Source organism: Colletes gigas, unplaced genomic scaffold, assembly GCF_013123115.1.
Source record: "Colletes gigas isolate AHSC1104 unplaced genomic scaffold, ASM1312311v1 Colletes_gigas_Sc00020, whole genome shotgun sequence".
NCBI classification, from domain to species: Eukaryota; Metazoa; Arthropoda; class Insecta; order Hymenoptera; family Colletidae; genus Colletes; species Colletes gigas.
In genome coordinates, this window is record NW_025106649.1 from 2440659 (window position 1) to 2505924 (window position 65266).

The 65266-nt window shown below is 38.0% G+C and overlaps 1 protein-coding gene across 4 annotated transcripts; it reads left to right on the forward strand.

Annotated features, from left to right (window-relative positions):
* Window positions 1–3797: 3797 nt before the first annotated feature.
* On the forward strand, window positions 3798–60461 carry LOC122400746 (actin cytoskeleton-regulatory complex protein pan1-like). Of its 4 annotated transcripts, none has more exons than XM_043402370.1 (9): window positions 3798–3988; window positions 5199–6390; window positions 52752–53250; window positions 54852–55333; window positions 55926–56116; window positions 56359–56669; window positions 56770–56844; window positions 58874–59053; window positions 59167–60461. In XM_043402370.1, exons 2-9 carry the CDS (start codon window positions 5396–5398, stop codon window positions 59206–59208), a joined length of 2775 nt encoding a protein of 924 aa, XP_043258305.1. In that variant the 5' UTR covers window positions 3798–3988; window positions 5199–5395; the 3' UTR covers window positions 59209–60461. The 4 variants fall into 4 exon arrangements, with proteins under 4 accessions (XP_043258305.1, XP_043258303.1, XP_043258304.1 ...); XM_043402368.1 differs by lacking the exon at window positions 3798–3988 and adding an exon at window positions 4107–4596; XM_043402369.1 differs by lacking the exon at window positions 3798–3988 and adding an exon at window positions 4107–4296.
* The last annotated feature ends 4805 nt before the right edge of the window (window positions 60462–65266 follow it).

Below are 65266 nucleotides of genomic sequence, written 5' to 3' on the forward strand. Positions count from 1 at the left end.
GCATTTCTGTTTGTTCATTCTATAATTTAAATTCTAAATTGTATTTTATTTCTTTGTTCTACCCTTTTGGTTGAAAAGCACGCTACAAGCATCCTCCGAAAATCAATCGGACGGTTAAACACGCCCGTGGCGCTGACAGCGGGCAATTCTGAAACTCGCCTAAACGCGTTTATAGGATTCGAAGCACGTAGTCCATTGGACTTATAAAAGCGTTCACAGTGCCGAAAGGATTAAGATACTTTCTATGCCACGACCATGTATCGAAAGAAGAAAGGAAGTATGACTATGCGCGTCTAAAACGACGAAAATAGGTGCTATTCGATAGTTAAAGAGAAGGGAAAAAGTATTTCGGAGAACAAAAAGCACGAGACAAACGTATAGGTAGATTTTTTAGGTAGAGAAAATATTTTACATATTGTATACATAGGGCACGCAAGCGTACCGTATAATAAGGTACGCACGATTAAGTGTACCTATGACAATTAACATCCAAATAGCATTTCTCGGTAATTGCCACTCGTTTGCGAATAAAAGTTGTCTAATGATCGTGCAGTTTTCAGTTTATCGCTGAAAATGTACGTCGAGTAGTAATGATAATCACCTTGGAGTGAAATGTTGATAATTAAACATATATTTCGATAGAGTATAACACGGTTTTGAAAATTGCTCGAAGCTGTAATTTTGTATTACATTAACCTAGTTAAGATTGAATTTTAAATACTATTTCGCCACAGATAATTTAAATATCACAACCGAATATAAAAACAGAACAAGAATATATGTATTTGCTAAATCTTTTTGGAAGAACGTCAAGCACGGCTTGGTTAAATGAATTTTATTACACGTTGAAACGAATTCGGTGATTTGCTGGTATAAAGAATGCTAAAGTTATAATTATCGCGTCCCGCTTTCTTGCTACCGTAATATATTACGATGACGTTGATTATTTAACTTTGTCGCCGGATATTTATAATATAAATCGATTACGAAATCGCTTTCACTTTCCTCGTGCTCCACGAAGTACAAAAAACATTAATTATATTTAACACTTTGACTGTCACGTCACCCATGTATAAAGGTGACAGGATTTACCATTATTATACTAGAAAAATTAATTCTCAAGTTGAGACGTCGAGGATAGAACTTGGATAGAATTTGTAAATTTTTACAAGGCTAGGAAAATCATTACTGAAACAAATTTTAGGTTATGTAGCTTACAATGGTGTAAAATCAGAATGTTAATCTTGCAGAGGGGAAATAAACTTGGATAGAATTTGTAAATTTTTACAAGGCTAGGAAAATCATTACTGAAACAAATTTTAGGTTATGTAGCTTACAATCGTGTAAAATCAGAATTTTAGTCTTGCGGAAGGGAAATAAATTTGGATGGAATTTGTGAATTTTAACAAGGCTAAGAAAATCATTACTGAAACAAATTTTAGGTTATGTAAAATTTTAATCTTGCAGAATATTATATGTATAGTTTTCATATGGCAGTGAACGTGTTGAACGTGAATTTTCAAAGCAGCGTTATACCGATCGTCCAAATATTATAATAAATTACGTATCATCGGTAGCTTGATATTGAATTGTCGAAACGATTTAGAAGGAAATATATGATATTGGCGTGACATAAGAATTACGTACGAATTAATATTTATTAGCTGTTCCTTGCGTCAGATGTTATTACTTCATGCGGGCACGTTCGCTGTAAATTCGCAAATGCCGAGTTGACAAGCACCGAGAAAGTCGATCGTTATCAAAGAGAATTCGAATTACTCGGCTGCGACGAGAGTGACAGGTGACCTCCGACATTTATGTATACGAGACGAGGTTTCATAACGGAATTGTACACTATTAACGCGCGTATCCAAAATAGATGATGCATTCGATGTCCGAATATACGTTCCCGATTAGCAGTTAACAGGTTGCCGGTGTATCAGCGTTGTTCCCTAGCGAATCATACTTTCCATAATTCATGGATGAGGAAAATGCCCTGTGTCACGCAAAGCCAGACGAACGTGTTAAATAATTCAGTACGTTGCGAGCGTTACATTCTTAACGAATCCAGAAGGAATGTACTCGGTAAACTGCACAACTTCAATTACCACGACGTGTGAAAAATATTCATATTTTATCCCGAAAGTAATTTCTTTTCTTCAACGCTACGTACATTTGCTTTCGATGCCTAGAGAAAGATACTGGTACCTATTAATATTAAATATATTATTTATTAGAGAGAATATTCTGTTCCTAATATTTACTTGTTTGCTTTCGAAACGAAAAAAAAAAATTGCTTTGCAATATGACCTACCGAAAAACCATATTGTTTGATCCAAAGACACCATCTATCTTGAAAAAAAAAACTGAGCACTTCAGCCATAAGAATACTATGTAAAAGGCTCAGGGAATAATGTTTCTTACAACATGGACGAACCTTTCTCTTAAGTTCGAACAACTTCTTCGCAGATTTTTTTACTCGAACAATTATTCTTAAGAAGCATTTAGATAGAGACTGAGAAGAGACTGCTCGACATCGTGTTCACTGCGATCGTGGTTCACAATATTAATTATCATCACTATCCTCACTACCACGTGACACGTGGAATGTATAGATTTGTACTTGTTTGTTTATTTATTGTTAGGTAGCAAACATAAAAAAAAAAGAGAAGGAGAAACCACGAATGAAAGATTCGCGGTGCAGAGAGGAGCCAACTTTTAGATCAACCTTGACTGTTTAGCCTTTAGATTTTATTAGCTACATAAGAACGACTAAAACATTATTTTGTTGATATATATTGTACGACATTATTGATTATAAATCATAAATAATCTGTAAATATATGAGACCAACGCAACTTCGAATCTTTTTCCAAAATCCATCCACACGATCCTTATTAGTTGGTAGTTAAAAAAAAAAAATGTAATTATTTATTAACGGTCTCGTCATAATTACAAGTTATTATTATTTAAACACAGTAACGTTAACTTTCGTATATTTGTGGTTCATTCATTTATTAAAACAAAAAATATAAATTTCATAAATTCTTGCAAATTCCTCAAACACATGCAATGCAATATATTAAGTGGTTTTGCAATTTTTAATCCAATTGCATCAGAAACATATTTTACATTACTTGCTTTTCATCTGAAATGACCTGAGTAAAGTAAATTAAATAATTATACATGAATACAAATGAATGTACGAAAAAGGTCTGAAAGATTATAAAAAATATTCTTATTTTTTACACGTTGCCTGCTACTTCAAACTCACAACCCTGTTTCCATACATTCATTATAAACGAACGCTAATACTTATAAATCTTTAGATAATGTTAGTTATTAGGCATTCGTCGAGTTTGAAATTCCCGCCACAAGGAAAAGTTACCGCAAGATCGATCATTGGTCCCCACAAGTTGTTTTTAGTTTTAATATAAAACGAACGATTTATTTTTAAACGTGCTAGAAATATCTACTAGTGCAGGGATACGATTTAACAAAGCCATACGAATTTAACAGAAACAATGGAAAACAAAAAAATCTGAGTAACGAGTTTAGCGTTGCATTATCGGGCGGCCATTTTGTTGGAAACACGCGCGCGCGACTTGGCCACAAACAAAAAATAGTCCCAGCGCTAGTATGCCGTGAGGTTCGTAGAATTTTTCTTTCGTGATATCATTTTACGTCGGTTTTTGTGCACAGCTTGTGTCATAACCTTCGGTCAGGTTTCGCGAGGACTGATATCGTGCTGATAGTACGCAAAAGGCGTCGCTGTCAAAGAAACGTGCGAACGCGTTTGATTGGTCGAAACAAAAAAATCCGCGAAGATGCAGTCTGCATGAAATGCCACATAATGCGGCAGAAATACAATAGTGTGCGCAACGATTGGCCAATGTTCTATCGATGATGTTGTTCCTGACAAAAAATACAATATTAGTGGCATTTGAATTGTGGATTTCCGTGACACGTACGATACTAATAAATCAGAGTAAGCACATCAATGTACTATAATGCATGACGCACAGGCGCATTCATCCACACATAAACGTACACTTCAAAGTGATAGAGGTCACTAGCCTTACGCACCACGGGGTCGTGTTCTCGTTTTACCTCGGTACCGTGAAAAACTTCTTTCAACCAATATTACATACCATTTCGATCGGATTGTTTCCGTGACTGTCAGCCATAATGAGAAAATAAGACTCTTTTAGAACGAAAGAGGGAAAGAGAACGAGAGAAAGAAAGGGAGACAACAGAGTTGATTGACACGTCCCTGTGGTTTTATAAACTCTTACAGTGCGTAGTATTTTCTCTATCGTAGATTAAATTTCTTTGTTTCGGTATTGTTTATCTACGTTTAATCTCGTCAGACTGCATTAATGTTTCGTTTGTACGGTTTGTCGTTTCGCTGTCGTAATCGAATTGTCAAAGAGAAAATAAGTGAGGTTATGAACGTGTCGGCCAATAATGTTAAACTTTGATGGTGTCATTGAGTAACTAGTTAGTCAAACAAATATCACGGTTTATTCGAAAGTACATTTGATATCGTGCTACAAAGTGCATCCGTTATTTTAAAGTGAAAACGTGTAATTGAAGGTAATTTGAAATCTGTAAAATGCAGTCGCCTTAACCTTTTGTCATATACTTTCATTGATTGATGAAACACAATAAAGAGTGTATACGATTGTACTGCGATTTTTTTAGCATGAACTGAGATACGTTAAATACAATGCTTTCATTCTTAGTCTATAAATCTTAAGAATTTGTATTTCTGCAAATAGAAATGGTGACACAGATGTTGAGACATCATTTACGCAGAAAATTATTTCGTTAAAAACGACTGATCAATTTTAATAAATGTTAAAACGTATCGCGTAACTCGTTTAATGTAAATGTTTATATAATTTTAACTGCTAAGTAACCGTGAAATGTACAAATATTTATGAAATTTATATTAATATGAAAGATTATAAAGTATTGACAATATATATTGAAAAGTTGTTTTTATATACACTCGTACTAGATTGTTTTCTATAACGTAATATAATTCTAACCTCAAAATTATAGGTAAATCTGATTTTTCGCGATCGCTTTTATCGACCGTCTGTCGATAATAGTTATGTATAAAGAAATTATTAAAAATATTATTTATAACGGCATGATGTTTGTAATGCTAATTTACTATATTTCTTTTGCAGGACAAGAATGAAACATACCAATGAATAATGTATTATTTCGTAAGGGAAAGTATCTAACGTGTGAAGTATGTTGAGAAATACTCGCATGATAATATGATAATACTAAGTGCAAAGTATTTAGTAGAATCCTCATTTTGGAAAATGTTTGTAAATGCTGAAATATTACAAACGCATCTCTGAGACAAATCAACAGAACAATGGCAGAAAGTGAGATAGAAAACAATGATTTTAAGAAAATAGTGGACATGAAAGAAACAATAAATGATACAACTACGTCCACAAATGTAATGGAAGATATCGAGAAGCAAACAAAAAGTATTTCTAGTAAAAATATTTCAGAAGAAGACGATTCTTGCGAAAAAGACTTTGAAATAATTAATATTATCGATGTTAAAAAACAAAAAAAGGAGACGCGTCTTGAAGATTCAAAAACGCCCGAGAAAGTCACGTCCGAAAATGAACAACATTCTGAGGCTTGTCCGGAAGAAGAAGTATCATCGGACACAAAACAAAAAGAAATAGACGACAAAACTGAAAAATCTAAACAAATTGATAATTCAGATGCGAAAGCTAAAGATACACACGATGCAACTTATGTTCTGCAAGAAGAAGAAACACTGAACGAATTATTGAAAGTGGTGCACGAGAATCTAAGTTCAAACAATGCTTGCGAGTCTGATGGAGACACCAAAGATTCGAAAAAAGAAGATAACACCAATAATGAAGAAACTAAAGAAAAAGTTGAGGAAAAATCGGAAATAGAAAATATTGCGAAGGACGTTACAAGCTTCGAGACAAATGTTCCTGTGGAAGATGAAACTACAAAACTGAAAGAAGATTCTGAAACAAAGCATTCTATAGAGACGGTAGAACATATGGAAGTCGGAATAGTAGGACCACCTACAACTGTTAGCGAACTCATAAATGAAGAATTGAGGGCAGAATCTGCCTTGTCGACTAATCAAAAAGTTCAAGATCACGTAGCAGAATGGGTTCAAAATTCTGCTAAAGCCGAAGAATTAGTTGTAGAAGAGGATGAAGAAGAAGAAACTCCTATTCGTGAGATTCAACATGAAACAAAAAATCTTAGGGAAAAGAGGACCAGAAAGAAGAAAAGTAACGACGTTCTTGCCTTACCAACTAGGAAATCTCAAAGAATTGTTAGCAACATCATCAAAAAGAGTATTAAATGGTAAGTAGAATTTTATAGCTTTTCATTATCTAAAACCTTAACACAGAACGTCGCGCATTAAATTAAATTATTAAATTTAAAACCGTAAAATTATGCATGTTGTTGCTTTTTTTCAACTGAGAAGAGAAAGGGAAAGGTATACGAACGTCAGTCATCTTGACGCTCGTCTTAAGACTTCGGTCTTATACATAAGTTGGGAACAAATAAGTGGAATACCTAAACACAATGCTTCAAAATTATACACCTATAACTGAATTCGATAGTAAAAGTTAGCTTTTGTAAGATTTTATTTAATTGCCCCTAATACAGCATTATTCTATTCTTTGGTAATATTGAATACTTAAAGTAACGCATTGGAAATTAATTTTCTTTCATAATGTATGCATTGCATTAAAGATAAATGATCACTTTTCTAAATATCTCAAACTTTTTCTTACGTGTTATTGTACTAATACAAAGAACAGAAAGTTTACATTGCTCAATTACTTATGAAATTAATACATTACATTGAATTCCATATATTGCTGATTTATTATATTCGAAATACAGTGATATAAGTCGCGAACTGCGATGTAAAAATAATAAGAACACTTTAAAAGTAAATAAATAAATAGAAACATCGAGTGTACGTGAATATTCAACATTATACAAACATTATGGTTTATCTTTTCAAGCATAGATCAGCCTAACAGAATAAGTGAATGTAAGTGGTCAGTATTATCGTTTAGGATAAAAATTGCATGAGAAACAAATAAGAAAGTAACGAACTTTCTAAAGAATTCGGTGTTCCCTTGTCATAGTTAAATACGTTCATTATTCTTACATCGAGTCTCCTTTATAAAGTCCCCAGCTCTAGTTCGATCGACGTTTAGGGAATTTGTCGATTCGCGGGATTATTTCGCACGATCGCCGACGAAACGGAAAACACCTTCGTGTGTGTTTCGAAACGAATGCATGCAACGAAGAGTTGGGACACCGTGTGCAGAATCGTCTTTGTAACGAGGTTGCGGTCGTTCGCTAGCACGTTCTCCGCGCGGAGAACGGCCGCTCACTCGGCAACGACAAATTCGATCGATGAGATCTCACAGCGTCGGTCTAGTTACTTTTTTCGTTTCAATCGCCGATCCTATCCAAGATTGGCGTTATCGGCCGATAAAGTCGGGGATAAGAGGAGCACTGACGAGCGCGCAAACGCGCTCTAACGACGTGGAATCAGGGAAGTGGGAGAAGAAGGAAAAAACGGGGAGAGAAATATTGACCGTAGAACGATAAGCAACGTGGTAGTGTCGATAACAGGATGACTATTTCTGCCGTCGTCTCCTTTCTTCCGCTTACCTGTTCCACGGAACAGAAGTACGTCTTCGCCTACCATCTTTTCCCTTCGTTCTCGCTTATTTCTTTTTTTTTTCTCTCTTTCTTTAACAAATACGTGGCACGACTTATCTGCGAGATAATACTGATCGCACGTCAAGCGTTTGGTATCGTTACGGCAAGAAGTACAAAAAGAGCGTCGATCGAGTTTGGTCGTTAACCTCTTGACGCTTGGAATTGCACTTCCTCGAATTGATTGGTTACTCGGAAATCTTGTGCCCCCCCGAACATAAACCGTCTCTTCGCTTTTCGCTTAACCAGCGGACAAATTCTTTTTTTAAATATTATATGTGTGCGCGCATGTGCATGTACACTATTAAAAATTGTAACGAATTCATTATACATTTTATTCGAATAGTTCATATATTGAAACATAACCTATAATAAAATTAAAATCGTTCGTGAGTTAGAAAACAAAATTAAGTACGAAAATAGTCGGTACAATCGTATTATCGTTTATAGTAAATGTTTCTATTTTACCCTAAAGAGATTCTATTTATTTTAGTAATATGTTACAAATTCGTACATTTTTGTCCATTTTTCTTGCGTATGCAATTACGATCGATTTTTACGGAAATTTGGGTGGGTAAACACAATAAAAAATATGAAATATAAACTCTCTGGGATCTTGATATATTCCATGTTGTAATAAACATTATTTTATTCGTGGTTTATTTATTCTTGTTTTCCGTAGCCCAATAACATTTATGGCCGTGTACCGTTACTTATTCCTCGAATAACCAAAATTGATATTGCTGGCATTAAAATTCCCCGGTGTTGACCTCCACCGTGAGAGGCACGGAGGGTTTATGGCGCAAATTATGCTTGGCTAATTCAGAAAAATCGTACCTGTCCGTTCTGTCCGTTGGAGGGGGAGATATAAGACTCAGAAAATTGAAATACTTTCCTCCATAAATTTATACTTTTGTGAAATTCGTATTATTAAGCAAGTTGTAACGATTGAACATTATATTATGATACTTGAAACGCGGTTTAACAGATTACCATCAAATTTCAGAGGTTTCTTTCGTATTTTCCGATAAGCTAGTCGCTTTTTACCATAGGATTTCTTGGGCAACCGAGAATAATGGGAAAAATCCTAAACATGAAAAGTTTGAGGCAGGACCAAATATGTGGCCCAAAAAAGGTCCCGTGTTATCTTAATGGCCCAAAAAATCAAGTTCGTTCGACTGCACTGAAATTCTATACAGGGTGTTCGGCCACCCCTGGAAAAAATTTTAATGAGAGATTCTAGGGATCAAATTAAGACGAAAATCAAGAATACCAATTTGTTCATGGAGGCTTTGTTAAAAAGTTATTAATGTTTGAAGTTCCGCCCGTACTGAATTTTTTTCTCGAAAATGCGTAGGAATTCGGGGGCATGTCTATTCGCCAAAAATGATTGTAATTGACCCCCGCAACCGAAAATAATTTTTTCCAGAACGATTTGAAATTTTTTTTTTCGTTGAAAAATTTAGGCACCTAATTAGATTTTCGGTAAGGAATTTTGTTCTCTAAGTGCGTAGGATTTCGGGGATATGTTTAGTGACCAAAAAGTATTGCAATTGACCCCCGCAACCGAAAATAATTTTATATAATATTTTTATACTTTGTGTAAATAATAACGTAGTATTAGTCTGGTAGAATAATAATTTTTTTTCAATCAAATTTCTTACCCTGTTATCGTATCGAGTCAGCACTATTTACGATACAACCTGTACGATTTTCACTGTAATTGTAGAGTTCGCGCGATTTTATTTCAAATAATGTGATCTATATCACTCGCAAAGGATTCAATTAATTAACTCTCTGGTAGCTTTGGGTTTCCAATTGCCAATAAGCATCGATCTGTTTATTCACAAACCCAATATAAAGGATTGCAAAATTATTTTCTCCTTCCACAAAAAATTTAAATTAAAAATTTAAAAACTTTGTTGTATTGTGTTATTTCTCCTCGTCGTCATAAAGTACATAAACCTGTGCATATATGGTTTCAAATGCATAATAATGATACAAAAAAAATTCAACTACATTGGTTTCACAAATTGATTCATTTAATCAATGAACAATTTCCATTGGTCTCTATTACTTTCTTCCACCGTTCTACGAATTTTTCAATATCATCGTAACATTTTTCTGATTCTTCGTAAGTTTTGTAACGTTCGTTTAAAAAAATATTTAACAAAAAATATCGAAGGTCCAGAAACGTGTTCAAAATGAACGTTGGTATAATTGCTTATACAAACCTGTGTACTACTCGTATGTCTTAACAATGAACATAGCAAGTGAAAATGATCGAAATATAAAGAAGTACAAGTTTCCTAACCTAACTTGTGCCAATTATTACGCAACACTTAATTTTGACGCGAGAGCGATAATATATTAAAATTCGATTTTTTACGATAAATTGATTGCCTTTCTAATAGCTAACGAATGAATTTGCGTTTAGACAGTGAAAATTTCATAGGAAGTAAAAATGATCGAAATATAAAAAAGTACAAGTTTCCTAACCTAACTTGTGCCAGTTATTACATAACACTTAATTTTGACGTGAGAGTGATAACATATTTAAATTCGATTTTTTTACGATAAATTGATTGCCTTTCTAATGACAAACGAATGAATTTGCGTTTAAACAGTGAAAATTTCATAGGAAGTAAAAATGATTGAAATATAAACAGTACAAGTTTCCTAACCTGTCTTGTGCCAGTTATTACGTAACAGATAATTTTGATGCGATAATTAATTTTTAATATTTCTAACGAATCGATTGCTTTTCTAACGACGAGCGAATTTGAAAATGGATAAAATCGACGTAGCAAGACCCGTACGATTTTCGCTGCGAGCGACCGTGTGCAGCGTCTCCACCGCATCTGCGTAGCAAAATGTGAATCGGTCCTTGGGTAAACACGAGCCTGACGCGCGCGATCTAGAAGGTTAAGTCTATTTCAGTGCGAACACGGTTTGAAACGGAAACCCGGTGATACCGAGGTACCGGGCTCCCGTCGTGTTCCCATAGGCAGCGTCAAAAGTACCATAATTATTGGTCGTCCTAATTCCATTAATTATTTAAAGCGGACGTTCGTTTATCCGACGGTCGAAAGAACGCGCATCCGAGGTCTGGTCCCAGGCCAAGGCTGGTCTCACCCCGCTGCCCGGATGAAAGTGGAGCGGTCTGCTGCGAGCGGGAGGGGCGTTAATCCCTGCGAACGGTACCATAGAAACGGTACCGGTGGGGTCGTTACGTGTGCCTGCAGAGACCGGCGTCGAGCAACCACTCCGGGGCTGCCCCGGTACCAGATAAACGCTCGTGTGCGTGCGTTCGTGCGTGGTTGCGTGCGTGCGTGCATGCGTGCGTGCGTGCGTGCGTTCGAGCAAGAACCTACGATATAATCCATCCCAAGGCCCCCCCAAGAAAAGGGGAAGGTCTTCTTTGTCCCTCGGTCCCTCGGGCAAAGGACCGTAGCCAGATGTCGGCTGACGATCCTTGCGACTGCGTCGACACGCGCGTACTTCCTTATCGGTGTACGCGGTACCTATGTCGACGACGTAGGCGTACGCACGCGTATGCGATCGTCGCGTTGCTGCACGCTCACGGGTATTGCATATCCTTCGTGGGTATTTTTGGTGACCGTGCGCGTACGCGCCTTGGTTCCTCGCTCTTCCTACAGCGAGTCGAAGAAATATTCTTACACTCTACAATTTTTACCTCGACGTGACTGTAATCTTCTTCTACAGAGAAAGCATATTTGGAGCAACCGTTCATTTAAACCCTCAATCTATGATTTGAAATATTCCTACACTGTGCAATTTTTAATTTATCATAGGTGCAATTTTCTTGTATAGGGAAGCATAGCATATTTGCATTGCCAGTTCATGTAAACCCTCAATCTACGATGTAAAATATTCGTACACAATTTTTACTTTATCATGGATGTAATTTTCTTGTATAGAGGAGGTATATTTGGAATACCAGTTTGTTTAACCTCCCAATTTACGATTTAAAATACTTCTACACTGTACAATTTTTAATTTATAATAGCTTGTTTAAACCCTTAATCTATGATTTAATTACAAATAATCTTCCTATTGTATACTTTTTTATTTTGTTTGAAGAATTGATATGTTTGACATACAAAATATTTCTATGCTGTACAATTTTTACTTTATCATAGGTGTAATTTTCTTGTATAGAGGAACTGCAGCATATTTGGTATACCAGGTTGTTGAACTTATCTTGATCTATGATTTGATTGCCAGTAATTTTTCCAACCTATACTTTTTAATTTTGTTTGAAGAACAAATATGTTTGACATACAAAATTTTCCTACACTGTGCAATTTTTACTTTATCTTGGAGGATATTTAATTACAAATTACCAGTAATTTTTCCAAAGTATACTTTTTAATTTTGTTTGAAGATATGTTTAGCATACAGAGCTTATAATGAGTGACAGGGGATTAAGATAAATAAAAAGTTATGGTAAATTGTTCGAGAAACAAAATGCAACGGTGTTCCGATGTTTATTAGGACACTTCTAAAATAAGATAACCGCGCCCAGCGATCCTACAGAGTAAATTATGATTGCATAAGAATAGCTCCACAGAAGGTCATCCGAAGGTCAACGTATCATGCATGGTTGACTTTGTCTTTTCGTCATCTGCAATACTACGATGAATAGAGTATGTCCTATTTGAAAAAATATCGGGTGATTCTGGGATCTCGTAGAAAAGAAAAGTTGAGAACCACTGGTCTAGGTTATCAAGAAGTAGATTTAAATTTTCAAACGCACAAATTCCTTTCTTTATTATCATATAAAGTTTCATACAAATAACATTATTTATTTATTTCTATTAATCAATAACATAATCATACCTTTTAAATTTTAATATATAAAATTTCGTTCAAATAATGTAATTTCCATTTTTGGTTTAATAAACAAAATACCCCCAAATTTTTGTATATGAAATTTCATTTAACTAATGTTATTTATTTTCCTTATGATTCTTTAAAATATAAAATCATAACCCGAAAAAGGTTTTGCATTTCAAACAATGAACATAAAAGGAATAATTCTTTACGAAGATCACAAAACTAACAAAACATCGATTCGAATATTTACTACGAGTTATTAGACCGAATAGAGGGATGTTATCAATGAAAATGCCCGCAAATAGTTACTAGAAAAGGGGTTCTCCTCCTCCGGAATACGAATCGACACCATCCAAGTTTAACGACACTTTTTTTTAGTGTAAATAAATACGCCATAATTGTAGGTAGTTCTAGTATTAATAAAAATTCTAAAAATAGTCTTAAAATTATATAAACATATAGAAATTATAAATGATATTAATAAATAAATAAATCGTCTAATACAAATTTCTATTCTTAGGTACTCGTTCTTACGTACGATTCTAGAGGGCAAAATAAGACTAAAATCAAGAATACCAATTTGTTGATGGAGGCTTCGTTAAAAAGTTATTAACGTTTAAAGTTCCGCCGGTACTGAATTTTTTTCTCGAAAATGCGTAGGATTTCGGGGATATGTGTAATGACCAAAAATGATTGTAATTGACTCCCGCAACCGAAAATAATTATTCCAGATCGATTTGAAAGTTTTTTTTTTCGTCGAAAAACTTAGACACCGAATTCGATTTTCAATAAGGAATTTTTTTCTCGAAAATGCGTAGGATTTCGGGGATATGTGTAATGACCAAAAATGATTGTAATTGACTCCCGCAACCAAAAATAATTATTCCAGAACAATTTCAAATTTTTGAATTTAATTGTTAATAACTTTTTAACGAAGCTTCCATCAACAAATTGGTATTCTTGATTTTCGTCTTATTTTGGCCTCTAGAATCCTTCATTAAAATTTTTCCCAGGGGTGACCGAACACCCTGTATAATATTACTACCGAGGAAATTAATATCACAATACTTAAAGAAGTTAATTTTGTATGATCTAATAGTAATAAAAATTCAATTTTTATATAATCTAAAATTTGTATTCGTTGCTCGCGAATAAAATTTGCCTGTCGGCCATTGCTGGAGAAGTTTCGGGCGTGCTTGGTGGTACCGGGACGGTGATGGAGAGCAATCGGTAATTTGCCGTGAGAGCGGGAGCCTCTTTCGCCTGTGCGAACGTACCTAGCTCTCCTCCTCGTGGTCCCTTCTTCGATGGTATAACGGCTGTTTCCTGGAAGTTCCTAGGTATCGGGGTCCGAAGTTCGCCGGTTCAGGCAGGTTTCCTGCGCGGCCTTGAAGGTTTGGTACCTGAGGCCATGGAAATGCTTTGTCTCTTGGAGGGATAAGACGTTCCCCGCGGTCAGCTCGACGGGATTTCAAAGCCTCGAGTTTCGAAGGTTCCAAGCACATTCTCTATGCAACGCGCCCTCGGTATTTTTCTCGCTGGAAATATTCGCAATAATTCCGTTCGAGCGTCACACGACTCGCATTCCGTGCGTAAATCTAAAAAAAAAAAATTCGTAATCAATTTTTTCCAACGATTCGATCGTGCATTTATATTAATTGAAAAACACTTTAATAACACTTCAATCATGGTTACAAAACTAAGTGCTAAGACAAATTTTGGATTTCGTAGTTTGGAATTGTCTAAATCATAGTTTTAATCTTGGTAGAAAATTTTACTTCGTAGATTATTTTTGTAATCTACAAATAGTATTATTATTCATTTACTTGGATAGAAAAAATGTTAAACAACTTTTTAATAAATTGTAACGGTTTTATTTGGACCACGTAGTACGTTCCGAAGGTCCAAGTGATATTTTATCGCGAATAATATTAATTCTTGTGCAATTCTTTGTCACGACTACCATTAAAGATAATGGTTCGAGATTGCAAAGCCTTCGAATTGACATTTCATAAGGTACAATCTAATACCCCGAAGAAAAGCGTAGAGCCTTGAGCGGTACCGAGAGTACCGTTTCCTCATTTACAATTAAAGTCCATTCTGATCCCCGGTACTAAGTAGAAATTGGATGGAACGTCCACCCCGGCCTGGCTAACCTCGCTTTCGACCTGGATGGACGTCGAACGGTCCAAGTCGACTTTCGTAGGCCACCGAATACGTTGGAATCGCTTCTATCGTTCGACTTCGTGGAACTCGTCGTGTGTCTAGACCATATTGCTTATTTATTTTCTGTATTTTCGGGAAAACGATAATCTTGATCCTCAGGCTAGCCAACTGTACACCCAAGTGTCTATTTCTATATTTCCTACATTTATTTATATCATGAAAATATCGTGTAGAGGATAACCCGATGATTTGGGGAAGGAATTAAATAAACGATAGCCACAGGTTAACGATAAATGTATTTAGATGTTACTGGTTCGGTGTCTCGATCGAATCTGGGCTCGTGTTACTTGTCTCATGACCTCTTAACGCTTTGACTGCCACATATATGTATGGACGACAGGATTTACCATTTTGATACTAGAAAAATTAATTCTCAAGTTAAGACGTCGGGGAAACTAAATTTGGATAGACTTTGTGAATTTTAACAGGGTTACGAGAATAAGTACTGAAACAAATTTTAGGTTATGTAGCTTACATTTGGGTTAGGTCTGGTAATACTAAGAATTCGTATACACTTGTGGAAAAACCCTTTCTCGAGTTTATTTTTCAATTGGCGAACATACGTATCGCGTCAATGCCAAGTTTGCATAGCGATTCAACAACTACCATAACCTTCAAAAAATCAATTCACTTTTTGGGAATTTTTAATATAAAAACTGTATAACGTGGAAAGTTCAAATTTGATTAAACGGATATGTACACTTTGAGGTGTACCTTGTAAAGTTTGTGTTAAAAAATGCAGTATATCGCTGTAACGTTTTTGAAAATTGTTACTTTTGAGAAAAATATTGCAAACTAAAGAAATTAATTTTTTCCCGCTGAAAACGTCGTATCGAAACTCGTTATTATATCTTAGATAATATATGTACATAAAAATATTCTGTGAAATTTGGAGTCAATCAGCCAAGTAGTTTATGAGTTTAAAAAACGCTATTTCCAGACAAACGCGAAAGAAAACGAAGTTGCTAGTTTTTTCTTTGACACGACGGTTTTTTTTTCTAACTCGTTTTTAATCAGCTATTCCTGGTACATAAAGTGAGCCTTCTAGTTCTGCTACTATGTCCCCGACTTATTTTTTATCTGCTCGACGAGCTTGACGAGCCATTTGTGTCGCTTTCTCTGCTCGTTGCTTCGCCACGTTCAATCGATGTTCATCGTTGTTATTTTTTTTACAAAAATTGTGGCAACCGAGCCCGACTTCCAGAATCATCACTTTCATAATTTATGAAACGGTTGTGTATTCATCGAAAATGTGTATTAATCCTAAATGTAAAAATCCTAACCCAAACCCAACCCAGACCATTGTAAGCTACATAACCTAAAATTTGTTTCAGTACTTATTTTCGTAACTCTGTTAAAATTCACAAACTCTGTTCAAATTTATTTCCTTCGACGTCTTAGCTTGAGAATTAATTTTTCCTTGCACGTTATCGTGAATTTCTTTGTTCCACACTGTCTGGACAGATTGAAACAACAGACCCCATTCGCCAGACAGTCTGGATATAGGACTGAAAAGAGTTAATTCGGTGAACGAGCTGGCCACAAAATTGATCTCCCGCATCCTATCCAGCGATTCGCAACAATGTCATCAGTGACAGTTTTTATAATGCGCGGGACATTCGTCATGTTGGTACCAACGTTCCTTGAGCGCGAGCGGTGCAACGGCCATTTTGGTCGGAAACGAATTTATAAAAGCGTGGTAGGAACAGATGTTGGTTATTTGCTGTAACTGTTAGAACTCGTATATTGTTTGCTTTCAACCCAAGGAATCATTTTGGAAACCACCCTGGGCGGTCATGGTCATGGTCAGCAAATAGTTTTATTATAGCCCTGTGGAAGCTCTTGAAAGATCGTTTCATTAGTAGTAAATATTCTACCGGTATTATCAATATTCTCTTTTCAATTTTTTAGTGCTTCTTTTAAAAATGAGAATATGTAAATTACATTGTTGATAATTACAAGATATATAATATTTTACGAAACTAAAATATTGGTTTGAGATGATGGTAAACTGCATAACCTAAAATTTACTTCAGTACTTATGTTGTGACCATATATGGGTGAACGTGAGAATCAAAGTGTTAAAGTTTTAATGTTGATTTTAACGAAAATTCAAGAGAATATTTTCGAAACAATGTTGGAAAAATATATGAAAATAAAGAATGGGTGTTTTTAATATGTAAATTACATTGTTGATAATTACAAGATATATAATATTTTACGAAACTAAAATATTGGTTCGAGATGATGGTAAACTACATAACCTAAAGTTTACTTCAGTACTTATGTTGTGACCATATATGGGTGAACGTGAGAATCAAAGTGTTAAAGTTTTAATGTTGATTTTAACGAAAATTCAAGAGAATATTTTCGAAACAATGTTGAAGAAGTATATGACAATAAAGAATGGGTGTTTTTAATATGTAAATTACATTGTTGATAATTACAAAATTACTATCAGAACTTGAGTCTTTTTATTAATACGTCGACCGCAAAATGAAAACTATACAATATTCTGCAAGACTACAATATTCTTTTGAGACCACTATACAGGGTGTTCAGCCACCACTGGAAAAAATTTTAACGAGAGATTCTAGAGGCCAAAATAAGACGAAAATCAAGAATACCAGTTTGTTGATGGAGGCTTCGTCAAAAAGTTATTAACAAATAAATTCAAAAATTTCAAATCGTTCTAAAAAAATTATTTTCGATAACAGAAGTTAGGTCAATTGCAATCACTTTTGGTCATTACATATACCCCCGAAATCCTACGCACTTTCGAGAAAAAAATTCTTTACCGAAAATCTAATTATAAGTGCCTAAATTTTTCAACGAAAAAAAAAATTTCAAATCGTTCTGGAAAAATTATTTTCGGTTGCGCGGGTCAATTGCAATCGTTTTCGGTGAATAGACATACCTCCAAAATCCTGCGCATTTTCGAGAAAAAAATTCAGTACGGGCGGAATTTTAAACATTAATAACTTTTTAACAAGGTCTCTATCAACAAATTGATATTCTTGATTTTCGTCTTATTTTGGCCTCTAGAATCGCCCATTAAAATTTTTCCCGGGGGTGGCCGAACACCCTGTATACTACATAACCTAAAATTTGCTTCAGTACTTACTTTGGTAACCATATATGGTTGCCGTGGCAGTCAAGTGTTAAAGTTTTAATAGTGATTTAAACGTAAATTCAAAAGAATATTTTCGAAACAATGTGGAAGGAATATATAAAAAAAAGAAAATGGACGTTTTTCAAGCTATTGGTTTGGGTGCCCTTCGCAAGCTCTGGTGCAAGAAGTAAAATTTTATTGAAATAGCAAGCAACTGAGAACGTACCTTAACTTTTCTTCCGATTTAGATAATAGTTTTGTCCTATCTCTGGTCTTCATCCTGTAAAAAATCATTCGTGGATAGGCATTCCTCAGCTTCCGCTCGAGCAGCGCCCGTAATCCGGAGAGGCGCTGCAAGTCGTGTTCCGAGGTCGAAGGTTAAACGCGCGATCCAATAATGCGGAATTGTACTCTCGCTCGAATAATTATCATAGATTATTCTGGCTGGATCCTTGTTTCGATATCTGGCGGCGCGTATAAATAAAATATCAGCGATCGAAGGCACACGCGATCCGCGGAACGAAGACAGGAGGTATCATTACCATACGCACAACGGTTGACGTCGTATGATTCACAAGGAGGGAACACGGAGGCTAGGTAGAAAGAGAAGAAAAAATGTATTGTTTGGTCGGGTTCGACCTCAGAGGTACACCGCGAGAAGGTGACGTTTTCATTGGTCTTTGATCTTTGGTATCCTGGTAACGGGCGGGCATGACGTCATCCGGTGATCCAAGCCCGGTCGGTTACCATCCGTTCCCATCGTCCAATACCACCTCCCTCAGGCGTGCCTGCCAGCCCCTGTGTCTCACCATCGTGACCATCCCCCTCCTGGAAATCCCCCTCGCGATTCCGCCCTCCAAACGAGCTCTGACCCCTCTTGCGCTCTCGCGTTTGTAGCAATAACGAGAGGAAGGAAGGACGCTCTACGAGACGCGTTCGGTTCCATCCTGCGAAGCGAATATGGCCTTCCTTTCAACCCTTTCGAGCCGACGATGAAAAAGACGCGACTCCGTCGCCCCCTGGATTCCGATGCTTCGTGACGGATCGAGAGATTCGCAGATCGAATTGGCCGAGGAACGATCGTCGGATTCGTTCGCGTCCACGGGCGTTGTAGCTTTTTTACTTGGGCGATAAAACAGTTAACGGAATTATCGAGCGGGGGCATTTCTTTTGGCGTTGTAATTAGCGGTAGCTGACTGTAGTGGGAAAGAAATCTTTTTAGGTTAAATACGTAGGTTAGATTTTGCACATCTGATCGGACCTGGGAGTATCGAAATTATTTTAGCAGTTACTGAACGGTGAAGATGAACTTTGGATACTTGAGTATTTAGGTTAACATTTGAATTATTTAAACAATACGGATACCAACGATATATTGAATATTACATACTATCGTGAGTCGATTATCAGGTCACGTACACGAATAAACCGTTGCTGTAAGTGAAATCAATAATTCTTAGAAGATGATCAATAATCTGTGTGCATGTAAACATGTACGAATAAAATTGCACATAAACGTGTACGAAAGCAGCGACTCGTTCCCGTACATATCGTACATTGTAGGACACGTGTTAAGTGCAATTATTTATAAGTAGATGTATATATATTATAAACACATTAATTTAACCAAAATTTAAATATTACATAACTAAATGAAAATAAAATTCTACAGAGAAAAATAAACTTATATCTCGGTTAATCGATTATTGCACAAAATACTCGAGTATTCAAATGGTACTTAAATTATATTCATTGTAATATTGGTATCATCGAAGTATTTAAATATTTTGGTAAAGAAAATTCGACAAGTGGTTCCAACCCTTCTCTCAAATAGTATAATGTATAATGTTAGAAATACTCTAAATACCAAGTTACGAACTATTTATATTTTATTTTGGAAAATATATCGAATCCTGCGATTTTTAGTCGGTTACTGGGATGTAGTATTTCGAACATTCTGATACTGGTCAGACTCGAATACAAAACCAGATCTGGACCAGCGGTAGCCTATTCAAATAGACGCGGGGAATCGATTAGAATGTGCCAGGGATCCCTAAATGCGATATGACAGGTTCTGTCGACTTTACGAGGGGCAAGTCGATCTTGATTCCTGGATTAAAATTTGTTAAGTCCAAATATTAGCCATTTCTCGAATTATGTTTTCGTATTGTGAAAATGAAACGTGAAACTTGTATTTTATAGCATATGAAATACGTATACGTAGCAATTTATTATAAGTTAGTTATCAGTAGTTACTTTGCAAGCTACTTATTTATAAGAAATCGTTTAGATATAAATAACGAATGAAACAAAAAATATATACGTTAGAATTTAAAATGGTTCGAGGTCATACCTTCAAGTTCTCAAGGTTATACAGAGTGATCGGCCACTCCTGGGAAAAATTTTAATGGGAGATTCTAGAGGCCAAAATAAGACGAAAATCAAGAATACCAATTTGTTGATGGAGGCTTCGTTAAAAAGTTATTAACAATTAAATTAAACAATTTCAAATCGTTCTGGAAAAATTATTTTTATTTGAAGGGGTCAATTACAATCATTTTTGGTCATTACACATATCCCCGAACTGCTACGCATTTCCGAGGAAAAAATTCAGGAAGGTGGACAAATTTTTCGGCGAAAAAAAAATTTCGTCTCGTTCTAAAAAAATTATTTTTAGCTAAAGAGGTTAATTACAATCATTTTTGGTGAATAGACATAACTCCGAAATCCTACCCACTTTCTAGAAAAAAATTCGAGATGTGAAATTTTTCGACGGAAAAAAAAATTTCTAATCGTTTTGGAAAAATTATTTTTAGTTGCGGGGGTCAGTTACAATCATTTTTGGTAAATAGACATATCCCCGAAATCCTGCGCATTTTCGAGAAAAAAATTCAGTACCGGCGGAAATTTAAACGTTAATAACTTTTTAACGAAGCCTCCATCAACAAATTGCTATTCTTGATTTTCGTCTTATTTTGGCCCCTAGAATCTCCCATTAAAATTTTTCCCAGGGGTGGCCAAACACTCTGTATATTTGATAAATATTTTTATTACCTGCACATTGTACGTAAAATCACGACGAATTCAACAAAATACCATAATGCGACCTTGAAATAACCTTGAATGCGACAATTTACAATGAAGTTTGTAGAAACTTTGAATCATACCTTGAAAAACAATCTCCTCTACATTCTCAATGTCAACAGAGATATTGACAGGTTCTGTTTCTCGTGACTCACCCTATATGAATAAGAGATGACGTGCAATAACAGTGGTATTATTAAAACGTAACCTCAATTTTTTCCATTGTTCAGTCCAAGTACAGTTTTGATAAGTATATCGATTCACGGTAGCATGCTTTTCATCCAATCTCTTAATTTCACTTCATTTTATTTAACACGTCGACTGCCGTAACGGTCACTGGTGACCGGTACTCGAAGCTTAAAATGTGCCTCGAAATAGCTCACACGGAAGAAACTAGTTTTTTTTTAAATATTAAATAACACTACTGTCATCAGGAGTGCTATAGTGCTAAACATCTGATGATATTCAATTTAACTTGGGTTTTTACAGTTCACCAGAAATTGGCGGGAAAATTCGAACGAGCAAAACTGTTTAAAATTACAATTCTTGGCGCACAGTTTTTCCTATCTGTTAGAAAATACAAAGATATTCGTTTTTAACTGCGATCACGAGTTTGAAGAATTTTTCAAAATGGCGGACACAATAGTCCGGCGTTACGTTTTGAAACATGGCTTCTCGATTCCGAAAGCAACTCTTCGACGCGCTCGAAACGTCGGATTTGTGCCTTGGTAACGGAGACAAAGGAAAGATGAATTAAACATAACTTCGTACAACCGATCGGTTGGTCATACTTTATACATCACTAACGACATAACTACACGACGATGCATCTGTTTAGCTGTAGCACGACGCGAACGACAAAACGCCGTTTCTACGGTCAAAGTACGGCCACCGTGGAGGAAATGAATATTCAATAACGCAACGATACGCGAAACTCTTCGAAACAAACTAGTCGGTCGAAGTATGATATTACGTTACACCGTACGAATCTAAACGTCCAGTTGCAGCAACAGCTGGTCGGATTTAATTAGGGATTATGTCGATACAGTTGAGTCGATGAAATTCAAACGGCGAAAAAGAAGATTAACGAGTGTATGGAAAGTTGTTTAGGAAGAAATCAATGTGTATCCGATCTCTCAACGGTTCCAAAGAAATTAAGAAATATATTGCAGAATTTATATTTTTGGAATAATATTGTTGATACTTAGCAGAAACGTAAGAATATTCTAACGAAATATTTATAGTTGCATCTTCTGTTACGTAAAAGTTATAAAAATAAAAAAATGGCCGTTGAATACAATTGGTACTTTTAATTTGATAATTAAGTATCATAATATTTCTCTTTTTATGTCGCGCCTTAAGGCGGATAGAATTTCCACCTCACCCTGTATTATTAGATATTATTTTATCGAGTTGCAACACAAGGTTGATCAGTCGAGCCATTGGACCCAGGCTTCACACTTACAGGAGCTTAAAATTTACACAAAATATATTGGTGCACTTCCATAATCAGTTCACGATTTGGTAATATAATAGTTTTGCTGCACTTCGTTCTAGATCCAGCTGGGCGATCCTAACAGTGAGGTTCACCTGACAGATTCCATCTTAGACGCGACGCTATTAATTGTTTGAACACTCTGTTCAAACCAATCATGTACTAATAAACTACCCAGTAATGGGAGACTACACCACGATTAATAATGCCCCGTCTAAGGCAGGATCTGCTGGATAAGCCTTCCTGATGAATTTAACTAGCAGATTCCAGACGAAACGCAATAATTTTGCTTTATGTGTTAAAATTGTCTCAGACAATTGGAAACGACATTACCGAAAATTTGTCGAAGTGCATATTTATATTTGCAACCCCAAAGATATTCATTCCACATTACTTTTGTATTTATTTATTTATTTATTTAGTATGTGGGATATACTCATTTGAGTACATATTTACATGATGTGAAATCACAGGTAGCAAATAGGTCTTATTGTGAGTTGACCAATAACAATATTGATGACGGTTGTCAGCACCATCAACATGAAATATCAAAGCAAGATAAAGCAAACCTTGCACGTTTTATATTTACAAAATTCGGCCTATAAAGGGTTAATCACGAGTATCACCAATCTCCCCAAATTCGATAAGTTTGATTATTATCAGAACTATCCATCCAAAAGTGAGCTTCGTCGTTGAAGATGACTCTGTTGACGAAATTAGGATCAGAAAATTCGCTGTGCATACGATGGTCAGCAAACTTCAATTCTTGAAATTGAATCCTGGAAGGATGAAGATCCAAGTCTTTGCGCAGAGTTGACAATAAAAATATGGAGAAAGAATCTAGAAAAGCGTTTAAGCTGCAATATAAAACTGTGGTTGATTTAGTTATTATGACGTAGAATGCCTCCAAAAGATAATGATCCCAAAAACGAGGCGTGTAAAGGTCATGGTAAAATTGTTCAGGAGTCATCGATACACCCTTGCGATTGCCCAGCTTGGCTCCTTGGTTCTGTTTGAGACGATTTGGGATAAATTTAAAATACAAGTGACTGGAGACGTGGACACGACGTAGGACCGGCTGAAACGAACGTAGGATCGCAGAGGGTTAAGAACCACTGCGGCGAACACAATCGCGCTGCCCGCGGAGACTAGATTGGTCTGTACGCCGACTCCGGCTCGTGACTCCGGAGGCATCCGACACGACGGATTCGCGAAGCCACTCGAATTCTCCGGAGACTCGAGCAGACGGATGGGACCGGGCAGGTTTTGGCAGACCGGCAGCAGGCACAGGCAGAGGCAGAGGCCAGGCAGCGCAGGCAAAGAGAGGGTGGCTTGGACTTCGGTTCGGATGGCGGGTATTGATCCTAGCGAACCTAGCAGCGGGGTGGCCGGGACCCCGCCTCAAGGATGAAGGGTGTCTCCCCTTCTCTCTCGGCCCCCTCTCGCTTGAGCCTCACTGTCAGCCAGCGTTAAAGCGAGACGAAGATAGGAAGAACCACACGAGTGGGGTGGTTGCCCCTTAAGAGAGTGGGGTGAACCACCTAGAGCGGGCCGTGTACCAAAGATACCATCCCTTAGGCTTGGCCGTAATAAGCAGCCGAAGAGGCCGGAAAACGAGCCAACAGAGCCGACCCGAAGACGATGGAAAATCTCGAGACGCCAGGTGAAGCCTATTGGTGCCACCTTTCCCCGTGGTTTCCAGTCATCAATATTCCGCCAGGTAGATTCCCTTCCTTTCTCCTGGCTCCGTTTTGCCCCTGTGCCGCTCTGGAGAACCGATCGTTCGCGCAGCGCTCGACGCCCATTTTGGCGCGAGGAACGCGGGAGCGTCGCCGTTCCAGAGAATTGTCTTCCTCTCCATCGTCGACGAACGCGCGATGGCTCTTCGAGCGGACGTCGCACCGGGCGACCCGTGACGTCACATCCTTTTCTTTTTTTCTTTTCCTTTTTTCTTCCGCGGTGTAACGCAGATATATTTTCTCGCATGCGAATACCTCGGCCAGTGAGTCACTTCTTCGTTGACGCGCCATCTTCGCCCGCATGCCTCGCCGATCATAAGTAAACGCGATCTAAATGAACTCGCGTTCGCTAGAATACCGGTTGCTGCTTCGTTGTCCCCGGATAGTATATCATATTCAAAAGCTTCGATTTACGAAAAAATATTTGATAGCGTATTTTTTATCGCGTAGACCACCATTAAAAACTTTGCAAACAGTGGGGTTCGTTCATTTTGTGTATGTTAGAAAATTGCTGTGAGTTTGAATACTACTCCGGTATACAACGTGTTAATAACTTCAAGTAAGACGAATTTAAACAAAACTAAGTGTAATACCTTTTGGGGGGATCTTGTTTGTAAAGATAATTGCAGCCTCGATGTTGAATTAAGATTAATTTTAAACACAGAAGTGTAAATAATTTTGCACGAAATAACCGAGTATTTAAAATGATAGTCTTTTGACGCCATTTTGAACGGAATTCCATTTCTCTGTGACGCCGTACTGGTTCTCCAGATAGAAAAAAGTCCATGTTTGACGTCATTGTAATTACTAAATTATCTCCTGCTCGAAAGAAAAGGCAACACGTAATCGGACGGAGCATTGCCTGGACTATACACTGAATGAATCACAGTTCTAATTAGCTGTTAAATTAAGCACAGGACGCTCGAACTCTACTGCATTTTCTTAACGCGTTGACTGCCACAGTGGTCAACCGTGACCTTATACCCTTCAAACACTTAGAAATATCCAAATTCTGATACTTATCAACTTTTCAATACGTTAATATTATCGGTTATAAAATTACACATGCCAAAAGAACTATCGAATATCTCTGTTTTCCACGCTAAAATTTGAGGAAATGTCGGAGATATTTCCAGATACGGAAAACACATGTTAAATACGTGAGTCATGGCAAAGAAGACGTTACGGTAGGAGGGAGTCGCTGATAAAGAGCCTTTAAAATAAATTGCTGTACGCTGGTGACGAAATTATGTTATTTACGACGCTCTTCGAACGAAAATTTTCGAGTTTTTTCTCAAGCTGTGTCATCGAAGAGGGACTGAAAAGCATTTCTGGTCACTGGTACCATTTCACGGCCTGCCTCGGGAAGGAACATTTTTCGATATACCGCGTGCTCAATGAACGCGCTGGTGTGCGCATGCGCCGATTGTTCGTGTTAACAGAGGCTCGGGTGCGAAGACACGTTAGCAGCGGACACGCCAAGTTCCGATTACAGGGTCCGGCAACGCAGAACGTTTTTATTTTATTTATTTAACTCTATGACGTAAGCATAGAGATACAGATACCTGAATACATAACAAATAAAACGGGGAACACGCATGTACGCAAGAGTTAAGGCGCATCTAAAATACTATTATTAAGACCTAACCTCAATACGCATCCCCTACGGTCGTGCAATTATTGTCGCCCCTGTGACAATAGAGTGCACGATATCGGTTGCTTCCCATCGGATATAGGTCTTACACTCGTAGATTCAACATTTTGCAAATTGAATTTATCCTTTTCTTTACATTTTACTCTTTCCCGTTAATGATAATTGAGATCGTAACGATTAGTATTCGAATACATTTACAAAGTTATTCCTTATGTTCTCAATAGTTTCAGGTTATGGCTTGAATATTACAGACTTTGAATACCAAGAATTTCAATCACCAAACAAACAAAGAAATTTCGTTTGTATGATTTAATTTTCCTCTACTTTTGGTGTAACGAAACTGACAAGAATTCCCATTTTATTAAATATATATTTGAGATAAAGTCTGATGAAAAAATATCCTGTACAAAAATTTCTTCTAAAAATATTGGTTTTTATTTGAAAGAGCACATTTAACCTTCGAGCAACGTTATGAACGTTTGACAAATAAAAAATAAATAGCACAGTTGTATATTTTTCTCTTGAAACTGAAAAAGAATCGATTTTTTTAAAGGTTTACAAACTTCATTTCTACTTTTTTTAATTTTCCTGCTTCAATCTACCACACATTACTGAGTTCGACTTATAGAACAGCACAAATTGGATAAATATCTAAAAATATTGAACTTGACGCAGCATTAACACTTTGACTGCCACGTCACCCATATATGGGTGACAGGATTTACCATTACGATACTACGAAAATTAATTTTCAAGTTAAGACGTCGAGGGAAATAAATTCGAATAAAGTTTATGAATTTTAACAGGGTTACGAGAATAAGTACTGAAACACATATTAGGTTATGTAGCTTACAATGGTGTAGAATCAACATTTTAATCTTGCTGAATATCATACAGTTTTTATCTGACAGTGACCGCGTTAAATGTCAAGAGTTCCAAGTTTGGAATGATATTTGTGACATTCGATGTATTCGATCCGATCGTAAGTGCTTGAAATCCCACGACTGAGCCCCGTCCGAGCCCCGCCGTGAAAGTGTTAATAGACTCACGGGTGAAACTTGCTTCGAGCAATTGTCTCGAACGCAAACGTATCGATTGGTCGACGGAGTCGCCGGTCGAGAAGAATAACATTGACGAGAGCTGAAACCTCGAGCGACGAATGGGCACACGGCCCTATCGAGTGTATATTTCCGTCGTGCAGATAACGTGCGCGGGTCAGATTAAAAGAAAAAGCGCTGAAATCGCGTAGCGTCGGGGCGTCGGGGACGGCCCACGGGTCCGTGTCTCTCGCTCGTCCCACGGAGGACATTTTTCGACCTGTGGCTCCGCGAGTTGGCGGTGTGTAAAACGGACGAAAGAGAGTCGCAGCTGCGCATCCTTCTTGGTCGTTCTCCAGGCAGCCGTGTCTGGTGGCCCCGGAGTCGGAGACGCCTCGGCTTATTTCCCTCCTGTGCCAGCTGTGCGGAGAGCGAGCGCGCCCGCACACAGCCTGCTCTGTTAAGACGGGCGTCAACGACGAGGATGGACGGCCATAGGCTCTACCGTCGGTGCAACCGGGACGGAACGGTCGCTCTAGCCTACGAGAGAGAAACGAGGCGAAACGGTGCTCTAATAACGAAGATTGGAGAGAGAGAAGGAGAGATGAACGGTTCTGTATTGTCGCAGAGAAGACCGACGCGTCCTCTCGCTCCTTCCCTTTCTCCGTGACGTTGGTCCGAGCGAGAGGACAGAGAAAGAGAACCCCCGATCGGTTCATAGTGGGGTCAGGTTGCTGGAGAGGCACGGAGGGGCGAGCGAGACCACCGGAAATCGGTCTGTCCTTATTTGAGAGCCCGCGTGAACCACACCGAAGCCAGGTCGGCCTTTCGTGCCTGCTTCTTCTCCTCTTTTCGATGGCTTCTCTTCCTTCGCCTCTGAAAGAGGGACGCGTTGGCACGCATCGAGGCAAAAACTGCCGAGAACCTCCGCGGAGATGTTTCTGTTAGCAGCGGCTTCTGGTACCAGGACGTCCTCAGTTTCCGCAGAAGCGTTCTGAGAAAATCGTTTCGTCGGCCCAGCATGACGGGCTACGGCCAACGAGGAGGAGGGGGGAGAGAAAGACCGTCGAGAACGTGGGGGAGATACTTTCGACGCTCGTCGACGCTGGTTATACGATATCGCAAAGGGGAAAAGATCCTCGGCGAGAACCGATGGGAAGCTGTTGCGTTGCAGTGCGTTTGCCTCGGAACTGGAGTATCTGCGCTCGTAAACGAAATTGCTCGAACGCTTATATCGTTCGACTAATGAAACATATTAAACTAAAGCATTTGATACGTAGAGTACAGCATATAGCTATAGCGCCAAAAATTTTTCAATGCTTTGAACTTTCGTACGAGGATTGAAGAAAATTAGTTATTCAAGCTGAAAATGTATGATAAATAATGACTCGCATAAACGTCGTCTTATAATCGTCGAAAAACAAGATTCTCGATTAGGATGAATTTAATTATTCTAGATACTAAAACGAAAGGAAAAAGTCGTTTATTTAATAAATGGTAACACCTTGAAATTTAATTATCAACTTTTTTAATGGTTTTCGTCAAATTTACGGTTTAAGTAAATATGAAAGAAACAAGAGAATTATAAAAAGTGATTTTAAATTAAAATTTTAGGTGTCTTTTGATACATTGGGAAAAATACTGTTAGGAAATAGCCCAATATGATCGGTCAACGCTAAATATCGTTCCCAATAAATGAAATAACAGAGTCCAAAGTAGTGAAAAACATCGCGGAGTAAATGTGAATTATTACAAACACGTGATACCGTTTGACCATCGAATTTCTATTTTATCTAACTCGAGAGGTCTGCCTATCGTACACAGAGCAAACTACTAATAAAACAACTAAAAACCATTAATCCCACTAATACACGAAGGAACGTTCATTATCTGGTACGCGTGTCTTGATTATCAAACCAAAATGGCCGACGTGGCGAACCGAGTATCGCTGGAACCGACTGTTAATTTGTTACGTCCGCCCTTGAGGATCTCATTCGGACTAGTTCCTTATCAGCGATATTATGTATCGTGAAAATCTATATTTTGTGCGATCGAACTCGCCATGCACTTCAAAAGATTCTCCGTGAGCTTAACCACCTAGACCAACCAAGAAATAATTACTAAATATATTCGAGTCTTGAAGGTTATCTTCATTTCTCGCCAAACTATTTATTTTTTTTTCTATTAAATATTATTACAGTAGAGTTTTTATTAACACTGTTTATACTCGACAGTCAGTATTTTATTAGATGTAAATGCACAATTAAAATTAGACGTTTCATTTGTATTACGAGCAATAAAAGGAAAAGTTTCTAATTTGAATATCTATATTGATGAAAGTCTACAATTATCAAGTTTGTTAGAATTTGGCAAAAAAGGTCATTTAATTGTGCATTTGTCAATTTTACATATACCTCGTTACAACCACAAAATCATAATTAATATTTTTGTAATTTCTCCTGTTGTTTATAACTAATGAATTTTATGTTGAATACATATCAAGTATTCATCATTTTGTTAAATATATTACGTGTTTTTAAAATAGAAATAGTAGAAGGAAGTACATTTTTGCCGAACAACGGAAAGAAATCATCAGACCTCGAAATGACATGATGACGCTTCGTTCAGTAGCTAAACGCGCGAGTGTATCAGTTAATATGCGAGGGTTGATTGATAACTAAGGTCTTCAACGACGCCATTGTACGAGTAATGGGGATATAAACAAATTCTAATTTGCATTTGATGACTTTGAGTATTTAATCTAAACGTGCAAACTTTCAACTTCCTGTGTAGCTTTGTTGTATAATAATGTCATTTGTTATAGTTCGACTTCTGAGTTGCGTAGTAAACAATGATTGGTAGTTGAATTTTGAACGTTGAGAGGTTACGCCCTCTATACATTTTTAATTAGTCACCATCAGAAAGGAAAGAGACAGCGAATTATAAAAAGTTAAAATTCTTATTTTGTAAAATACCACTCTCAGGATAGGTCGTTTGAAATTGCAATTTCCATTAAGAAAAGAAAAGTAGAAGTTTAAGTTCTGTTGTCCTATAGATTTGTAATTTAAAGATAGATTTTTATTATAACGCGAGAAGAAACGTGTATAAAATTAAACTGACGTTAATGGTAGCAACAGTATGAGTAATTTCCGGTTGAACATAGCGTCGAATGAAGTATTTAAGGTGTTGCAAACGATGAGGGTAGTTGAGTGCCAGCAGCTCTTGTGACTCGCTCGATGCCAGATCTCCTCCCTTTCTTCGACGCTTTTTGCTCCGCGCAAAAGGTTGGCCCTACCGCGCCGCCATCTTCTTAAATAAATACACCTGCGAGACAGCCTCACAGTGTTCTGAAACGCTAGTCAGTTCCTCTTTATGTCGTGGCAGTTTTTCTTTTTTCTCTTCCTCCAACCAATTTCGTTTAGGATCACGATCGATTCGGATTCGAATTCGAACTCGAAACGATTCGACGGAGGACATATCGCGTCTCGCTCGATCATTGGTCAGATCATGATATTTTCTTGTATTCGAACAATTAGCTTGACTTTATTGATCGTGCACGGCAATACAGTTTCGGTTCGGTTACGATCGAACGGGGTCAAGTTCTCCTTCCTTTGTGCCACATAAGATGCCATGAGAACCTGATTAGCGGCAATAGGGGAGAAATAGTAGTGCATCCGACGAGACTCGACAGAATTCCGTCTTAATACCAATGGCTGCCAGTAGTATGCAATTTAATACCACAATTGGGCGAATTTTATTCGCGAATAACAAAAACTTACATCTTTTAAATCCAAGCTAGCTAATCCGAAGACGAAAATTAATTTCAAATAATTCTTTTTAAATTCTGAAATCATATTTTTTAGTTTCAGTATTGTTAAAATTCTGGGAAAGCAAAATTACAAACATATCTAATTCTACAAATTTATTTGTTCGCGTAGAAAAACAAAGAACGCAGAGGCATTACTTCGGCAATTTTATACTTTCCTTTGCCGAATTAAAACGAAACGAAGATTTTCAAAGCAGTTATCCCTGCTAATTTATAATTACACGCGTCAACGACAAATATGTATTGTTCAACGGAGTAGTAAACTCTAGGACCTATTATGACCCTAATTACTCGAAGGAAAGTTATTATCAAGGATTTGAAATGCTGTCGAAGTAATGACCGATTGTTTCACGCGTCTTATTTGCAAAAATGCGTTGATTGCGTCTAGTTATGGGAAATTCCGTAATGCGTGCAAGACCGAGACTCTTTGTTCTCCGTTGCCGCCATTTGGCTATGAAACGCGGCGACTTCCGCCATGTTCGCCAGGGCGTTAAATCTTTCATCTTCTTTCATTTTGTGTTGAAATTTACATGATTATTATCGTGATTAATTATTAACCGTAAATCTCACCTCATATTATAATTACTATCGCAAATTATAATGTTCTATATTATTTGCTGTGTTTACTAATTAAAGGAAAGTTAGGATATATTGAAAGAATACTTCTTAATACTTGTTAATTTGTTAATAATGTCATCTCTATTACGAATACAAAAAAATAGGAAGTATTCCATCAAACAATTTAATATTTCTATATGTCGAGGATATAATAAATATTAAGGGGTCATTCTGGTTTATCGGGCCGAAAAGTGAGGTAAATTCTATGAATTTTTTCTGATTTAAATACTTTATAGATTGAAATAAATACATGTAGTATTTATTGTACTATCTTTTGGCTTTATGAAAAATATTTTGTTATACATAAACAATTATTATTGTTAGTGTTCTATTAGCGTAAATATAACACTGAAAAAAAAACCTAAGTTGCTGGCGTAGGTGATTACAGTCTTCAGGGTTATCTGAAAGAAGAAAATGAACAAGATTTTTAATCGGCATGAATGTCGCTATCGCCCGTACCTCGTCGAACAATTTCTGTTAAAAAATAACAAAATGGCAGCGGTTAAAAACGCTGTTTTTCTTTTACGTTTCTTTTAACCGCTGCCATTTTGTTATTTTTTAACAGAAATTGTTCGACGAGGTACGGGCGATAGCGACATTCATGCCGATTAAAAATCTTGTTCATTTTCTTCTTTCAGATAACCCTGAAGACTGTAATCACCTACGCCAGCAACTTAGGTTTTTTTTTCAGTGTTATATTTACGCTAATAGAACACTAACAATAATAATTGTTTATGTATAACAAAATATTTTTCATAAAGCCAAAAGATAGTACAATAAATACTACATGTATTTATTTCAATCTATAAAGTATTTAAATCAGAAAAAATTCATAGAATTTACCTCACTTTTCGGCCCGATAAACCAGAATGACCCCTTAAATATCGATGGAAATCGTACTTCCATGAAACATTTATTGTTTAGAGAATAATATTATTTAAAAGAAGGTAACTACGCAACCATGTACTGAATTATTACGCATTCGGGTAGTTCGATCGAAGGTTCCATCTTGCATGCTCTGCACTGAAATCGAACGTCTCCGGTTTGTCTATTTTTAGAAGTGCTCTCCTATCGAACGTAACGTCTCGTCGTAACATTTTGCAATTTTTAATCAGGGCTGCGGTTAAGATATGACAATCGAAAATTATCCACCGACGTAGAAGGGTGTATTACTGGCTAGATCGTGGTTCCTTCTAGTCGCGACAGAAATTACGACAATTCTCTTGACGCGTGTTTGCCTGGCGTGTGGAATGGTCGGCGGCGGGTTCCAGCGCGTTGGTAGACAAAGCAAACCGAACCGTTCGTGGGGATGAAGAGAAAAAGAGCGCGTAATCTAACGCCCTGGCGAGGACCAGGTCGAGAAAGCGCAATGTGACTGAAGGAGAGAGCTAGGGGTGCGCGGGGCGGCGAGGAGAGAGAGGAGATCGGTAGCGGTTGGTTATACCGGATAACAGAAGCGAGGAGGACCGCGTGCTTCGAGGGGTGGCGAACCCCTGAAGGACCCTAGTCGGTAGCGGTGACCTCCTCCCTCTTTTTCCCTGTCTCCCTGGTCTCTCTTCCTTTCCAACCCTGCCCCCTCCACGATTCTCGTCATCCCTGCCGCGACGGCACCAGAGCACGATCATTGGTTCACCGGTTTCACGCAGACACGAGGAGGCACACGCAGCTGCCACTGGCTGTCTCTTGTTCCACGGCCGGACCCGATCGGCCAGTCCGGAGGAGAAGCAGCGCGCGTGCAGTAGTTAGCACGCTGTCTACCACGCGCGATATATAAACGTTTTCTTTTATTACGATTTCGCGTACGCCGGTGGTTCCCATATCCTTTGATCGGTTGGAACTGCTTGCCGGAAGATTCGACGACGTACGTTCCCGTGTTTCCGTTGGTCGCAAGAAACGCGGCTGCCCCTTGGTGCTCTCTCGTGACCACCACGAGTCGTGCGTACACCGTTCGGCGATTTTCGTGTATGCTCGTTGACGATCGTCGCTCAGCTACCCGTCATCCGTCGCCATCTTGACGGTCCGCCTACCAATCAACGTCACGATCGCGGGGCGCTGATCGTCACGAACGGGAAAAGTACACCAGGCGACACCTTTCGCCGACACCGCGGACTCGTATCTCGCACGTGTGTAGGAAAAGACGTGTGCGACACGCGTTTCCGATCGTCTGGCGGATGCTCTTTCTCTAATTTACAGCCCCCTGCCACCCCCTCGTGGTTGTGTGCGATGGTCGGTCGATTTATACGAGTCGCGCGACCGCGTGTGCGTGTGACGTTTTGAATTTGAGTCGTGAAAGTGGTGGCGTCTGCCGGGAGGCCCACGCACACATTGTTTTTCAGTACTTCGTCGCTGTGCTTCCCTTCCCCCTCCTAACCATCTCTCGTCACCCCGTCTCTTTCGCTCTTTGGCCTGCGGTCCCCTTCTACATCGCTAGCCACAGTTCGCAGGGCGTCGCACGCAGGGCGGTACCGATGCCCTTTCGACCTCCCGCGGTCATCGAGAGTACGCAAGAGTGCTTCCGTCGCGCGACTGTCTCGTCGTCGATTCTCACGTACTGCCGCGTCGCGATAACTACGAACGAAACTCTTTTGTTTACGACGCTCGTCCTTTGAGGACTGGTTTTATTCTCCCCTGTTCGTTCCGCGCACGTGCCTCGTACATAAAAAAAAAAAAAAAAAAAAAAAATAAATAAAAAATAAAAATAAAGAAAAAAGGAAAAATCAAGAGGATCCGAAAGAGGGCGATCGAACAACTGGAAGATCTATAGTTTCCAATATTCGTCACGCGCATCTGTGTGCGTCCGTGTACACCCACGTGCGCCTGTTTTGAGTATACGAAGTGTCACTCGTGTCCTGGCAAGCCGACCCGCCCGGCAAAACGCATCTAGTCACGCGTTCGCTACCAAAGTAAATGAAGCTGTCGCAGAGTGTCGCGACCTTTGATTCACAAAACACCAGGAAAACAGACTTTTAAGTGGCATTTATCGACGAGAAGATACATCGTCGCGCCTAAGACGCACGACTGGTTTCATCGAACGCTGCTTACCGAACGAAGAATATAACGATCGCACACCCACAGAACGATTTATTATCTCATCGACGATGAATAACATTGGCACGCGAACGATGGAATTATGAAGAAGAATCGACGGTCAGCGGTAGAACTTCCAGTGGTATCATCGAGGATGTCGTAGAGGGACGTTATCGCGTATTTACTCGAGTGTGCGTGAACGTGTGCGTGTGCGTGTGCGAGTGCGTGTGTTCGATACTAAGGAGACAACGGATTAAGAGGTTAGGATGCCGCAGTGCGCCGTGGCTACGTGCCGCAACAGTCATCGTAGAACCCGCGGTCGTCGTATCCGCTACCATCGATTCCCCCAGATACCGGAAGTGCGCTCACGATGGGTGCGCGCGTGCGGTCGCGTGCCCCTCTCGAACGGCGAGATACCGTTCAACATACAAACTGCGCGCATATGCTCCCTCCACTTCACGAACGATTCCTACGAGAAGGATATGGAGCACCTTGTGCTCGGTCTTCCTGTGCGCAGTAGGCTGCGTCGTGGCGCTGTACCGACGATCGGCGTGCCGGTGGACGTGCAGCCGGTCACCAAGATGCTGGTCGAGGACGCGAAGCGCTCCCTCCTCAAGGTCACCCATGCTAAAATGCTAACCGGCCAGAAAGTGACCGGCAACAACGGTCTGGCCGACAGTAAGCAGCAGCACCATCAGCCGGCCACGGAAAGGCGGCAGCAGCAGCACCACCAACACCAACAACGTGCCAAGAGCGGCAACCAAGTGAACCAGGAGCAAAAGATGGCGGGCATCGACGTGCTGCTTGCCCTCGGTCTCAAACCCGCGCCACGGTGAGTCGTTTTTACTCGGTCCCGGGTGATTACGTTTTCGATAAGGAATTCGAAAACGAGTCTGTCACCGGAAACGATAAGATTTTCTTTGTATCTATTTATCGATACGGTTTCGTCTTTTATTCAACAATATGACACGGCCACGATCGCTCTTGAACACGAGAATTCGAAAACACGGTTTCCTCTTCTACTTAGATTCAAGGCATCGCGCAAGAGCCTTTAATTTCTTTTTCTTTTTCGTAAACACTTAGTTACGCTATTTGAATTTTTCGTTCGACGACTACACGATAATTGCATAGCCGTCTCGTGTAAACAATTTGCTACGTTGATAAACAATAATTTGCTCGGTTAAAACGGTAACATTTGTGATTACGTTGTTCGGGTTAGCGCGGCAACCACGAAGACCTTTAGCGCGACCTCTGGTAGGAACGGCGCATTGATCCACAATCGCAGATCATTCGAAAGTCTCGCTCGTTTCTCGCGAAGTGTGCACAACAGAAACTGTAGTACCGCGGTGAAACTCGAATGCTTGTATTTTCACGGTTTCTACTTCGGGGCTTCGGTTCCAAGGCCCTCTGCAGCCACGTTTCAAGGTCATGTATTATTTTGACCTCGTAACGAAACAGTGATTTTGAACCTGACAAAAACTGTTAACATTGTATCAACAATTTTAGACGATATTCATAGATGAGAACTTTCATTTCCACTCTGAAGAATAATACACAAGTTCGTACTGTGTGATCGATAGCAATATGGTTGCATAATTTTTCACGTGCGCAAAACTGTTATTACATGATTACGCTTAGTAAAGACTCATTAATTTTTCTGTGGCAACACGATACAGTTATTTACCTGTTAACTGTAGGACGAGGGTATCGGACATCAGATGGATTACAGTTCGTCTGTCGCAAAATTACATTTCAGGAATTATAGTCGCTTAAAAATGGCGTAACGTCTTCCCACTCGACGTTAATCGCAACGTGAAAATACATTATTTAATAAATGATCGAATATATAATTCTGTTACATTAACTGAAAATCAAATGGGAATTAATTTCTTACATTCGTGAAATATTACGGCCACGAGCAACGTTTCTTTCTCGTATTCGAATCGAAAAATTGCATGTACAATGTTTGTGACACTCGACTGCCGCGCGAAATAAAATTCGCCTGAGTAAGTGAAATGCTCACGAGTTGGAGAACGCATCTTCGATGAGGAGGAACGTCTTTCTGGGAATACTCTCTCGCCTACCGTGCTGGATCGACCAATAAGATCCTGCGTCTTTATCTCCCGACGACGCACGTGCAGATAATTCTTCCTCGACGTTTACTTTCGTTCGAAACGTTTTTCGAACATCTCGCCCCGTCCAGTTTGATTACGCCTCTGCGTCCTCAGGATTCCAGACTTTTGACATTGCACCGTTTAATTGATAAACGCAATATTGTTTTTCGAAACAGATAATTTATATCTGCTTGGTTCCCATTCGCCGCGCATTCGTCGTTCTTGTGTTTGTATCTTCGTTGCATTTAAAAACCAATAATTGTTTCGTGTTCGTGTTTCCTTTGCTTCGAATAGAAGCAAATAGATTTTTGCTTTAAGAATACAGTAACGTTTGTCGCGCAGATTCGTTTTTAATTTGAGACCCGAAGAATGCAAGTACGTTCTAAAAATAGAGAATTTATTGTTTAGCAAAACAATAAAATGATATCTTTGTTATCGATACTGCGAACTGCGGTGTGTTATCGCTTTGAATACAATCCGAAATATATACATGGTATATTATAATATCTGCTGGTCTCCGCGTAAGAAATTGTAAATCTGATACCAGCAAGAGCGCGTATCTACTTTCTCTATAGCTACCCAGAATCAAGTTATTTCTTTCACTTCGTCGGTGCTTCGCCTAGCTTAGCAGTGCTTAAATCATTAACATATATTAACCACGAAATTTCAAATAATTGATATACTAACAAAAAAAAGGGCAATCTGGTGGAAGTCTTAAATTTTCTATTTTAAAGTGTTTTATTGAAATGCTAACGCAAAATAGCTTTAGCGCAGACAGTATACATTCTGATAAATGAATTCTGAAAAAATTCTTTATCCCTCCACGGACGCACTATAATTACCAGTAATTGGACAGTTTACCTGGACATACTGGATCTTTCATAATTTTTCGATGTTTCGAAGTTGATTCAATGTTACAAAACAAGATCAATTTTTCACAAGTTACATGGGACTCTATAAGCAAGGGGTTGAAGCAATTACGAAACTTTTTTTAATACGTTCTGCAGAAACAGTTGAAACGAAACTTTTGTAATGACAGTTCGCGCGTTCGAATTTCTGACAAGAATGGATCAATAAATTATTTTAGTTCGAATAAAAAATTTGTAAAAAAAATAAAAAATAAAAGTTTATGCGCAGTAAGACCGCAAAAATAAATATAGAGGTATTTTATTCTATGACTATCTGCAAGCCCCGGGAAGTTTGATAACGAAAAATCGATTGTGCTTTAAAAAATTCAATGTGTCTATGGAAGGTTAAAAATATTGCCCAGGCTCGTACCGAGAAGTAATTTCACCAGAATCAATATCACTAGTGTTTTCTTCGGTTTTAATGTTAGTGTATTTTCTTTAATTGGAATATGCTCGAATACTATTATACCAATCGAATTCAGCTTTCGTTGCTATAAAAAAAAAGTAACATTTATGATTTCTGTGACTTTAAGCACGAGTTCTGAAATACGTCAAATCGACAGGTTCACTATACCTAGTGTTAATGGTGGAAAAGCTTCCTTGGTGGGGTGATTCGGTAAAATTGCGTATTAGTGTCGAAAATCGGTTGACTGGAGGGAACGAGAAAACAATAATCGACGACCCTGCCATCTTTGGTGCACAAACAGTCGACCAGGGCCGTCTCCGCGACAGCGATTTGACCTACGGGCAACCTCGGGCCGAGAATCGACCGTCCTCCTTTCGTCATTCCACCTTGTGATATACCGTCGTTTCTCGTAGAACGCCGCGTGATCTTACGTGGAAAAAGCGCAGAATCGGGACGAGTTTCACAGCTATCTTCGTTGGTTCGTCTGCACGTCCTTGGGCGTCCAAGGTTCTGCCGAAGAACCATTTGCATCGTGGTCCTTCGAGGAACAACACGTGACTGGTTTCGGGAATTCCAACGCGAGCGAACCATTTTTATCGCTGGTCATCCTCTTCAAACCCATCGACCCCGGAGTCGGGCAAATTTTATTCACGAATGACGAATAAACGTTTCAGATTCATTCGTAGACCAGCTGCTGCATTCTCGCTCTCATGAACGTTGATGTATTATTATACAGGGTGTTTGGCCAACCGTAGGAAAAATTTTGATGGAAGATTCTACAGGCCAAAATAAGACGAAAATAAAGAATATCAGCTTCTTGGCTGAGGCTTTGTTAAAAAGTTATTAACAATTAAATTAAAAAATTTCAAATCGCTCTGGAAAAATTATTTTCGGTTGTGGGGGGCAATTACAATCATTTTTGGTCATTACACATACCCTCGAAATCCTACGCACTTTCGAGAAAAAAATTCCTTACCGAAAATCTAATTAGGTGGTTAAATTTTTCGACGAAAAAAAAAAATTTCACATGGTTCTGGAAAAATTATTTTCGGTTGCGGGGGTCAATCACAATCATTTTCGGTGAATAGACATAACCCCGAAATCCTGCGCATTTTCGAGAAAAAACTTCAGTTCGGACGGAACTTTAAACGTTAATAACTTTTTAACGAAACCTCCATCAACAAATTGGTATTCTTGATTTTCATCTTATTTTGGCCTCTAGAATCATGCATTAAAATTGTTCCTAGAGATGGCCGAACACCCTGTATAATTATTAAGGTTACGTTAATAATAGCGTATAGCTATACCTAACCTTTGTACCAAAATGGATGCCTGTACTGCTAATTTTTGTAGTCCCTTCGAGAAAGTATTAGGGGCCTGATATCGAAAATCGATTAGTTTAGAGGTTATAATTTACGTCCAGAATTTCCCATATGCGCGAACGCATTGCGCGCCGCCTATATGGAAAGTGAAACGAACTAACTCAGCGTCGAACGCGTTAAATTCGTTTGGATCGCTGAATTACAAATGTGACCCACTGCGCCACGGTTAAATCGACTGACAGGATTTAGCAATTTTTAGATTCTACGGTATTAATGTTCCGTTGTCTGACGTTATCGACGCCGGTTTCTCGAATACACGCAAGAGTACGTTCAAACTTATTATCGTTCGAAAGCGATGACGATTCAGTTCGCGGCTGGATAAAACGTTGCACACTGTCACACCACGTATACGTACGCGTTTCGCGCGTTTCTTGCAGTCGGTTGTACAAAACGAACTCGATCTTTTTTCGCCGTGGAATTTCAGAAAGGATCGATCTATTGTACGAAATTAACGTAGGAGACAATGGAGGAACGCTTTTTAGAACAAACGCAACACGATGTTTCGATACAGCGTTTATAAATGTTTCACGAAGAGGTCGTCGATTAAGAGTACGCCACGGACAATCGGTGTTTTTTCTAGTCCCGTGTTTATCGATTTATCACGAATTGCCGAGGTCGATCGAAGACGACGCAAACTTTTTTGCTCGCGTTGCCCGTTTTTCACAAAATTACGGAAACGTATGATGAAACTTCAACAAAATGATGTGCCAACGATCGTTTTATTAACCTAATTCAACCTCTGACCGATACAGCAACATCCGAAAAAGATCTTCGCGGTCAGGGACGAGACGACCGGTTCATTTCTAGCATATGCGCCACTCTTTGTCATCTTGTCTTTTGACATTTGAGCCGCATTTATTTACTTCTCTTTTACACGACTGATTTAATGTTTCTTCAATAATTTGTTCCGGTTAACAATAAATGCAATGCTAAAATATTGGCCAACTAAATACAGTATTTACAGGACACAAATAAAAAAATTATGATATTTATCCATAATTTAAAAAGAAATACGCATTGAAAGTTTTGGCAGACCATCCTCTTCTCAAGTCTACTTACATTACAAGTATGAATCTATTTTTATAAAAACTCGATGTTTTTAAGGTTATGGGTAGAGAATATCCTCTTAAAAAGTGTCCTGACATTCGTTTTGTTTCTCAGCCTCCGTTTTCTTGCGACTTTTTGGCCAAAAATAGCGGCTCATTAGTCGCTCAAAAGAAAACATGGAAGAGTCTATTCTTAATGGCAACAATGCGTGGTCCAATCCATTAAATTTTCTAACCTACTCGACCTTTTTATCCTAAGCGTTATTTGCTACTCATTATTTGTCAATATTTGTGTCGCATCTATTTAATAACATTATGCTTGTACATATGCAGGGTGTTCGGCCACCCCTGGAAAAATTTTAATGACGGATTCTAGAAGCCAAAATAAGACGAAAATCAAGAATATCAATTTGTTGATGGAGGCTTCCTTAAAAAGTTATTAACAATTAAATTCAAAAATTTCAAATCGTTCTGGAAAAATTATTTTCGATTGTGGGGGTCAATTACAATCATATTTGGTGAACAGACACACCCCCGAAATCTTACGTACTTTCGAGAAAAAAATTCAAGTAGGTGAACAAAGTCGACAAAATTAAAAAATTTCAAATCGTTCTGGAAAAATTATTTTCGGTTGCGTGGGTTGATTACAATCATTTTTGGTGAATAGACACACCTCCGAAATCGTACCCACTTTCTAGAAAAAAATTCGAGAAGGTGTGAAATTTGAAGACAAAAAAAAAACTCAAATCATTCTGGAAAAATTATTTTCGATTGCGGGGGTCAATTACAATCATTTTTGGTGAATAGACATACCCCCGAAATCCTGCGCATTTTCGCGAAAAAAATTCAGTACGGGTGGAACTTCAAACGTTAATAACTTTTTAACAAAGCCTCAGTCAAGAAACTGATATTCTTTATTTTCGTCTTATTTTGGCCTCTAGAATCCTTCATTAAAATTTTTCCCAGAAATGGCCGAACACCCTGTATAACAAACTTATACAATATATAAATATCTCAATTTTTTAAATTAATCATATCCTTCTATTTATTATTTTCATTGCACTTCTGTGATATCATTGAAGTATGGTCTCTAAAATATTTTTTTACAATTATAAAATCCTTGTGCATACGTGGCTTGCGACGTGGGTAGCAAAATTCAAATTGGCCCGCGCGCCTAAAGTGGGTTCCGCACGCCTATCATAAAGGAACGGAATCCAAATTCGACTTTGCTTCAAGGAAACTTTGGTGTAACCTCTGTTTGGTTCACCAACGCGCGCTCGAGAGCGTCCTTGGTACTCAGGGACACCGCGAGCAGGCGAGAACGCTCCTCCGATCGTCAACGTCCGCGAATTAGGTCGAGAGGAACGCGAGCGGGACGGGAGAACACGCTCTCTCGTAACCATTCGAGTCAATAATAATAGCGCGAGTCTCAGTCGCGTAATGGTTTCCTTCTTCGGTTTCTTACACTCCTGGTACTTCGTGCTTCTTTGTTGTCGCCGTAGTTTCCGGGAAATTTGAACAAATTCTTTACTAATCTGTAGTTGTGTTGCGGTTAATTTCAAAATGGCGTCTGCGTGTCGGTAAAAAAGATCGTCGTGATTCCAGTCATGGGGCAACTTTTTCCGGGAAATTTGAATAATTTTGACTAATTTTTGTGTTTGTGTGGTCGGTTTCAAAATGGCGTGTGCGAGTCGGTAGAAAAGATCACCATGGTTCTAATCACAGGCAACTCTCCATTTACGTACGAGTTCCGTTTGAAGAGGTTCGTTATAAAATACACTTAATGACAAAAGTTCTGAAACAAAACAATCATTTGAGAATTCTTGTATATGCTTTATCTTCCGAGATAAATTGGGACAAAAATTAACATACAGAGATAACATCTCGTATATCAATAAATAATACATTTTTTTTTAGTAATGAGTTAAAGAAACCAAACAAATGCTTCGTGAGAAAAATTAAGAAACATACTTTAAACGATTCAACCACTTTTGACAAAAACAACGTTATGCGAGTGTCGAATAACCCTTGAATCGAACACGAAACTCTGACGGTATTTCTGTCTACATTTTCGTAATCTGTTGCATTACCTCCGCTTCATTGGTAAAAGAATAACTCCCCAATAGACGTCCAACGTAATCCCGCAAATGGTCGATTGGATTCGAATTCGAAGATTGACTTGACCATATTAAAATGTATATGAAATATTTTAATTAATTTGGAAAAATATTTCGGTCTGTTATAGCGTAAAATTTTTAATTTTCGTACTGATAATTCGTACACTAATTTAGCATCGTTAAGTTAATTAACAGTTAAGTTAACAAATTTAAGTTTCTGTAGGAATCAATGAACAGTTTTAAAAGCAACAAAGATCGAAATTGTTGTACTTTTTCTCTTCCAACGTGTACAAGCGAGAAAGAAGAGCCTTTCTCGTGGCCATTCGATGCCAATAATAATAGCACGACTTCGACCGTACATAGGTTTCCTTCTTCGTGTTTTTCCCCCACCTGCGCCATGAAGTCGACCTTTTCAGCAACTCTTTCCGTGGACTGTGTTCCTCACGTTGACCTCTACTCTATCGTTGTTCCAATTTACGGTTTTACATTTCTATTTTTGTGTTTGTAAATTATTCTTGCTACCAAGTTACAACCATTGTACTCGCGGTGTTTGCATACACTTGTATAGCAAAGTTACATTTTTATTACGAAGGATAAGCTTGAATTTTTATCAGAACTATGAGAAAATCGCACGGTTAATAATGATTCAAATAATTTCTTTTTAATAGACGATATAACTATGTTTTGTCTAAACATATAAATACTTCTTGTAGCGCACAGAAAATATCGAGTATGTAATACTGTATTGTAGTCGGAACATTATGTCTGTATTTACAATGTAGCCTATAACTTACTGGGTCCGCATGTTTTGTGTACCAAAATACAAACATTCGCAGTGTTATCGAAAAGACTTATACGTAATTATTCGAATTCACAGAATTAAGGCAACCGTTGAAATAAATAGTTCAGTTTATTTACAAAAAGAGGGTGTTAAAGAATGGCCAAATTTTGTATCCTTCCGGAATCTGAAGAATTGGTGACGCATCACTTTTCAGATCCCAAAGATGTGTAAAAAGTGGAAAATTGTCTTGACTTTAAATCATATGCGTAAAATACGAAAATTCAACAATATTTTATAATTGAAAGTCAATTATGTATATTGTATGTTGGAAAAATCTCTAAACGATTCGCGTTCCACAAAAGTTCTGGGGTAAGTGCCGTTCATCACAGTCCTCTTACTAAAAGGCAAAGCCTTCCTCACTACGTGGCCAGATCCTTCTAAGAAACCCTTATCGTTTTCCACGTGCCGTGTAGCACCATGCTACGGGTCATCGCCCACGCACACAGTACCTTTGATGATCGACGATCGGGTTCTCTATCGCCGACCCATAAACAAAACATCCGCGATTTTTAGAATTCGTCGTGCCTCGAGTGTCAACTACATACGTCGGACCCAAGTTTGATGACAGACTTATGGTTTCGATATCGACACCTACGACACTCTTGAGAATCAGGTCAAAGCTCCAAATGCATTGACCCTGACACGTGTCACCCCTTGAAAAAGGAATTGACGCTAACGTGTAGATTAAAAAAGCTGACAAAAATGTTAGTACTCGTAAAAAGTACGTTCATAATTGTACTATGACTTACATATAAGAGAAAATGTAATATATTAGAAGCAAACAATTATTATATTCTGTGCTTTATTTCTTAAGATAGTAATTCTATGTACGTATACCAAAATAATTCTTCTTAATACCTCGAATAAATGCACCATTATCTGCGAGGTTATGTATACCTTCTCATAAGTATTAAGTAACATTTCTACCAGTTTTTTTATTTGCAATGTAAAAATCAACTTTCTATGAAATATCGCTTAATTTTGTCATTTTATGCGTTTAATTTAGTCACTTCGATCGCTTTTTATCATGTCTCATCGATAATTTGGATCCTGGAGCGATACAACGGCTGGTCAGTTTTTAACATACTCCTTTCGTCCGCTGTAGAACAATAACAATAACACAATAACCTCGGCTAGAACAGAAGAGGTGTAGTAGACGGAGGACGAAAGCGTGCGCTCGCTTGCAAAGAAGTAGGACGTCGCTACAAGGTCCCCTGGCAAGTGTTTAACCTAACCTAACCTAACCTAGCCCAATCTAGGCGCGGACGCACACGCGCGCGCTTCTATCTGCTCGCCCCCCTCGAGTCACCGCATTAACCGCGGCAACCCCACCTAAGCTGGTCGACCTGCTGCGCTCCGCTCTCTCCCTCTTGCCGTCTCTCTCTCTCCTTCGCCTATATTTGTACATTTCTACGCGATCTGTCTTCGTCGCTTAGACTTCTCGTTCGTGCTCCACGGCATTCGCTGCACTCGCACGCCTCGTAGTCGGTTAGACGTCCTTCGTCCTAACCGTAAATGCGCGAAAACTGGCTTCGCGTTCGAGGAGTGTGTACGCGCTAGCGGTTCTCCAACGGTCATAGAACTCTCGTCCGTGAAACGCGCGCGGTGGCTTTAGAAGCTGCCTCAACTCCGGAGAAAGCGATGAAAAGGTTCACGCGATTCCAGTCGCTAGCCTACCAACCGCGATAACCCTAGTCGATTCTTGCTCGGTTCTCTCGTGCCCAAAAGTCTTTTTTTTTTCTTTCGATGGACGAATGACCTTTCGTGACCTTTATCGTCTTACCACCCGCTGCAAAGGGATCGTCGGTGTTGCGACAGTGAGAGTGGCGGAGTGTCTCTCGGGGAAAAGAAAACGCAAAGCACGGAGGATTGGCTGCGATCGGCTGCGATCGACTACGTCCGGCTATCTCCGGGGAGGGGAGGGGCCGTAGAAAGAAAGGATCGTCGTGACCGGTGAGCGGCCACGCTCGGTGAAAAGTGCAAGTGGAGTGTGAACGGTGCATACGACGCGTGTTCATGCCACTCGGTTCCTGTGTCAACGGTTTTTCTCGTAGCAAGGGCTTGTTTTTTTTTTTCTCTTTTCCTTTGCTGGTGGCACTTCGTTCGATTCCTCGCGAAGCTTCCTCTCTACACGGTGGGATACTTTTCACAAGATGTAACCAATCTACCGCTGAAGTTTCGTGGTATATACGTTGAACGTACGTACGTTAACCCTTCACAGACGAAAATCTAGTTTACGTATATGCCGGGTAGCGTCTGTCTATGCACTTTCAGGTCATTGCAAAGATAAAATCGATGTGTTTTAACAGCCACGCGAAGATTCTACGAACTTTGCCTTTTTATGCTCCCTGTCGTATTGCCGGAAAAATAAAAAGTTACGAAACAGTTTGTAGCGGTAAGATGGCCAATTGTTTTCGAATGTTTGTGACTATAGTTGTGAAAGTTTCTATCCCGCGACCGACATAAGAACCAGTTACAGCTCGTGTTTCATTTCGATTCGTGACAGTTATCATTATGCTGGTTCGAGGAAAATGTTGGTTGCGCGGAGTTATTTAAAGAAAATTTTCCTGTTCCATCGTAACTCGTACCATGTTTCTATTTCTCTTTCATGTAAATAGAATGTGGTTACGTGAAATATTAGCTAATATTCATTGGTTTTACAAAGATTTGCTAACTGTATAAAATAAAATATAATATACGTTAAATAAACATCGATATCAACATGTACGATCGAATATACGATCGTTTCTGTTTACCGCGACGAAACATTTTCGTTAGATTTTGCACGTGTTCGTTCATCCAGACGATTTCAGTTACCGTTTACCAGCCGGTTTCGCTTTCTCCTTCGCTTTCGCTATCGCTACAACCAAACGGTTGTACACAGTTACTATTTCATGTGCTCCTGGAAAGTGTGAAAGGATACCATACCCTGATGAAATACAAATCCTTTAGTTGGTGCTGTGTAACATGCCGCGTCACACGTTACTCGGTGTCATGTTCTTTTTCTACCCCGCGAAAGTTTCATAATGAACTTTTGACAAGCGTCCAGCAAAGTTCTGAAATACTTTTCAAATCAATGCTCCGAATGTTGGTAACTGTGTTAATGGATGTTAATAACACGGAGTAAGTACAGTGTTAAAAGTTTCTGTAAAAGTTTTATTTAAGGGAATATTAATAGCTATATTTTTTTTTACAATGTTCGCGAATTACGTTCTCTTATTACTTAAAACTTTCTTCATTGTTCGTCGTATGTACGAATAGTATCTTTGTAGTGGACGATCAAAATATTAATGATTATGCAGTACTATAACCGTTATGAGTCAGTTGCATAATTACGTATTAAAATTAAAAGTAGGAAGTGAATAAATAGTATTTTTAACGATAGACCAGGACTTTGTTACTCATAAATGGCGTTCGTGATTTACTTAGACATTTTTGCCATTTTACGGTATTCTTTCGTGTAATATTGTTGAAATGCTGCTTGACTGTGAATGTGCCCGAGAATGGTGAAAACGAAAATCGATACAACCAGTAACCACCTGTTACATTGTGCTTGAAAAAAGTGAGTACGTGGAAATAACAGCGAAATGGGTGTCACAACGTGAACTGTGTTTCCGCGCCCTTAATGCACTGGGATATTGTCATAGAATCTAACCTATAAGGCGATTATGTGACATAGTTGATAATTCAACGCGAGGATATTTTAACATCTAACGAAGAAAAAGTAGTGAAGGCAGAAACAATATTATTTACGAAATGATCGTGTTATCCAAATTATGTTTAGCTTGTAAAAAGCATAAATAAATTAAAGTTCCGGTGGTATAGATTTATGAAAAGATGTAATCAATCTTTGCAGATATATATACAGAGTATATAACGGCCACATATTACATATGTTTCCCAAATAAACATTTTTAATGATACAGAATCTGCTCGTGCGTCCAACGTCACGAATAAAATATAAACTTTCGGTACACGTGGAAACAAAATAGTAAAGGCACGCTCTTGAGCCCCGTCACGACATTTTCTGCTGCAATTTTCTCGCCTCGGTTTTACCCGGCGTTACGACAATAATGAAAGTATTTCTTTTCATTCTGTAAAAAAGAAAATTTCAGCCGATAACATCGCACGAGCCGATTAGAAGAGTTATCGCTAATCTTTTTATTCCGATCGAGTGCTTCGAAGAGTCGAGGAAGAGTTCGAGGGCCTTTCAGAATTGGTACCGCGAAACCTATATCCGCGTCTATAAAGTGCAGTGAACGCGAGCGGGAGCAACGAACTTCGTTTCCCCCCTCTTTTCTCCTCTCTTTCTAGCGTCGTCTCCCTCCCTCGCTGGCAATTCCCCCCTCCTCTTAGTCTCTTCCCTTCTTGCGGACGAGCGCGCTCGCGTCTCTTGTAGCAAACGAGGCACAGGCGTAGCAGCAAATTTTGGCGAACGCCTTTCGTCCGGTTTCACAATGTTTACATTCCACTTCCAGTATCTACTTTCAAAACAGGGATTTTTTTCGTAATTGAAAAATTTTCCTCGTATAAAATTACTTCCGATCCCGCGAACCTTGCGTCAATAAAGAATACTATTTTCCTGGAAATTTGCTCACCTCGTGTTCGTGTTCGTTTGCCTTAGTTTTTCTCTTGTTTGAGATTATTATCAACTGCCTATTAATAGGGTGTATTAAATCGCGTATTTTTAGGCCCTTTTTTTATATCTGATAAAGAAATGTGTAGAAATTTGTTCAAAGTAAAATATTAATATACTGGTCAACAGTAACAACATAAATAATACAATAGAGTGCTTCTTTAACTTGTTTGATTTTTTTAACTATTTTATCTTCACTATTTGAATGAAAATTGGGCAAGCTTTAGTTCTTCATACAAGAAATTATATTATAAAGAATAACACGTCCATATTAGGAATTCACCAATATTTTCAAAAATAAGATTCTATTCCTTCTTTAGAAGTTCAATTGTGTTTGTAATAGAATTATCGTCTACAATTGTCTGTACTAATTTTCCACTATAACAGTCTTGTATATACCGATGAAATTAAGTTCTTAGTCGTGTAAATTTCTGTATAGTCATAGTATGAATCTATGTTATTAATCCTGACTCGACATTTACTTATGATACATTCAAGCAATTATTAAACGTAGAAAGAGCTATGTATGTATAATACATGTAATGAAAAATTATCTGTGATACCTTAGGTCAAAAGTTACTACTTTGTCTATCAGTTTCATGGACGACGAACATCGTGAACTATTATAAAGCGGTATAATTGAATCCCCTGTTCATATTATAAGTATACCAATCTATTTTATGATTCAAATCCAGGAATTTTGAAATGACAAGTTACGATGCATTGCAAGTGACGGTTTTATTTTTGTAATATTAATTTTAATTTCGATTGCAAATGTCGGAAACTGCGTTAACAGGGTACTGAGGTCCTCTCTCTCGGTTTCTCTTTGAAGTAAGCAGTCTTCCATGTAACGCATGGAAGGCGCGAAAGTATTAACCCCACTGCATGGTCACCTTCTATTCTAGTGCGGGTGTAAGCGTGCCTCATGCTGAGGGTAAACGCAGGATGATCACGCACACGTCGCGAAGACCACCCTGGGTCATCGTCGTGGGAGTATCCACGGTTTTAACGAACTCATTTGCGTCCGAATATTGATCGACTTAAATGGCTAGAGTTCGAAGAGATAACAACATTCGTTAAACCAAGTAACTATAACACGTTGATTGTCACGTTTCTTTTCCATAGCTCGGGAATCCCCTCTACGTTTCCTCAAATTTTAGCATGAAAAACAGAAATTTGTGTACTTGCCATTTTATAGCGTTCTCAATGAAATTAATGTTATTTAAAGTCTCATAAGTATGAGGGTCGAACGATAAGTAAAATCTTCCATACGTTTGAAATAAAAGGAATTAATGAAACCTTAAATTTATTGTACTTCAAACGTACATATTTATTTTTCTACGTAATCATCATATTTAATTCGAAAAATTTTTCCAAACGCTGTATCTATAATATATAAACTACGTAAAATGTATATTTTTAATTATTTCTTCGTGACAGTAGTATTGATGAATTGTGTGGTAATTTTGTCAAAAATAATTCGAATAACGTGTAATTAAAAACAGTTCCAACGAGGCTGTGTGTTGAACTGATTTTCATTTGGAAAACCTCATCAATCCATTAGTAATACTCCGATGAAAAAGTTGCAAAAAGATATTGAAATTTTTATTTTCATTCGATGATTTCAATTACTGGTAATCTGATTGGTTTCCTGTTATATGAAATCGGGCAGGTCTAATTTAATTTCATGTAATCGGGGACAACAATACTTAGGATAATGAGAAAGAAACTTTAAAAATTCAGACATTACAACAAAACTTTCGTGTAAAACGCGAACATAGGAAAATTAATGTGGGTCATAACTCGTAAGTTTAGTTTAGCTTCTAAAATATACTTATTCTCTGAACTTTGCTCGTTTACCCTGCTTAGTATACTTCTTTTATGTACATTTTGCTTTTCTGTTTTTATTTAGTGAATTTCGTCGTTGAATAAAAATGAAAATTGAAAGTAAAATCAAAAATTTCATAGTCCTAAAAATGTGTACGATAGTTGCAAATCTTTGAAATCAATTTGCGATGATATTCTAGTGTTATATTTCATCACTTAATTGATTTGATTAAATAAACCAAGTCACGCCTAACTCAAACATGGTCTAAACCTATACCAAACTAAATACAAACTTATCCTGCTATTGATAATATTTTTGCATGTATCTCCGAAAGTAAACAAGGAAACAAGGATTACTCAGAGAATTGACCTTGGCAACACGTCTCAAGGTCATTGAAATCTTTGAGGCGTGTTACTGTTTATACAGAGTGTTCGGCCACCCCTGGGAAAAATTTTAATGGGAGATTCTAGAGGCCAAAATAAGATGAAAATCAAGAATACTAATTTGTTGATGGAGACTTTGTTAAAAAGTTATTAACTTTTCGATATAAAGATTTCGGGGGTATGTCTATTCATCAAAAATGATTGTAATTGACCCCCGCAACCGAAAATAATTTTTACAGAAAGATTTGAAATTTTTTTTTCTCGTCGTAAAATTTCACACGTTCTGGAATTTTTTTTTAGAAACTGGGTAGGATTTCAGGGGTATGTCTACTCACCAAAAATGATTGCAATTAACCCCCGCAACCGAAAATAATTTTTCCAGAACTGTTTGAAATTTCTGAATTTAATTGTTAATAACTTTTTAACGAAGCCTCTATCAACAAATTAGTGTTCTTGATTTTCGTCTTATTTTGGCATCTAGAATCCCTCGTTAAAATTTTTCCCAGCTGTGGCCGAACATCCTGTATAATGTTCTAAAAACAAGGAATCAGATAATACATTCTATAAAAAAGATAAAAGTATTCTCCTGAAGGTTTTGACCACAGGGTGGGGGTAACGCACGTCTTATGATAAAAGGACAGTGAGAAACGAGCAAATAGAATCTATTTCTTCGAACAGTTAGGTTGGAAGTTATTATTCGTTACGTCTTCTAACTCGTGTCACCGTATCAACAAATTTGTCTAACTCCATTCTAAGCCGATCGACATCTCTAAGTCGCCTTGCCGTTACAATATAAAAGCTTAAATGTATTCGTTGCAATGAATTAGAAGTCCTTCACGGAACTGGTCTAATTACACCGTTCCTTCGTGCAAGTGACGATATAAACGCTTGTGTACACGGCGTTATGAAAATGATAATGCAAGTACGCGTGCACAGGCGTTTTCCATTCGTCCTTCGGTTCGGTGACAATTATTTTTCATACAAGGTCAAAGCAAACTTCACAAGCTGACTTGACGCTTTAACAGCGTGATCGTTCCAAGGCGTGCATTTTGTAATTAATTTTTCATCGGTCGACGCATAATCTAATTCGTTTGTTTAAAATTTCGAAACGAATGCATCGTTTTGAACGAATTTACCCCTCGATACCAAAGTGTGTACATCCGTCGAATGCCTACGGGCAAAAACATGTTATCGTATTTTATATATACATACACTGTATCCTCGATAAACTGTGTATTTTAGAAAGATAAAGAGACTTCGGGGATATCTGATAAACAAAAGAATAAAACTTTAAAAGACTCTGTCTGTAACGTCTTCGAGGTCTAAGCGCCACAAATCCCTAGCGACGAACTCTACAGGGTCGTATTTCTCTTATGGTTGACGATGGAGAGAAAGTTACAGGCGGAGAGGTTAGGTTATTGTTATAGGTTAGGATTATTTTTTCACTTTTTGATGAATTTTTTTCGATAAATTAATTTTTCAAGTTATTCTGCGTATAAAATGTAGGTTAAGATGTCCGAAAAATGAATACGAGATACTTGAAATTTTTCAATTACGCGTATCGTCGAGTGTTTGTAAACGTATGACAGTGGAATGTTTAAATATCTTGAACAAACGATATATGGTAATCGCGAAATTTGAAGTATCTTGTTAAATTGTTCATTCTTCGAATATATTATACTGTTTTATAACACGGTAACATTTTATACAAACTATAAGTTAAAAAACAATAATCGTGTGTTACTTTGTGCATTTTGCTTAAGGATTTTAAATAATGCACAATTAATGTTTTGTTCATTTATGTCATGTTACTGCATTTTAATTATATCATGCGGTAGGTCATTGTATTTTTCTTAATAATCTATATTGCGAATAAAAAGACACAAGGTCTCGTTTCAAAAACTCAACTTGATTTTTGATATCTCTCCCCACCATAAAACCTACAGGAAAATTGTTTATACCACCTAATATCTCCCTCTGTATCAAACAACTATTGTAAAAACATTTTTCTGATAACTTCAATCCCTCGTTAGATGTTCTACACGTAAATTTCCACATTAGTTTCCCATGTCCAAAGATGTCCTCATCATTTGTTTAAATTATAGCCTGAAACACAGAAATATTCGATAATTAAATCTGTGAATTTGTTATTTTACAATATTCTAAATTAAACTAGCATTATTTACAATTTTACGTTAAGGTTCTTTCATTGTAAACAATATTTCAACAACTTGTAAGTTCAAAGTGCCGGTTGAACAAATTACTCTGAATATAGCAACATTTTATTATATGTACTAACACTTTTACAATACTTTTTAATTTAAAAAATTATTTTAAAATATTCACTTAACCATTTAAATTTCAAATTATTTTAATCAATATTAATTAAAATTCAAAAATTATTTATTAAATTATTTATAAATACTAATTTTTAATATAAATATATATTTTAAATAAAATAATTTATTTTCATATTTTATAATAAAAATTATTTATTTAATTTTTTATTTATGTAGCTTTCGAACGTCCCATCTTTATAAAAAATGATGGTCCGTGGATCACGGTTTAGGGATATGTCGAAGCATCCATCCAGAGAGCGCTAAAAAATGTTAATGAAACATTTATTTGTTTGATTGCAGTTTGAACAAGATGCACGCGATGGAAGGTACCGCCGGAAACGGGAAGAAGGTGGACTCAGCCGAGAAAACAAGGGAAGACGATTCGTCGAGGGCTTCGCCGAAAGTACCGCAGAGCCAGCAGAATGGCGCTGCTCTGCCGGAGGAAACCGCCGCGGCGCCCGCGACGGTGGAATGTCTCCGATCTTCATCGATAAAAAAGGAACCTCTCTGTGATTCGGAGTCGGAGGCAACGACCAAGACCAACCTGTCGTCCGCGGAGACAGCGCAACAGAAACCCGTGGCTTCGCGTTGCCCGAAAACCGAAACTGAAGGCGTCGGCATCGGTGGCGGGAGAAAACGAAAGTCAACGGACGGACAGTTGTCCTCGAACGGGAATTCCACCCCGAAGAAGTCTTGCCTCGAACAGAGGGAGCAATATATAACGTCTCTTGTTGGCTGTGAAAAAGTTACCGCGGAAGAACTTGCCGCGAGGGCTGATCAACTTCGAGCCGAAGTCCAGGTGAGCAGGATCGCTCGATATCAATTTGATAATTTGGGTCGATCTATAACCAAGATCTCCGGTCCTATGAAATGTACGTTAGATAAGAGGAATCGATGAAACTGATCTCACAATAGAGGAAATTTATTGTACTTTGCGCGTACCATATTCATTTTTTTTATAGAGGGTGTTCGTCCAACCCTGGGAAAAATTTTAATGGCAGATTCTAGAGGCAAAAACAAGACGAAAATCAAGAACACTAATTTGTTGATGGAGGCTTCGTTAAAAAGTTATTAACAACTAAATTCCAAAATTTCAAATCGTTTTGGAAAAATTATTTTCGGTTGCGGGAGTCAATTACAATCATTTTTGGTCATTACACATATCCCCGAAATCCTACGCATTTTCGAGAAAAAAATTCCTTTTTGAAAATCTAATTCGGTGCCTAAGTTTTTCGACGAAAAAAAAAACTTTCAAATCGTTCTGGAAAAATTATTTTCGGTTGCGGGGGTTAATTACAATCATTTTTGGTGAATAAACATAACCCCGAAATTCGGGCGGAACTTTAAACGTTAATAACTTTTTAACGAAGCCTCCATCAACAAATTGGTATTCTTGATTTTCGTCTTATTTTGGCCTCTAGAATCTCCCATTAAAATTCATCCCAGGGTTGGCTGAACACCCTGTATAATCGTTATTTAATAATATTTTTTTTAGGTATAACCTAAAATTTGTTTCAGTATCGTCCTTCCACGAGAAGGCACAACGTGTTTATATCCCCACTCCTGTTGCTGTCCGCTGACTCACAGGTATTAGTCGAAAACGGTGACGAAGATCGGTGACAGCCAATCAGCGAACTGCAGCAAAAGTGGGGATGTAAACACGCTATGCCTTCTTCTCGTGGAAAGACGATACTTATTTTTGTAACCTTGTTAAAATTCACAAATCGTTAAGAAACATTCTGATTTACTTTTGATCCCATTATAAACAGCAACTCGAACTTCGATATTCGATGAAGAATGTTGAACTTTCGATACCTTCATCAACTTTGGGAATAATTATAAGTCTGACGAGGGTGTAATTTTTTCAACATTAAAAATTCTATCGCTGATCGATGCTTGTAACACCGGAAATCGAACTCATGATAAATGACATTGTTATGCATTTGTTTATATTCCCGTTACTCTCACAGTCACGTTGTTGAAACCCTTAGTTATCAATCGAACCTCGTCGTACCTGTTTTTAACCGTTTGAGTACCAAGCAGCGCGGCCGCCATTTTTCTTCTGCTCCGATCCACTATACAGTTACTCACAAAAGCATCCGCCCACCTTATGACCGGATACTTTTGTGGGTGACTATATATTATTGGCTCCAACTAATACAAGAAATTAGATAAATACTCAAGAATATTGAACTCAACACAGCATCAGTTAATCAAGATATTCAAGAAACGATTCGGAATCTTGTAATTAGTCTGAAAAATTTCGAACCATTTTAAAGCTGAGATTCTAACAACCCTATCCTTGCTTCTGGTACTGAAACGGTAAATTACTGTACTACGAAGATATTTTTGATGAATTTGTGTCCCAATAACGTCTGGTTTGTTTCTGTTTGCACGCAGGCCTTGGATGAGTTAGCACGTGCCAAAGAAATGGAATGGAACGAAATCCTGAGCATGAGAAAGCTCAAGGAGGAGGCGTACCTGAGGATCGAAAGAAGGAGGCAAGTAATGGGATTCATGGAAGGCAACGGACAGCTGTCGGATACGTTACCACCAGCGAGCTTGGCCCTCGGACCCGAATGGGAGAGTAGCGGTAACACGACTCCCGTATCCAAAGAAAAATTGAACTTTGACTCAAAGGAGGATTTGCCCGAGGAAAGCTCGCGGGACTCGCCGGCTTTTAAAAAAGAGAAACTCGGGAAACAATCATCGCAACGACAATCTACGCCTCCTAAACAAGGTGGAGAAAATGGTCGGAAACAAACTGAGGCGCTCAGTCCAGAAAACAGGCAGATCGGCGAGGGCCGTCAAGGTGCCATCGTTGATGTTAGGTCCATTATCGCTGATTACAGACTGAGGCACCCTGAAACAGTTCCACGCAGGTAACACAATTCAACCCAATTTTGGGACTTAAACGAGACCAGCCATTCTTTGTAGATTTTTACAGCGTCTAGGAAAAGTGATGATTCTATTCTAAGTAAATTTTTATGTGCACCTCTGTACTTTTGTAACTATTAGTATATATTCTATTGTCTGGAAAAACGATGTGGAAGATCTAATATGGGATGTCTTTTGAGTTTCCCTTGTTTGTAGTCTGCTGTCCAGCAAGTTGCTTGAATATTCTCTCTCGATATCATTTTCGCTATATGCCAAGATCGTGATCAGCTTAACAAAATTTATAAGCTACGATAGGTTTCATTTAAGTCCCCAGGAAGAACTCAATATTTGTTCCGTTGTATAAGTATGGTTAAAAGTATTTTAAAGAAGAGAATAGAACTATGTAGAAAGATAAAGAAGATTGTACAAGAATGATTGAAAACATTTGCGCCAAAAATGTCACATTACTTACGAGATAATAGTGTCAGTAAATATAGAGTGTCGAATTAAATTAAATGGATTTCGAAAAATTAGAATAAACGTTGATTTATAAAATCGAAACGTGATTGTATAAAATCGTATATATTTGAATTGTAGGGGTCGCAGAATGAGAAATTCGGTGAACGTTGGCCTCGGAGCTGGTGGAGCCATGGTTGAAACAGGGCACAGCGTTGATTCAAGGCCATCTAGTACAGATTCTTGTAAAAGCAATCCGAATATGTCAGATCCTAATTCCATGAGCTTCAAGGATGTGCTTGTGCAGTTTGCTAAATTGAGCCAACAGCAAGGTATATATAATGAATCGTACAAGTGCCATTTAAGCAAATTTGTATCTGCTTCGTATCTGTTTTAGTAGTAGCAATATGTAGTTCCTTTTCATTGTCGGTTACTGTCGATTAATTCAGGGAAAAGTGTAATATTAAGTAGATAAATATGTATTAGCTTTGATCTCAAGTTCAAAAACGGAAGTAAACGAAACGTTTTAGATACCATTGAAGGTAATTAATTTTGCAAATGTAAAATTGCTTAGGTGAACCCGTGAAAACGCCTCAAAATTATCCGGATGTGACGCTTCATCCCGTTGCACCGTCCCCGGCACCGCCAAATACTCCACCTCAACAGAGCTGTTCGTTGCTCCATGGAATTCTCACGAAATCACAATCTCCAAGACCTACAACTTTTTCACCTACTTTAGCTAGATTACTCACCGCACCTGAAAGAGAAAGGAATGCACCATCAGCCGCGTCCATGCCACAGCAAAGTGCGGCAACCCAGCACCTTTTGCAGGCATATCAAGGTTCTAATCCGGTTTCTATCAGCGACCTTCTGTCTTCTTCCAAGGTATTTTACTTTTCTATAAAACAGTAATTATCCGTGTCACAAATCAGTGGTGCGGCGCCAATCGTGACAATTAATTCATCATTTATTTTTCTATTTTCAGGCTCGAACGGAAATAACAATAACACCGGTTGTCAATACCCCGGTCCAATCTCACTCGAATAATCTAATTCACGTGGTAAGTGATATACTCTACTCAAAGAGTTATGAAAAATGTTATCTGATTAAATTTTTCACTAAATTACATATAATCACACGATAATTAAATAGTTTTTATGTACTTTAAAGATTTACAGTTATAATTACACTGTAATTAAACGGTCATTTCCGTGTGATTACATGTAATCGTATCGTGGCAAATGTGATCAGATCACGTTTTGCTCAACTCTGTTTACAAGGACCCTTATAAATAGAGTAATTGTCCGATTTCGATTTCATTGAACTTTTGTCAGTTGATTAGTAAACACCACATTATATCATCTTACAAAAATTCGATGAAATTTAAATCGGATAGTTGGGCTACTCTCCTTGTTAGTTGCAACTGTAGCGGTCAATGTATAGCCACTACGCCCTTGCCATAGTATAAATGGAATGTAAGGATAGTTTTAAGCTTTCTATTTTTCCATTATCCCAGGGTCTCGTGCGAGCCTGGTTGTCCTGTTAAACACTTGGCGACCAGAGCCGTACGAGGCGCCTGTTTTCCACCTCGATCCGGGCGAGCCTCTTGATTTTTATTACTCTCTTTCACTGTAGCTAAACTTTCCCTACGCTAAGTATTTTCCAGTTTCGTTTTTCCGTCTTTCTGTCCTGTCTCTTTTTCCCCCCTTTACTGTTAGGGTAAGGCCATGTATACAGGGTGGGGCAATAACTATTAGTACTTCAGATATCTCAGAAACTATAAGTTTCACAGAAATATTTGCTGAAATAAAATTGCACAGTACGAAGGGGGCCATCTGGTGGCGATAATAGTTTTATTGCAGGTGGAGGTACTTTGGACATTTGAAGGTCACCACCATTTTTTTAAATGGATCGGTATGTTTTTGCTTCGGTATCATGATAGAGGATCTTAAAACGAGTTCAACGACCTATTACATAAGGTCATTGAAGGAAATGAAACATACGTATTGTAAACTTATTTTTTCAATGGAAATTTGAATGGCAACATCTATGCTAATTTTATTAAGGATGTATTGAGTCTTTTGCCAGAGGAGTCGCCTTTACTTACACGACAAACCATGTGGTATCAACATAATGGATGCCCAGCACTTTATTCATTGATTGCAGGAAGGGAACTCGATGAAAAATTTCGAAATCGTTGGATTGGACGCCGCGGTCCAATATCATGGACAGCTCGTTCACCAAACTTAACACCTCTAGATTTCTTTCTGTGAGAAACACTGAAAGAGAAAGTGTACAAAGAAGTACCAACTACAACTTACGACATACAACAGCGAATTATTGCAACCTGTGCGTCAATAAGTTGATAATAATAAGGTCATAAGCGTCAATAAATATTATCGCCTTTCTTTACTTTCTATGATCTCCAATGACCTTATGTAATAGGTCGTTGAACTCGTTTTAAAATCCTCTATCATGATACAGAAACAAAAACATACCGATCCATTTAAAAAAAATTGCAGTGACCTTCAAATGTCCGAAGTATCTCCGCCTGCAATAAAACTATCATCGCCACCAGATGGCCCCCTTCGTACTGTGCAATTTTATTTCAGCAAATATTTCTGTGAAACTTATAGTTTCAGAAATATCTGAAGTGCTAATAGTTATTGCCCCACCCTGTATATGGATGAGAGTTTTGAAGAAAGAGGCCCAGTCGGTTAACGACGGTGTTGTCATAGGCTCGGTCTGGTAAAGACGTCGTGGCGTTCACGTGCGCAGTCTGTTAACACGTTGACTGCCGTGGGGGTCACCGGTGGCCGGCACTCGACTTGGCTACAGCGCCGTGGGGGTCACTGGTGACCGACGTCGCGACCAATAGTAAAAATACGCGGCGCCATGGGCAAACCACGTAAAATGCGTGCGGCAGTCAACGCGTTAAAGACGTCCTAGTATAATTGTAACCTTAACCCACGTGTGGCTCCACCCCACACCCGCGAATAAAGATTAAAGAATTGTGGGGTAGACCCCAACCATTTATTCGCATAAATTTAACACACGGTGAATTTGCATTTTCGCCTGTTGCTTTACAGGACGACGTTGAAGAAGAATCAGCAGTGATCGAAGATAGGGAGACACGCATTTCCTCGGGTGGAAGGGATGGCAGAGAGGACAGGGATAGCCCTCCACGATGTCAAGGGTGTCGTGAACGTGCAGCCCAGTTCGTGTGTGCTGGCTGCGGAAATCAATGGTACTGCAGCCGCGAATGCCAGGTATTATAAACAAATTAAATATAACATTTTTAATAAAGAACTTGTTGAATGTTATAATGTTATAATTCGAAAAATATCATATTTCATTTATCGTTAAAATTTATGCATTTTAGGTTGCTGCATGGGACGAACATTCAGAAGTGTGTTCTGGCTAAAAAAGCGAACGCGTATCGATTTAAACATCGTACTCGTGGTATCGGGTTAAATACCTATTCAACTGAGAATGAATCTAGTCAAAAAGGAACGGCCAAGAAAATAACTTGTATTGAGTACGATAAGACGAAAGGAAAAACGTTAAGAGAACAGTGTATATTTTTAAGAATCTTCAAATATGTTTAACCTGTAAATGGATAAGTTTTATTTCATGAAAGAAGAGAATCGCTAAGTTAACAGCGAAAAGCATTAAACTTCGGGCAGTTTGACGAGAAAAGATCGGGATTCGAGTTGAAACGGTCGTTGCTTCACTGTAATCGTCGCGTTGCTTTTATTCGTTATCAGTACCGAACGAGCAAGAGTCTTCATCGAGACCAATAGAGCGAGTATTAACCCTGCTGAAATTAAGCATTTAACGTGTATCTTCCAAAGGACAAATTGTTCAAGGGATTCCTAATATAATTCATGTTGGATATAAACATTCGTAACAACTTCATGTATCAGATACTTTTTTAGATTTTAACCAACGCATGACGTACAATGTACGCTAGTCGAGAGAATTTTCAACTTTTTCCAACAAAAAAAAAAGAAAAAAAAGGAAAGAAAACAGGCCAGAAATAGCTGGCGCGTACGCTTGTAACGAGGAACAAAGCACAAATGCTATATCTCGCGATGCTGTATATAATTTTATACATGTTAGCAGGGTTGTTCAGCGTCAGATTTTCAAAAGTTGGTTAACCGTGTGCCATGCGTAAAATTCGTCTCATGGTCAGCTTCATATTTTGAAAAAGATCTATGTTATAGATTACTTGAGTGTTTTTATAATCCTGTCACTTTGTTTCGTCTCTCTCTTTTCTTCCATTTAATACCGTATACACTATGGTAAAACGACATCGCATTTAATGACCACAATGCGAGATACACACGGACATTCAGCCTTCATGTATTTTTGTCGTTCATTGAAGAGAGGAACGTATAATGCGTACCTAATACCATATTTTATACCACATTTGTTACCAACGTGTAAGTCTAGAATTAACGAGGCGTCAGCCTTAGCGTAGGTTTAAGCTACTTCTTTTTCTCTTAAATCTCTTTCACAACTTGTTCGTTGGTAACGTATCGACACGTTCTAAGTTCATTCATTTTTTTTTCTAATTAGCATGTTACCCAAACGACAATTGTCCCAGACATAATCTGTAGCCCAAAGTTCCTACAGGTACACGCAACATTATATATATTTTTCCCAATTACGAAGCAAACCAAAATAAAATAAAGTTTTTAATCGTACGTTAGTGAGTTTTTACTGTTTCTGCAATCACTTGTATATTATAAACTGATTGCCTCTCGATCATTTTAAATAAGGACAGTGACATTAGATTCCATTTTCTTTTTGAAAACGCCTTCGATATTTTCTAATATCCGACGAAATCTGATAATCTTTCTTTTTTTATCTAACAACGAATGCATGCTTTTATACTACGTTTAACTCTCAAAATGACTTCATGTGAACAAAACCACATGACTGTGACAAGGTTGAAATAAATTTGATTAGACACAAGTACAAGAGAAGTTACTATTTATGTATGTGTATAAACAACAATGTCCCATTTTACATTTCTACAGTGTAAAAGTAAATAAAAGAAAACAAAGGTTTGGAATAAATTAATCAAAATAAAAATATATTGAAGAATATGAAACAATAAATGGGCAAAATGTTCTTTAAAAAGGACGTGAAATAATTTTATCAGTTAAATCTGAAGACACTGTGTGCGTTTAAATTAACGTATACAGGACAAGGTATATTTTTCATAATATCATACTATTCCCACATTTTCCCAACCTTTTTATCCATAACCCTTATTTTTAAGTCTGGTAAGAGTTTTATAGTAATTATAAAATTTGAAGGGAGAGGAAAGTGTTTGTTTTCATTGCATAAAGCAAACAAATTATTTAGCAATGTCAAAACGTTGCAAATCCCATATAATAAAGGGATCTATTAAACCCAGAGATGCCAGAAAAGCACCGCCGGGTGCACACGCACACATGCCAGATACGCGTACGTGAGCTCGTGGAGTTTCGGAAAGTCGACAAAGGCAAACTGACGCATGCCCTCTTTCTCGATTCTCCGAAGCTGTCCGAAGTAATTTCGGATCGCCTCGTGGGAGTCGAGAGAGAAAGGCTCACATTTGCCTTCTCGCTCTAAACAACTGAAATCCGACCTCCCGTCAACGGCATACGATTTGGATTCTCGAGCCGAGATTCTCGACTGCCCAGGCATTTTTACTTTCCGACCTATGTAGGCGCACATAAGCAAAGTACCCATAATGAAAAAAAAATTTTGTAAAATTTATTTTACGGAAATACACGTTTTAAGACCTCATGATCATATTTTAATTATTGAAAAAAAAGAAATTTTTTTTATTCCCATGTATGAGCACACATGTATATTATTAATACGATTGAATATAAATAGCTGAATGAATTTAAATGAAACTTTACATTTAAGTTTTATGTTCTCATTTCAAAGGCGTGTGGACGGATTCAAATACGTGAACACTAAACGTAACGATGTAATTATATTATTTAATATTTACTAACTATTTAACATAAAGAACATAAAAGAAAGACATAAAACGTAAACGTAAAAGATCATAAACGTAAAACTGTGATTGCTCTCGACTAACGTTCGATACAGAGTGACGTTCCTGCAGTCAAAGTCGACCCTTCCTTATTCCTATCTTATAATAATGATCTAAACAAAACGCACGTTCGAGACGCAGTCTCTAAAACGTATTTCAGCTTAAACCTAAACACCTCACTCGATACCTACTCTAGCTTAGACTAAACACTCCTATCGACGCAAACGATAACGGTTCTCCTAGCCACGCATACACTCCTTACAGATTATACCTCTTGTTTCATAGTTGTTCCGATATATAGGCATAATGTATAAAAAATCTTTTAAATGTTTCATATAAATCTTAGGACGAATTAAATTTTATATAAAAAAAATTATATAAACTTTTTCTCTATCTTCTCTAGAAAAGAAAACATTAAATGAAATCTTATACATTACATGCTTACTTAAATCGCATTGAAAACGAATACCACAAATGTTTTAGAATAATGTGCAAAATGTGATTGCGATTTTCGCTAAGACAAATTGAAAACTCGTTTCTAACAAGGAAAAGTTGGAATGGTACCAGGTTTTGGGTTAGGTTTTACTTTGAGATATTATTAAAGTTATTACAGGTACTTATCTTCAAAAATAGAAATACGTTCAACAATCAGCGTGGCGTGAATGACAAGGTATTTGCCTGCAAGTTCCGAGCTTCTTCTGCTCTGCAGGTTCAAACCCTGCCAAAACAAATCCTTTTCTTTTATTTTTTCAATCATATTTTAATCGTACACTAAATGTGACATTATATTTTTGTCTGACCTTCGAATATTTTTTTTTAAAGTTATATTTAACCGATTACATTTAACATATGTTATTTTCAATGTACGAAGTACATGAATCTGGATGGTACTTTTCACAAAAACAGTCAAAACATAAAAATTTCAAACACCACGTACATTTACTGAAAGTTTTGTTTTCACAGAAATTACAAAATTTTGTATTTAACTCTGATGGAAAGGCCGCTTCATTTACATTGATAAAATGTGAACGATTTTCGGATAGTCGTACCTTGTAGCTCGTACTTTTTACCTTATGCTTCAGGTAAAAAGGGATATAGCTGGGAAAAATAGTTTTATGACATTACCTGCTAACTTATGTTACTGTTCTACAATGAAACGCTATGTTTTGTACCTTTAAAAATATTCGACTATGTCCTTTTAAAATTTAAGATACAACCCATACTTTGTATTAAACTGGCAAACGGGATCACTTTTCCTTTGTTTCTAGTTAGTTCTATTTAGTTCGTCATAACCAATTGATACGGTTATTTCAAAACAATCGAGGAAAATCATTATTAATTAATTTCTGCAATTATTAATTCTACTGTTTTGTTTATGTTATAAAAGTAAGAACTCTTCTTATTGAAAAATACCACAGCGTGCACAATACTGGTAAAGAGTGGAATCTCATTTTAATTTATTAATTTTCAATCTTAAAGTATTTTGATTTTCAAAAATCGTATTAATAATATACATATGTGTGCTCATACATGGGAATAAAAAAAAATTTCTTTTTTTTCAATAATTAAAATATGATCAGGAGGTCTTAAAACGTGTATTTCCGTAAAATAAATTTTACAAAATTTTTTTTTCATTATGGATACTTTGCTTATGTGCGCCTACATAGGTCGGAAAGTAAAAATGCCTGGGCAGTCGAGAATCTCGGCTCGAGAATCCAAATCGTATGCCGTTGACGGGAGGTCGGATTTCAGTTGTTTAGAGCGAGAAGGCAAATGTGAGCCTTTCTCTCTCGACTCCCACGAGGCGATACGAAATTACTTCGGGCAGCTTCGGAGAATCGAGAAAGAGGGCATGCGTCAGTTTGCCTTTGTCGACTTTCCGAAACTCCACGAGCTCACGTACGCGTATCTGGCATGCGTGCGTGTGCACCCGGCGGTGCTTTTCTGGCATCTCTGCTTTACAAGGTGTTTGCTACCTATCATAACGTGGTGCCCTCTGTGTTGTCATTCTTGGTCGATTCACAGTATTCGCACTCTAGATTAGGGTATATTCAGACCCAGAGATGCCAGATTGAGCACCGGGTGCACTACTCACACTATGCCAGATCACGCGTACGTGAGCTCGTGGAGTTTCGGAAAGTCGACAGAAGGCAAATTGACGCATGCTCTCTTTCACGATTCTCCGAAGCTACCCAAAGTCATTTCGGACCGCCCCGTAGGAGTCGAGAAAGAAAGGCTCACATTTGCCTTCTCGCTCTTAACAACTGAAATCCGACCTCCCTTCAACGGCATATAATTTGAAATCTCGGAGTCGAGATTCTCGACTGCCCAGGCATTTTTACTTTCCGACTTACTTAGGTAGACGCACATAAGCAAATATCCATAATGGAAACAAAATTTTGTGAAATTTTTTTTACGGAAATACACGTTTTGAAACCCCCTGATCATATTTTAATTATTGAAAAAAAAGAAATTTTTTTTATGTTCGTTACCTTCAACGCTAGATGGCGCTTGTTTACCGACCTTGTGGCGACAGGTGCGTTTTCTGTTGCGAGGTTGAGCTCTACTTTACCGATTAAAGGGTTAAAGTGAGGGTTGTTATAAGAAAAAGTTAATGTTAATGTTTTTTGTTTTTGATCGCTAGGAGACTGCTAGTAGTTTGTTTAAACAGTTATAAGAATAAACTCGGAGTTCTCCAGATATTCAAAAGAGTCGTACATATGTTCTAATTTATTACGGCTACAAGGTCGAAAAATGCGTGCCATCTAGCGTCGCAGACACCGAAAAGACGACAAACTTGGGCTTTTTGTCTTAGATAGCTGTGCAATCCGTACTTTATGTATTATGCTTGATGTGTTGTGAAACGGTTTCTTATAACTAGACTGCGGATATTTATGCATTTATGGGAAATTTAGATTGTCAAAAAACTATAGAATGCATTTAATATGCAAAAATATAACAAAAACTCAAGTAAGATAAGAATTATTGTATTTAGGGGTTGAAAGAACCCTCTACGAAGCTCTTATTTTATTAATTTTATTAATAAACATATGAATTTGCATAAAAATCCGCAGTCTACTTATAACTAAGGGAATAATTTGGAGAGGAAAAGAAAGGTAAAAATGATGAGAACACATAGAATTCTTTGAAATTATATCATTTATTACCATAGATTTACATTATACAAAGCTTTAATATATATACATCATGTCAGAAGTTGTTAACAAAGGCCAGCAGTGGCCAGCAGTGGTCAGCAGGGGCCAGCAGAAGCCAGAAGGGGCAAGCAGTAACATGTAGTAATCGTCACACGTTGTCGGAAGCATCGGTGGTGGTCAGCAGTGGTCAGCAGAGGCCAGCGGAGACCAGCGGAGGCCAGCAGTGGCAAGGAGTGGCAAGCAGAGACCAGCAGGGGCAAGCAGTG

Bases quoted from the DNA above. Each gene is read 5' to 3' on its own strand.
- LOC122400746 (XM_043402370.1), top strand. From the start codon at position 5,396: ATGGCAGAAAGTGAGATAGAAAACAATGATTTTAAGAAAATAGTGGAC. The intron at 56,670-56,769 runs GTATTTTACTTT...TTCTATTTTCAG, and splicing joins ACCTTCTGTCTTCTTCCAAG to GCTCGAACGGAAATAACAAT. The intron at 56,845-58,873 runs GTAAGTGATATA...GTTGCTTTACAG, and splicing joins CGAATAATCTAATTCACGTG to GACGACGTTGAAGAAGAATC.